This window comes from Gracilinanus agilis, chromosome 2, assembly GCF_016433145.1.
Source record: "Gracilinanus agilis isolate LMUSP501 chromosome 2, AgileGrace, whole genome shotgun sequence".
NCBI lineage: Eukaryota > Metazoa > Chordata > Mammalia > Didelphimorphia > Didelphidae > Gracilinanus > Gracilinanus agilis.
The window spans coordinates 321,572,850-321,641,924 of NC_058131.1; the positions used below are offsets into that span (position 1 = coordinate 321,572,850).

Sequence of the window (69,075 nt, forward strand, 5' to 3'; positions counted from 1 at the left end):
AACTGGAAGGGACCTTAGATATCACTCAGTCCACCCATTTAATTTTATAATAATAAAATTGACACCAAATGAAATCTAGAAAAATTACTTAAATTCACACAGCTAACTAGGGGCAGAGTCTAGCACCCAAGTTGACAAGATGAAAGTGTTATAACTTCTTTTTTTAATATAGTGTTTTAATTGACAAAAAATATTAACTTACAAACATTGTCTCATTTGATCCTCACAACAACCCTGTGAGATGAGTAGATTAAGTATGATTTTACAATGGAGGAAATCAAGGGAAGTGACTTGTCTAAAGTCATACAGTAGATTAGGAATAGGGTCAAGGACTAGAACCCAGATGGGCTATATGCACCAATAAAAACCTAGGGTAGCAATTTGTTTCTCAGGATGAGATGGTTCTGCATGATGTAAAACGATGTGTGGTATTGAGAAGTCTCTCCAGCATTGGGGACTTTGTGGCAGCTTTAGGGAAACAGATGAGTAGAGAAGCTGGTTCATTGGGTTTCTGATTAGCCACTTGCTCTGGAGAAGTTAAACTTTCACCCAAAGAGTTCAGTTATCTGGGGGACAGAGATCCTCTCCCCCAAGTGGGGAATTAGAATCAGATTCAGAGAAACAGGAATCTTTAGAATGATTTCCCTAGGGCCTTGTTAGCTAGGCCACACCAGGGACCTCACCATGAAGATGAAACCTTCTTCATGCCATTTCACACTAGAAGTCATCCAATTTTCCCAGCGCATCATCTCCTTTCATCTTGATTCCTTCTCTGAGTTTGGAGACAGACAGTTTCCTCTGACACCAGTTGGAAGAGAGCAGTCATTCACATTTCTTGTGAAGGCTCCACTTCCCCTCCTCCCATCCAATGGCTTTGGCCTACCCACTCTCATATTTAATGTAAATGCCAACCCCCAAAAAGCCTGATATCATGATGTATTCAAGGGCCATAAACTCAGAGTCAGAGAACTGGGTTCAAGTACTTACTTAGGCAAGTACTTCCTGTCTACTTAATTTTAATTTCCTCAACTAGAAAACAAAGTGATTAGTTAAATAATCTCTAAGGTCTTGGGCAAATCTGACATTCCAAATTCCAAGGTCCCTTTTATTTCTAATCTCCTATGTCCAGGGTTCCTTTCAGCTCTGAGATTATATTATTCCACAACTTATTATGTCATTAAAGCCTAGTCTGAGACTAGTCTTGGCAATGAAATCAAGAATCTCCAAGATGAAAGGAACTTCTAGACCCACTTGTACCTCAAACAGAATACTTTCTACAACAACCCTGAATGGTAGCATCCAGCCTCTACTCTGCTAACTTCAGACAAGGCACCTGGTTCTACTTTGGGCCAACTTTAAATGTTAAGTTCTTCATTCAATTAAATTCAAGTCTGTTTCTCTGCAACTTCTACCCATAGTTCTTCATTCCTACTAATCTCAAGGAAGTTTGGTAAATTCTTACCATTTTTCCATGACCTTATCATGTCAGAATTAAGTCTACTGTCCATCATCCTCCTCCGCAGAGATGAGTAAGGTGTCAGGGCCCTGGGCTATCTCCTTTCTGAGCAGCTAATGTATGGTGGGAAGAAAGATGGTTAAGGGATCAGAGACTCATTTGTATACTATTCTAAATGGCTCTGAGCAAGTCATTTACCTTCTCTCAACTTCACCTCATTTTCCTCACCTATAAAATCAGATAATAACTGTACTTCCAACCTTGTAAGTTATTGTTAGAAAAGTACTGTTGAGTTATTTTCTTCATCATTTTCAGTTGTGTCTGACTCTTTGTGATTCTGTATGAAGTTTTCTTAGCAGATATTGAAGTTGTTTATCATTTCCTTCTCCAGCTCATTGTTTTGTTTTGTTTTTTGTTTTTCTTATGAGAAACTGAGGCAAACATGATTAAATGACTTGCCCAGGGTCACATAGCTAATAAGTGTTTAAGGCTAGATTTGATCTTAGGAAGGTGAATTCTATCTATTCTGCCATGTAACTGCCCTTTGAATTATTATTTATTACTAATTTCTGGTTTGCATCTTTCTAGCTGTGACACCTCTGTAGACCTTAGCTTCATAATCTATAACATGGGCAAATCTCTGCTTTGAGAAGTTCACCCACAGTGTTGTTATAAGGATTGGATGAGATAAGATATACAATTTTGTTTTGAAAACCCTTATGTACAATTCAAGGTATTTTTGGTTTTCTACCTGCATTTCCCCCTACACAGACACACACACACACACACTAACACATAGTTTATCTTTCGTCTCTAGAAGGAAATCTAATAAATTCCTTCTTACCAAGGTATTAATGATCTTGAGAAAATAATCTAACTCTCTTGGTCTCAGTTTCCTTATCTGTAAAATGGTACTGATAATACTCAGACTACCCACCTTATAAGGATTCTGTGAAGAAATTGCTTTGAAATTGGAAAGTGCTAGAGAAATATTGCTCAGTTGTTTTTATCATTAAGACTCCTTAAGAAAACCCAGAAAGGGAAGAGCTTAGTGAAAAGGAATAGACAAAAATTAATGCAGCTAAAGATAAAAAAAATAAAAAAAACAGGAGGGACACGAATCTTTGTAGCAAGCTAATCTAATAAAGGTCCCATTTCCAAAATATATTAAGAAATTGATCCAAATTTATAAGAATAAGAGTCATTCTCTAAGTCAAAAGACATTAAAGAGGCAGCACTCTGAGGAAGCTATAAATAGCCATGTGGAAAAAAATATATGGTCCATATCAATAATACTTAGACAGAAGCAAATTAAAGAAAGTCTGAGTTCTACCTTGGGCATTAGGTTGGTAAAGTTGACCAAAGACGGAAAATGATAAATACTGACAGGACTGTGGGAAAACAAGTTCATTAATACACTATTAGTAGAACTATGCAATTGGTCCAGCCATTCTAAAAAGCAGGCTTGATTTATGCTCCCAAAAGTCACTAAAGAGTACATAACCTTTGAACTATTCCTATCAAGCATAAATCACAAAAAGATCAAAGAAAAAAGGAAAGGATCACATGGAAAAAATATTTATAGTTTCTCCTTTTTTGTAGCAAGGAACTGAAAATAAAAGGAGTTACTCATCATTTAGGAAACAGCTGGGCCAATTAAAGCATATGATAATTCTACTGTGTTGTAAGAAATAATGAAAGGAACAGTTTCCAAGAAACCTGGGAAGATCTATATGAACTGATACAGAGTGAAGTGAGTGGAACCAAGAGAGCAATTATAGAATAACAAAGAATACTGTAAAGACAAAAAAACTTTGAAAGAATTAAAAACTCTGATCAGTGCAATAATCAACCACAATTCCAGAGGACTATTGATGAATCAATTCTATCCACCTTCTACAAAGAGGTAACAGTTGAGCTCAGGGTATATAGTGAAAAAAGATTTTTTTAGATATATCCAATGTTGAGATTCATTTTGCCTTACTATGTATTTATCAAGATAGTTTTATTTTTCTTTCCTTTTTTCCATGGTGAGAGAATTGGGAGAGTGAAAAATAAATTTTTTAATTAAAAAAAAAAGCTCTTTTAACAGCAAGAAAAAGGAATTGAGTCATCATAATGGTGTTTTAAGCACCATGATCAACAAGGGTAAATCCAAGAGGTTTGAAGATAAAATACACTTTACCTCATACTGTATCAAAAAACTGATAGGAAGAAAGCAGGATAGTGCACAGCAGGACACATAGTGATATATCTATACCTGCTACTAAGGTCAAGGAGGTGCAACTCCAAGTTAGCAGGAGAAACACAGGAAGCAACTTTGAAAAGATTTTATTAGCCTCAACTGAGGACCCAGGACCTCTTGGGAAATCCAAGGCCAGGGAAAAAGCGGTACTCTCAGGGAAATGTAGGTCAGCTGTTCCCTGCACCCATCTACAGTCACTATCCCCAACACAAAAATAGTACCAAAAACCTACAGCAAAAATATACTAGGCTGGACATGAAGTTGATGAAGAGAACTCATCTCCCCACTTTCCACAGCAATGCCATGTCAGGTCTGAGGCCAATGTAGTTTCCCTGGGTCCTGAGCACACAGAAGAGTCCCCCCCTAAGCGATTAAAATTCTTTAGTGATTCATTTGGAGAGGATAGAGAAAATCAATGCTCCAGAGAACCAAATTACAATCCGAGGGTTCCAGAAAGCCAGTTAGTAGTCAGGAATGTCTATCAGAAACCAAAGCTCTGAAAAATTAATCAGGAACTCCAACACTCTGGAATGTTAGCTGAGAGAACAGTGCTCCTGAACATTTGGAAAAACCAACTAACGACCCAAAGCTTTATAGCATAAAACCAAGAATCCAAATTCCAGACTGAAGAGCAAGAATAACACAAAGCCTTCTGGATTGCCAACGCTTCTCTCACAGCTCAGTAGATGGCCTCTTCACACTTTGCTTGTCCACTTGGTCTGGGTCAGGCACACGGAATGAGACATAGGGACACATTTTGACATTGAGACAAACCAGCTTCTGCAATGTGGCTGTCTTGACAAGGTTAAAACCAATTTCACCACCAAATGTGCTGGGCTTCCAGTACTCTGGAGAACAGATAGGGTTCCCCAAGAGTCCCTTGAGGGAGAAAGGGGCCCCAATCTCCACCATACTCTCCCCAAAGATAGAGTTGGGCAGAGATTTCTCTAGAAGTAAACCTGGGTAGAATTCCAGAGCATCAATGTCTCCATACAGTTCCTCTAGTTCTGCTGATTTCTGCTTCTCTCCTACAAAGAGGGAAGGGAGAAACATATCAGATCAGCTCCTCCTCCAAAGCCACCTCCAGAAATAATTAGGTATATGTCCAGGATAACACTAGGAAGTAATCTTCCCTATTCACCCCTAGAGGCAGTGTGGTATATCAGAAAGAACAATAGACTTGGAATCAGATAATGTGGTGAAGTAGTGAATGGAGGGTCAGACTTTCCCAATTCCAATTCTACCTCAAATGGATAGTAGCTATTGTAGTCACTCAGCCTGTTTCCTCATCTACATAATGGAAATAGTCATTGCACTTACTTACCAGAGTTGTTTTGTGCAAGTCCAGTCCCTTTTAAGGACAAATAAAATTGAACTGGGCTCAGAGCCTACACTGGCTCACTCTCATGTCAGGCCATGCATTAAGTGACAGGTTAAGACTACTTCATCATCCAGCATCTAAGCTACTCTGAAGTTCCAAGGCCATGACTTAAGGAGAGACCAAGAACTAAAAGGGAGGGCCATAGAAGTTCAAGGGATCTGAAAGTTCTAGGAAAAGTTTAAAACACCATGCAAGTATAGACCCCCACCCCACCCCCACTGTAGAGCTCTGGTATCATTCTTGGTGGCCATGATGAAAATTGGAAGCCATGTCTAACAAGCCATCACTGGGTTAAGCATAATTGGCTGCTGTTCCATAATTCCACTGATGTACTAAAGAATGGATATACTAAAAGAAAGACAATTTGGAGCTGTCTAAAGACTTAGGTCGGGGCTACCTCAGATGGAGCCATTTCCTTTTTGTATCTTATTTCCTTTGGAACGAGTCCTCATGAGATTTCCAAAGGCTTGATGACCTATAGTCACAACAGCAAAGGTAACTCTAGAGTAGTAGTTTCTGACAACAGGAGAAAGTGACTTATTTGAATAGGTTCAGCCACTGCCAAAAGCAAATAGCCTAAGCTAGAGTAGAACCAAGGCAGATATCAAATAGAGAGATCATAAAGATCAAACTCAGTTGACTGATCTGACTATGCCAACACAAGGAAATGCATCATGACTAATTGGCAATCTTGCAAAAACTGTTCTATGTCCCAATAAGACTTGAATATTATCCTTCCACGTGAACTTCTGAGTTCTAATCTGGTCATTCTGCAGTGCTCATTATAATTCTCTTGTGCTTATCTTGGCTTTCTTCAAATAAGAACAAATTACCTGTCCTATTCCCAATTCATGTTTGTACTTTCAATACCTCTTTTACTTCTGCCCCTCTTTAGGGGAGAAGCCAAGGCTGCAGCCCAAAACAGAAGAGCCCCAGAAGTAGTCAGGATGAAAGGGCTGAGATGCTGGATATGAGTGTGGGGAACCCACCACCCCAAGGATCAGCTACACTTCCTTAGCAATGAATCTGGCAAACAAGCAGACGGCTGGACCCAAGAACAGGGAAAGATAGGTATTATGATTCCTAGAAACAGTTGCTTATAGCCTCTAGGCTAGACAAATGTAACATATTACTAATAATAATGGCAACAATAGCAGCAGCAGCGGTGGTGGTAGTGGTAGTGGTGGTGGTGGTGATAGTGGTAGTATGCTTTCCCTAAAATTGAGACTTCATTGTGTTTGAAGGTGATCCTTGGGGCTCAAAGGCCACACCACTAAGACCAAAGTATTATTAGGTTCTATATCACATTAAAATGGTTCCAGTTTTGTTCCCAGCAATACACCATCTATTGGTTATCCAAGTACCAGCCTACCTAGGTACAAGTGATCAATATTTTGCCACAGAAACTCAGAAAGACTATCTCCCATATTGTCGTTCAGTCATTTTTCAGTTATGTCTAGCTCTGCCTGATTCCATTTGGGGTTTTCTTAGCAAAGATACTGAAGTGATTTGCCATTTCTTTCTCTGACTCATCTTACAGATAAGGGAACTGAGGTAAATAGGGCTAAGTGATTTGCCAAGGGTCACACAGCTAGTGGCTAAGGTCAAATTTGAACTCAGGAGGATGGGTCTTCCTGACTCCAGGCCCAGCACTCCATCCTATTTACCATATACTAAAGGATAAAGAGGCTAGCACCTCTCCCTCCCCCTCCCAAACAAGAAAGGATCCTTGAAGTATTATGATCATCAGCAGTATTCCTGTTACATTTCACCCATATTCCCTCAACCTGCCTCTCCCTCAATCTATTCCAGTGCCTAGCCCCAACCATGAGATCTATTTCTTCTAAGACAAAAAGCATGGGGTGAGAGGCTGGAGGAAACCAGGATGCATGTTGCTGACCTGTGAGCTCCTGGAAGGAGGTGTAGGGTTTCATGCCAAAGCGCTTGCGGTATTCATTGAAGGACTGAAGCCTTAGTTCCCGTGACTCCTTAATGGTGCTGATAGCCACGTGCAAGACATGGTGGTTAATGTTCCTGACCCCACCAATCTGGGAAAGAAGAGACACATCCATATTATAGCCAGAGAGTAGCTAAGTCCAAGCTTTTAAAAAAAGATTTATGACCTATGATTTTGATTCTTTAAAATTAAGAGGAAATTAAATGAGGAAGGTATCTAATTGTAACTACTTACTTGTAGGTGTGGAGGTGCTCATAAAATGTAGAAATAGAAGGAATCCTAGGGATCATCTAGTCTAACCTCCCCCACCACCAACCCTGACCCTGTTGCTCACCTACATAACTCTCCTTCAACTCCACCTCCTGCCTCTGCCCTTCCACATATGGGGAAACTGAGAGCCAGAAAAATTAAGGGGTTTGCACAAAACCAGCTGAAAATGGTAGAGCTAAGATTTGAAAATCTGAGTCTTCTTATTCCAATTCCAGGCTCTTTTACACTGTCTATAGTTGTTTCTCTACAGAAGCCTATTTTCCCCTGTTTTTTGAAAGTGTAGGTGGATGGGAGAACATCCTCTTTTCCAATTGCTGGTACCTTTGAGGAGCCTCACAATTGGAACTACAAAGTCAGAAGCCAGAAAACACAGGCTACATTAACCTGGTGGCAGCATATTAACAGCAGGCGGAATAGTCAGGAGTCAATAAATGCCTTGGAATTGGATTTGATTTCAGAAGATCGTGGAAGGGTCCTAAGAGGTCATCTAATTCAACCTTTTCTTTTTTTACAAAAAAGTAAACTGAGGCAAATAGGAAAGTGGCTTACAATAATCACAGATAATAAATGGTAAGGCCAAAATTTGAATCCAGGTTAAAATAATAATAATAGCAATAATAATAACAACAGCTGGCATTTAGATAGCATCTTAAGGTTTGTAAAACATTCTACAGATATCTCATCTGATCCTCACAACTACGGAAAGTATTTGTTATTATGTTCCCCATTTTAAAATTGGGGAAACTGAGACAGGCAGTGGTTAAGTGACTTGCCATGAGTCACAAAGCTAGTTGCTGAGGTCAAATTTGAACTCAATCTTCTTGACTCCAGGTCCAACATTCTATCTACTACATCACCAAATCCATCACTCATTCCATTTTGGTATCATAATAATTTTGAATACTATAATTTGGGGGGCTTGGGGATGGGGAAATAGAATTTATATTTGCACCAAAATTCTGTTTTATAGCCTGCAGTATATAAAGCATTTTCACATATATTATCTCTACCTATTTCACAGGGTTGTTGCAAAGAAAGCAATTGGTAAACCCTAAAATCATATAAAAATTTGGACAATTATTATTTCACTTAACCTTATTATTATTCTCTCCCTTTTTACAGATAAAGAAACTGGGGATCTAATAGGGAAAACCCCATGACATCAACCAGGATTGTCTATAATTAGATTACAGTATCAAAGGGCTAGAAGGGATTTCAGAGGTCATCTCCCCCAAAGGTCCTCTTTTGATAGACAAAGCTCTGAACCTCAGAGAGTGAGACCTGCCAAGAACACATAAGTAGCAAGTTGGGATTTGAACCCATATCCTTCCACTCCAAATTTAGTGCCTATTATACACCCTACCTTTCTTCAGGGTATTTCTGTATACTTTTTGTTTACATTAAAATGTTTTCATTGTAGGAGCATTTGGAGCAACAACAATACCAGGGACCACAAAATGATGACTATTGCTGCTGCTGGCATTGTAATTCTTACAGAGAAATGCCCTCTTTCCTCCTGCATGTGTCTTTTTTTTTTTTGCACCAGACTTGTGGATATGTTAGTTTAAAGAACTTCTAGTGAGAAAATTTCTTCTCCCAGCACAGATCAGCTCCTGCCTGTGGCACTGAGAAGGTGGTTGTGTTGCCAAGAGTCATGCTGCCATTGGGTGCCAGGTCCGGGCCTCGAGCCCAGGTCTACCTGATCCAGCTGCCCAGGCTTCCCAGCACAGCTGCCTGTAAGCTGGGATTCTCTGCATGGACTGGTTCCTAGGAATTGCAGCTGCCGTTGAGATCTGCTCCCACCTGGTGGATGCCAGTGGTAGTGCCTGGTTTAAGGTTTTACAGAACTAGCAGCAGGTCTTCCTTCCAAACACAATCAAACTACAATATATATAGCTATACTCGACGTAGAGCTTTATGGATTGCAAAGGACTTTATATATGCTAGCTCATTTTAGCTGCACAACAATAATGTGAGGTGGGTGCTATGTGTTAGCCCCTCTTTACTGATGAAGAAAATGAGACTGATCAAGGTTCAGTGACTTGCCCAGGATCATACAGTTAGCAAGAATCTGAGGTAGGATTTGAAGCCTTCCTAAGTCCAAATTGAGGGCTTTTATCCACTGCTCCATTCGGCTGCCACTAACATGTAGTAGAGTAGGGAATCCCTGGATTAAGATCAGGAAGACCTGAATTTGACTCCTGCCTCAAGATACTCCAGCCGTGTGACCTTTGGAAAGTCAATTAACCTCTCTCTCAGCCAGTTTTCTCATCTACAAAATGGGGGTGTGGAGGTGGATAAAGTTGTTGCTTCAGTCATGTCCAACTCTATCTGATCCCATTTGGGGCTTTCTTAGCAAAGATATTGAAGTGGTTGGCTATTTCCTTCTTCAGCTCATTTTACAGATGAGGAAAAAGACCAACAGGGTTAAGTGACTTGTCCAGGGTCACAGAGCTAATAAGTGTCTGAAGACTGGAACTCAGGAAGAAGTCTTCCTAAGTCCAGGCCCAATGCTTCATTAGGTTCCCATAGGACAAGCGGCTGTGCTGCAATGTCTGGATCAGGTAGACTCGGGCTTGAGTCCCCATACCTGGCCCCACAGGCAGCATGACTCTTGGCAATGCACTGACTTGGTCTTGGTCAGCCTCAGGCACAGAGAGTAAATTGTAGAGTAGGTGCTGATCTGTGCTGGGCAAAGGAATTTTCTCACTAGAAGTTCTTCATACCAATGCATTCACAGATCTGGCTTTGAAGAAAAAAAAAAAGGTGCACATGCAGGAGGAAAGAGAGGATTTCCCTGTAAGGATCATGTGCCACCAGCAGCAATATTCATTATTTTGTGGTACAGGGGAATCATTATATTGCACCAAATACACAAGATGCTCCTACCATACAATCATTTGGAAGTAAACAAAAAGTATATAGATATACCCTGAAGAATGGTAATGTGTATTAGGCACTGTATTTCAAATGAGAGGACATGGGTTCAAATCCCATCTTGCTACTCATGTGTTCTTAGCAGGACACTCTCTGAGACGTTGTCTACCAAAGGAGGACCTTTGGGGGAGACGACCTCTGAAATCCCTTCCAACCCTTCAATACTATAATTCCTATAAAACCTGGAAAGGTGATTGGGCTTCTCCTCTCTGATCCACAGTTTCCTCATCTATAAAAAATGGAGAGCATAATGAAACTAACAGTGCTGCTGTGAAAACCAAATGAGACAATGTGGGTTAAGTGTTCTACAAACCTTAAAGTATTATATAATTGAGAGGAATAACACGATATTTTATTATATTACAATATGCCAGGCCCTGTGCTCTGCAGATACAAGTACAAAGAATGAGACAATCCCTGAGTAGCTAACTGAATAAATGAGGGCCTTCCTGGGGATTTATGCTTTTTTAAAAAGGGGGAAAGGTTTATACAAATAGGTCTCCTTATTGAAACAAATGGTATTTGTAGCTTGAATTATCCATCCTTATGACCAAGGCAGGATCAAAGCGAAGTCTTCTGCATTCATATCCATTACTTTTTCCATTCCTGCTTCATTTATATTATGGGACAGTTGGTTTGTGAGAGGCAGAATGAAGTCTAATCCCATCCTGGGACCTACCTGGCCTGCCCTCTGTCGGGAGAAGGCATCCACCAGGGCCTCCACGCCATAGTCCAAAAGCATGGAGGTGTTGAATACAAACTGCTCATAGCTGTATTCCTGATCTCCCACCACAAAGGAGTCTGGCATGAGTGGGTGCCAGTGGTAGAGATGGTTAAACTCCAAGGAGATACGGTTTTGGTACTGAAACTGGATTCCAAACAGCAGTTCAGGGTCAAACTTCAGCTTCAAGAAATAGCCACTAAGGTGCTGCACATATTCTTCAATGACAATCCTGATGGTCTCCCCTGGAAGGATTGATCAGGGCATAAAGTTCAGAGGAGAGAGGGACAACAGGCCATGGCTCCTTCCTCCCTTTCTTGAACCTCTGAGCTAGGTCATCCGTGAGACTGTGTTTAGAGAGGCAGAGCAATTGCATGAAGAAAGGAGCAGATTTGGCATAAGACAACCTGAGCTCATGTCCTCAATCTACTTACAGCCCCTGGGACCTTGGATAAGTTCCTTGACAGTCAGGCTTCAATGTTCTTATCTCTAAAATGAGAAGGCTGGACCACATGATCTTTAAAATCTCAAATCTACAATTCTGACTCTTTGAATTCCCCCAAAAGGCTAAAAAAGATAGTTGCTCAAGGGATCCAGCACCATCACACAGAGTGAAATCAACCCCTCAGTCTCAGAGAAGGCAAAGCACTTTTTAGCTGATAAGGAAACGAAGATGAAATTATTTGCCCTTGGTCACAGTTAGAATCAAAGAATGTCACAACCGTATTGTACTTCAACTAAGTTCAAATTTTGAAATGATGTCATTGAGATCCATAGAAGTTAAGGGACTTAACCCAAGGTGGTACAGGAAATAAGTGGCATAAATGCATATATTTTATTTTTTAGTCACAGGACAAAAAGATGGATGGAGGAAAATCAAATGCTTGTTCGTTGAAAAATAAAACAAAGTTTAGAAATAAACATAATAGGATTCAAACCCAGAGACCCTGAATCCAAAGTCCAGCATTCTTTCCATGACAGTACACTGCCCACATAATAACTAATCATAATCACTTTCAGCTAGACACAGAAGAAACTCTTAGAGCCCCAGAAAAGGTTCTCTCTATGCAATTTCTGAGTGACAGTTAGCCAGTTCTTGACATCTCTGATTCCTAGGTGCCCCTAGCAATGAAATGGGACTGACTACCCTCAGACAGTGAGACTCTAGCTATAAGAAGTAGAAGAAGGGAAGGGGTGCGGAAAATAGAAGTGGATAAAAAATCATTAGCAAGCACTCAATTCTTGCTTTCTCATTTATCTTGCATCTTTTCCCCTGCTTTGACTTTTCCTGTCCCTCCTCCAAATCATCCCTAGTGAATCATACTAATTCGAGTTGAGACAAGTCCCCACCCCATAGCTTCCCCCTAGAGAAACCTATCTGTTCCAGGGGACAGGAACTGATGAGTCAGAAGGAAAGAAGGGGTGAGGGAGGGTCACCAAAGTAATGTCAGGGAGGGACCCTTCGGGCTGACCGAGCAGGAAACGATTTGACATTCAGGCAGCAGTGGCCCCCAACCACAGGGATACTCAGTCCCTGAATCATTCCTCTCTCTGTGACCTAACCAATAAGAAGAAAACAGGTGGGAAGTATTCAAAAGAACTCAACTGAGTCCCTCTTGGTTGAAGGGATTCATACAGTTTGGGAGAAAGGATAAAATTCCTCACAAGGGCCTTATTCTTTCCCGACAGTAGAGGCCTGGTGAATGCCTTATTCTCTCCCTGTGGGGACGCCAGAGACACTCCAAGCTAGAGTGGTGGATTTTGAAGTGGTATGAACTTTAAGAGCTTATTAAATTTAAGTATATAAGCCTAAATCTCAAGAATTATGATTGGTATCATAACATTCATTTGTAAAACATTTGGCAATTTTTTCCTTATTTTTGTATGGAAAGAATTTATTTCAAAATCAAAAGAATGTCCAAAAGTGTTATTTTGCATATCAGTGGCAATCGATGCTTCACAAACATTAACAAGCAAAATAGTAATTTTATTCTTTAATCACAAAATAAATTAATACAAAATTTACACTACTAAGTTTGGGTACTAGAATGAGGAAACTTGTGAACGTATAAAGTACTTTTCCTATTTATGCCTTTGCACTCTGATTTATGATTGTGCCCACTTTCCATGTACTCTGTTTCATGTTGTCTCCCCCATTAGCTTATGAGGTCCTTGAGTTGAGAGACCACTTTTTTGCTTTTCTTTGTGTTCCCCTTAGCATTTAGTCTCTAGCAAACAGCTAGCATTTGATAAATGTTGAAATGAATTGAATTTACTAGTCGAGTTTTCCTTAATTATTTTGAGCTGGATGTCCCTTGAAAAAGAATGTAGCCTTAGCAAGGAATGACCATGACCAATGAGAACTTTAAATTTCCCTAGGGAAACAGGTACAAAATGGATCCTAAGACCCTAGACACTGTGTCCCCAGCTTAGCTTCCTGGAGGCAAGACTAGCTAACACAGAGGGGATAATAGGAAGGAAAAATAAGCTTTACATAGCATTTATATAGCACCTTTAGATTTTCAAAGAACTTTACAATTACTTTCTCATTTTATTCTTACAAAAATAACTCTAAGAGGTAGGTGCTATTGTGATCCTCACTCTACAGATGAGGACAATGAGGCAGAGAGGCTAAGACTTCTCTAGGGTCACACAATCCATAAATATCAAGAGCAGGTTTGAGCTCAGGTCTTCCTGACCCCAGGTCTAGTCTCTATCCACTGAACCACCTAGTTAGAAGGGTGCTCCAACCATAAAATATTAGAAAATAGAGCTAGAATGTCACCAGTGGAAGAGCCTAAGTAATCTAGGAAAGGGAAGTCCAGGCCCTTGGCAAAGAGCACATGGCTAGTACTTGGTACACAACCAAAACTCAAACCCAAAGTGCCCTTTGTTTCATTACATTCCCCAATGCTGTTGCTCCCAAGTGCAGGCTTTGATGTTCACCTTGAGGAATCTGGACTTGGGGGCAACTTCCACTCACCTATGAGGATGAGTCGGGCCGTCTGAAAGAGCTGCTCATCTTTCCAGGAGGGATGCTCAGCTCTCAAGATGTCACAGACACGGTTGTGCTCCCGAAGCCAGATTGTAGCATACATCATGAGGCCTGGGAGCAGCCCAAACACCTCTTGGCCCACAGCCATCTGGTGGCCTTCAGGAACATTTTCTGGGTATCTCATGGATGCTTGAGTCTCAGCCACTGAAGGTGGATACATCTCCCCATCCACCATCTACAACAGAATCACAGGCCTTGATCACCTGTGGAAGGTCAGAGCTCATATTCTCTAGCAACCTACCCTGAGAAACATTCACAAATGGCCTTCCAGCCCTCTCTAGTGGCAGGGAATCCAATACCTTCTCAGGCAGCCAGTTCTACTGCTGGACAGTTCCAGTGACTGAGAAACATGCTGACCTCAAATCTGTCTCTCAGTTAGCTATTCACATTTCTGTTCCAGGTTGCTTTGCAGAAATTAGAAGTTGCTTGTAATGTCCCCTTCTCCACCCAACAAGGTACCCTGACCCTGGGCCCTGAACCTACTCCATCTCTTCCTTCTGCATACCTTAGTGGCAATGCTTCATGCAGTATGGAGAGGGCTGAGGGCTCATCTCCACCTCCAAGCAGAATACCTCCCACCCAGGAAACATCCAAAGGAAAGGCATCCCTTGGCAACCTGGCAGACTGATCCTTTCCCCACTCTATACCAAACCTTTGCACCTATTTCTGGCTATTCCAGGGCAGGCACAGGCTCAGATTTCATTTCATAGTACCCCAGAACTACCTGAAACTTGAGCTTCCCATCTTTGAAAAGGCGTAGCTGGTACTGGCGCTGTGGGTTGTCTCCATAAACTTGGTTGAGGTCTACCTGACAAGAGAGGGAGGGCAGTCATTTGGCCAGGTTTTTCCTGCCCCTAAATTAGGACTTTGAAAGGACAAAGGGAGAAAATACAGCTATCAAGGCCAGGGCACAGGACAGATTAGAAAACCCACTAAAGAGTCTTCCAGCCTGACAGATCTGATGGAAAGGAAGTTCCTGAGGGCAGGGACTGGGTACTTAGGTTTTGATTTTTCCTTTTAAAAATAAAACTTTTGTCTTCATGTATTCAGTGCCTAACAATACCCAGCATGTGGTAGAAAATTAATAAATTCTTATTGATTGATTGGATTTCTTTGATACACAAGAGTGCATGTGCACACAATCACACACTGGAAACACACACAAATACACATGCACACAGGCAAAACACATATACATACACACACCTGGACATGCATTCCATCATACACATACACATATGCCAATACACATACACAAGTGTTTGCATTTAGAACCTCTGGTCTCATCATTACCCTCAAGCCACATTTCCATAAAACTTTAAAGTCTACAAAGTACCCTTTCTACAACTGTGTGAAGGCAAACAGGCTTTCTGTAAAAAGATTATTAGCCCATTTCACAGAACAATCAACATCTCAGATGAAGTGACTTCGCTAGCTTCATTGATCTTAGAGCACTGAATCTAGAATTTATTACTTTCCTCCTATGTGACCTGATTTTGATCTTGAGGAAACTGAGGCCCCCAAAAGATAATTCATTTGCACAACATCTCAAAGTCAGATCTTTTCAGCCAAATGTAGAACTCTTTACATTAATTAATACTATATTTCATATAGATAAAAAAACATCATGGGAGGTGTATACCCCAAAGGAGAGTGTTGGAATGGGAGTAGATTAGAAGAGAAATGAGTTGGAGCTCACCCCATGACTCAGAGCACTGGTGAAAGCAGAACCCATCTTTCCAGACGTCTTGAAGAACTGATGGATGAAGTGTTGGGCAAAGAAGGCAAACATAAGATTGCTCCCCTGAGGGTCTGGCACAAACTCTTTCCGGAGCAGGAAGCTTGTGACCAGCACCTCTGGATCTGGCAGCTCTTTCTTCCCTGTGAGGAAAAGAGCCAGGGTGGGACAGGCTGAGGAAATACTCATAATCCACTCAAAGAACACTGCCTGGATTGCTCTCTCCCTTCAATACTTCTAGGGCATTATTCCCCAACTCTGATGTATCAGATTGGATTAGTGTAAAAAATTGCTTAAGAATTTGGAAACTTGACTTTTAATCCTTTCTCTAAACTATGTTACCTTCCATGAACAGCTTTGAACTCCCTCATCTGTGACAGAACAATAATTTCCACCTTAGCTATTCCATAGTACTGTTCTGAGACTTAACTGAGGAAATCACAGAATCTCAGAGTTGGACAGTCCCTAAGAGATCCTCTAGTCCAAATGCCTCCTGAACTTCCTCTAGAGGGATGACTCAGATTATACGCAGACAGAAAAGAGGAAATTCACTACTTTTCAATATGTGACCCATTTCATTTTTGACCAATTCTGATTTTTAAGGGGTTTTACATTATGCTGAATTGAAAAATACCTCTGCTGTGGCAACCACACTCCCCTATGCCTCCACCTCACCCTTTACCACACTAGTTTTGTCCTTGGGACCAAGCAAAAATCTAATCTGTCTTTCACATGACGTGTCAGATACTTGAAGAAATATATCATGTCCTCTTTAAATCTTCTGTTTCCCAGATGAAATATTCTAAGTTTCTTCAACTGATTCTCATATGGCATGGATTCACCATTCTGTCACCATCTCCCTAATATGTAGGACCCAGAACTGAACAAAAAAAGGGTTTGAGGGGCAGCTAGGTAACACAGTACAACACTAGACCTGGAGTCAGAGGATCTCGTTTGAAGTCTGGCCTCAGCTATTTCCTAGCTATGTGACCCTGGACAAGTCACTTAATTGCCTAATCCTTGCCACTCCTTTGCCTTAGAATTGAAACTAAGAGACAAGGTAAGGGCAGAATAGAGCAAAAGCATTGTCTGTGTCCCTAAGATACCACATCTCTATTAACTGTGGTGTAATGGAGAGAACTCTGGATTTGGAATCAGAGGACTAGGCCTTATTGACTATTCATTCACTGGGGGACCTTGAGAAAGTCACTTAAGCTCATTAGGCCTCAGTTTATTCATCTATAAACACAGGAGTTGGACTAGATGATCTCTGAGGTCTTGTCTAGCTCTAAATCCTATGACTAAAATATAGACCAACAAAGGAGAGATCCCCATCACTCAATGCTGGCCACTGCATTGCTATCATTCCCACTACCCCTATGCCAAGGAATTACCTTTGACCCCCATGGGGGTAGGACAGTCTTCAGGTACAGGGGGTAGGACTCGAGTATAGAAGCTCAAATTGGCATAGGACTCCCAGCTAATGTAGCCGTGGTCCGAGTTGTAGGTGGGTGGGCTGGGAATCAGGTTAGCTCGAACTTTGGGAGAAGAAGAACAGAACAATCACTTAGGCACACAGGTCTTCAGACCACTGTCCCTAGTAGGAGAAGGAGACTGAGCCTTTGTGTTCAGGGTGCCCACAGGGGGTAGGGGAAAGAGGAGAGAGACAACTTTTACCCTCAAGAAGCTGCCCAGGCTGATAAACCAGGCCCTCCCCTCCAGGAACATCACCCTAATCTAAGGAAGGAGACATAGGACTTAAGGTTAAGGGAACCCCAGGGTTCCAGCCCAGCTAGTAAAAGTTTTATCTGACATCAAACTGCCTTCAGTATTCATGTCTGCTGAGCCTTATCAGATGCTGTGGATTCCTCTAACTTAGTAAAGCAGAGCGCCTTGGTTTGATGTTCCACAGATTAACTGGAACATAAGGCCCAGACCCGCCCCAAATTCATTGTTCCCTTTGATGTTGCTATCTCCTGAACCAATATACTCACTCCAGACCCAGTATCTACCCTCTGGTCTCCCTGGGCAAGGAGAAGTGGTGACAAATTGAATAGGAAATTCAAACATTCTGGGTACTATTTTCAGGCATCCTAATTTTAACATTCCCTTTCTTAACATCCTATGTGCTAAGGTTTCTTCCAGCTTTAGCTTTCTGATTTTAACTTTCTAATTTCTGTTTTAAGGTATCTTTCAGATTAAACATTAACCCTTTAAGTTCTATTCCAGATCTTTACCAGTACTAAGATAAAGGACCCTCATGGATGGACATCTTTCCAAAGTGTGAGAGGGTTGGAGTAGAGACATACCAGTAAGCACAAGCCTCATGAGAACATCTCTGATGAAGGTAGTGTTGATAATGTTCCAGATCCAGCGACCATGGGTTAGGATGAAATGGTAGAAAGAAGGGCTGGGTCGCAGGGCTTCCCGGATCCTCGTCCATAGCTCCGCTGGTGTGGCAGTGGGGAATGGATGGAAATTTCATCAGACTCCCTCCTCCCCAGGCTCAGATACATGATTGCATATGTAAAATCCATAAGAGATTGCTTACCCTCTCAAGCAGCTTGAGGGGTTAGGGGAGAGAGGGAGAGAATTTGAGACTCAATATTCTTTGAAGAACGTTGGAAAGTGTTTTTACAGGCATTTGGAGGGGGAATAAAATGAAAAATAAAATAACTAACAAGGCTCAGATACAAAAGTATAGGAAGGATAGGGAGCCAAGGAAGGAAGGGAGGGGAAGTAAAGATGATAAGGGATAGGGGCACAGGGAGCAATACTCACGGGTGGTACAATTGGGCCCATAGTAGCCAGTTCGGGTGCAATCACACTGGTATCTATCTAGGCCAAAGCGCACACAGACACCTTTGTGTTGACATGGGAAGTAGCAGCAGGGATTCACTGTGGGGAGATGATAGGATACATAATTATAAAAAAACCTCCTCTGAGTACTCCATAAAATACTCCCCCAAAACTTACCAGTGACCAACCCCCAGAACATGCAAAATGCCACAACATATGTCTCCCATGTTCTCTCCTCTGAACAAGTGCCACAATGGCACTCACTCCTCCCTAAGACAGACACATACAATCATGTAATTTAGACCTGAGAAGAGTTACAAGTGGGATCTGATCCACTTCCCTTTTTATAAACGAGAAAACAGAGGCCTAGAGAGGTTACATGATTTTCCCAAAGTCACAAAAATCATAAGTAGCAGAGCCAGGCTTCAAATCCAGGTCCTCTGACTCCAAATCCATTACATTAGATTTCCTCCCATCCTCCCCCCACTCAATGCTGGGTCTTTCTGAGGGGAATGTGCCAGGACCCCTATCATTCCTTCTTCCCACCTCATAAGTCATCCTTATGACATCCTCATAAGTGATGCCACTTGTTTCCATCATTCACTCCAGATATTCAGGCATCCAAACTATCTTACAAGAAACCTGGTGGAACCAATCCCAAGTGAGAACACTAATACTCTCCTTTCAGAGTTTCTGTAGCATTGATGTGTTGTGAGTCTCTTCTTATCAACCTGACCAATCCTTATTTTCTTTTATAGAACCCTTATCCATGTCACATTCCTATTCATGGGTTTATTCTAAAGCTGTGTCATAGGTCCCCCCTATTCTTTCTCTATCCACCTTCTCTTGGCAATCTGAATGGTTTCCATGGCAACAACTCATCTTTATGCAAGCTACTCTCATATGTAAATACTCAACCTTCATTTTTCTTTTGAGTCTGAACAGAGTCCAGTTGCAATTTTGCATCTCCAATTCCCAGTTTGACTGGTCCAGCTGGATGTCCCACAGGCATCTCAAATTCAACATGTTGAAAAATAATGTCAGATCCAGTCAAGATGGCTACCTGAATGGGGGGTGCCTTGGTTCCCACATATTTATTCCCACAAAAAAAAACTTTAAAACACCAGGTCAGACCAAATAATGATTAAGAAATATGATCAGAAACTACAGTGAATAAGTTCTTTCCTCCCAGAACTATCCAAAGAGTCAACCACAGGCAATAGGAAAGAAGGCTGCTATAGAAGCCAGAACAAGTGCAGGCAAACAGGACAGTAGCTTACCAGCATGGCAACAGAATGGCCAGCAATGTCTGTGTCCTACAAAGTTCTGTATTCAGAGGCAACAAGAACAGAGACTTCCATGTGGAGTGGGAGAGTTCGAAAACTACCATGCAGGAACTTGGAAGCAATTGGGAGTAACAGTGACCAATTCCAGGCGTGGGAGTAGAGCTTGGATCAGAATCCCCAAGACTTCTAGACCTCTATCCTGAGATACCATAAAGGGCCCTGAATATCTAATAATCTGAATCTCAAAGTTCCAGGGGAACCTAAAACCAGCAATTAGAGGTCAAGTAGGTGGATGATACAGTGAATAGATCACTGGGCCAGAAATCATGAAGATTTGAGTTCAATTCTGACCTCAAACACTTAATAGCTGTGTGACCTTGGGTATTCAGTGGACACTAAATTTCTTTTTGCTTCAGTTTCTTCAACTATAAAATAGAGATAATAATAGCACTTGCCTCCTAGGGTTGTTATGAGATAATATTTGTAAAGCACTTAATGTAGTGCCTAGCACAAAGTATATGTAATATAAATGCATGCTACTATAATAATAATAGTTATTATTATTACTGTTATTATTATTATCAGACTAGGGAACTGTTGGCCCAAGTTAGGAGAAAGATCAAGTAGAGCTAACCATCCCACCCAAAAGAGTAGTTAGGAGATGGATCCTAGACCTGGTAAAAAGCCCTACTTCAGAAATTAAGGCTAGAGATGTGAATAAAAACAAGAAGATATAGGCTACTATGAAGAATTGTGATAAATCCAGAGATATCCAAAAATCCAACAGTCGGAAGACCTACAGAGGGGAACAAGCATTTTTAAAGAACATTCTATGAGCCAGGCAATATGCTAAATATTGTACAAATTAAATCTCTTTTCATCCTCCCAAGAGCCCTGTGAGTTAGGTGCTATTATTATCCTCATTTTGTAGTTGAAGAAATTGTACCAAACTGTCCAATTGAATCAAACAATAGTTAAGTGACTTGCCCAGAGTAGTATGTCTCTAGTCCAGAGCTAGTATGTCTCAGAAGCTGTATTTAAACTTCCTGACTCCACACTCACTATTCTCTCCAATATAGCAGCTAGCTGAAAGAGGAAGTAACCCCAAAGCCACTGCAAGAAGGGACTAAAAAGGGGGGAAATGGATTTTCTATAAGGGTTACATGAAGTTTCTTCTTGCTTTGCAAGAAGTAAAGCAAAAGATAAAAATCTAAACAAAAGATTTCTATTTGGTGCAAAGAATTGATAGAGTAATAAAGAACTTAGAACAGAAAGTGATAAATCTTAGTTTTGCCCTAAGCAATATAACCCCTGAAAACTGGAATTGTCCAAACAGAAATCAAGGACTCCATTGAATTACATGAAGTATTAGATCAAAATTTAAAAAGCTGGGGGGGGGGGGGGGGAATAAAAGAAAGAAAATGTGAGATAGTTGGTATTTAAAAAAAAAAGCTGACCTAAACTAACTAACTAACTAAATAAATAAATAAATAAATAAACTTTTTTTTTTAAAGCTGACATACAAAAAGATCAAGGAGGGGCAGATATGTGGCTCAGTGGATAAAGTGCCATGCCTGGAGTTGGGAGAATCTGTGTTCAAATGTGACTTCATATACTTCTGAGCTGTGTGACACTGGGCAAGTCACTTAACCCTAGTTACCTAGTCCTTACTGCTCTTCTGCCTTGGAACAAATCCTTAGTATCAATCCTAAAACAGAAAGGATTTTTTTAAAGAAAAAGATCAAGTAAAGACCATCTAAGAATCACTGGACATCCCCAAAAGCATGATTAAAAAACAATCTTGAGCAATATTTCAAAATGAAAACACCAAGAAATATTAGAGCCAAAATCCCAAGTCTCCATGTCAAAGAAAAAATATTCTTAAGTTCCAAACCAAAGAAACATAGTCATGATAATATAAGGTCCAGAAACCCCCATTATAAATGAGATGAGATCTTGGAATGCAATATTCCAAAAAACAAAAATAAAGGCTTGTAGGCAAGATTAATTTACCCTACAAAGCCAAATATAACCCTTCTTCCCACCCCTCCCCCCACCAAAAGAAATGGAACTTTAAAAGACTAGAGGTCTTCCAAGCATTCCCAATGAAAAGTCCAAAGTTGACTAGAAATTCTGAAATGTGAACCAAGACTCAAGAGAAACTGAAAAATAAACTGGTCTAAGGAATTAAAAGGGGCTGCAAGATAATGAAGGTTTGACATTCTAAAAGGTAGAGAAAAAAACAAGTGTCTCATTGGGACTTAGATATGTTCAAAGCACTTTGAAGGAGAATCCTATTCTGAGTTTTTCAGAATGGGAAACAAAAGAGAGGATAAAAGAAACATATATATATGTGTATATGTATATATATATACATACATATATATCTTATATATGTAAAAGAGAAAGGATGAGGTGGAATTTGCTATTTCTTATAATTAGGGCATTGTGAAGAATTTATCAGCATAGAGGAAAGGCTGAGGGGAGCAGACATGAGATAAACTTCATTTTTATCTGACCTAGACAAATGAAGGTCAAATACACACAAAGAGGTTTGCTTAGAAACATATCAAACTCAACAGATGGATAAGCAAGAAGAGGGAAAGAAAGAATTAAGAGGAAGGATAGGGGTAGCTAGGTGGTTTAGTGGATAGGAGAGCAAAGCCTGAAGAGAGAAGATCCTGGGTTCAAATCTGGCCTCAGACATTTCCCAGCTGTGTGATACTGGAAAAGTCACATAACTCCAATTACCCAACTCTTACTCTTCTGCAGTAAGGAACTTGGTATCAATTCTAACTCGGAAGGCTTAGGGAAGAGGGGGTAGCTGGGTAGCTCAGTGGATTGAGAGTCAGGCCTAGAGATGGGAGGTCCTAGGTTCAAATCCACCCTCAGACACTTCCCAGCTGTGTGACCCTGGGCAAGTCACTTGAACCCCATTGCCCACCCTTACCACTCTTCCACCTAGGAGCCAATACACAGAAGTTAAGGGTTAAAAAAAAAAAAGGAAGGCTTAGGGAGGGAAGAGTCACAAACAAACCAAATGTTATGGTCCTGAAGGAAAGATTAAAAGGGGAAAAAATAAAAGCAAAGAATTGGAAATGGAGTGCCCATCATTCAGGGAGCTGCTGAACAAATTAGTGTGTTTGTTAAATGTAATATTACTATGTCATAAGAAATGTCAAAAGAGAATCCTGGTAAATATGAACTGGGTCATCCTAGTAAAGTGAGCAGAATCTGGAGGAAAAGTTATGGCAACAACATTCAAAAACAACTTCAAAAGACTTGAGGATTCTGATTAAAATAATGACCCATCACATCATCAGAGATCAGCAATAAATTAAAGGTACAAAAGGAGACATACATTTTTGGACATGCCACTGTGTAAATGTGTTTTGTTTGATTATGCTTATTAGTAACAATGGTTTTTTTCTGTTTTTAATTAGAGAAGAAATTTAATTTAGTAGTAATGGCAATGCCAAAAAAAAGAAAGAAAACAAAAAAGAGGCAATCCATTGAAACTTTTTTTAAAAGCAGTCAGAGAAATACAGAAGGAAGTTCTGAAGGAAGCACAGACAATAAGACTTTTGAAAGTATGGGGTTGGATTTATTATATACTTTTTAAATAAGCAAACAGTTCAAAATAGAAATTCACAATTTCATACACAATCCTCTCTTTGTTTTCTAATTTGCCTATGGAGATGCTTGTGTATTTTTTATGTAAAGAAAAAAGAAGGCAATGTTATTATCTTTTCCTTAAAGCCACCCTTTCTCCTAACTTCCCTATTTGTGTTGAAGGCAACATTACTCATCCAGTCACCTAGGGTCAAAGTCTAAAAGTCATTGTCCACTCTTCATTGTAACTCACCCTCCCCTATCCAACCTGTCAATTTTATCCCCAGTACATCTTACAAATATACCTTTCTCTTGACACATACCATAATCATCTCAGTTCAGGCCCTTATCACATCTCATGTGGAGTGCTAACCTCCTTCTAATTGGTCTCCTTAAATCTAGCCTCTGCCCTTCTCCAAGCCATCTTCTTAGTAACCGTCAAATTGATAGTGCAAAAGCCCAGGTCTGACCACTAGGTCACTCCCTAGCTCAAGAAGTTCCAATGGCTCAGTATTGTCTTTAAGATAAAATACAAGTTCCTTAGGTTAACAGTTAAAATCTTTTATAATTTGGCCCCAGGCTTATTACCCAGTAGTATTCTTCACAAACTCTACATTCCAACCAAATTGGCTTTCTTGCTGTTCTAGGAAATAACATTGCTTCATCTCTACGCCTTTGAACAGACTGACTTCCATGAACAGAAAGGAGAAAATAGGCCTGCTCCTCAAGGAGTCCACAGTCTAATGGAGGCAACAACATGCAAACAACTATGTACTGACAAGATAAATATAGGATAAATTGGAGATAGTCTTATATAAGGAAGGGACTTAGGTTAAGGAGGACTGGGAAAGGCTTTTTGCAGAAAGCAGGACAATAGCTGGTTCATTAGCTGAGACTTGAAGGATACCAGGAAGGCAGGAGACAGAGATCATAAAGGTGAGTGGTCCAGACATGGGGAACAGCGGCCAGGAAAAATGCCCAGAGTCAGGAGATGGACTGTCTTATGTGAAGAACAACAAGGAAGATAGTATCACTGGATAACAGACTATATGGTATGGAATAAAGTATAAGAAGGCTGGAAAGGTAGGAAAGTGAATTTGAACTCAGGTCTTCTAACTCCATGCCTGGGTTCAAATTTTGACTTGATTTTTTCCTCCACAGCATAAATATTATAACACCTGTTTTATCTACCTTAAAGGAATACTGTGAGGTTCTAATGAAAAAAGAGATACACAAATACAGCATAAAAAATTTTTAAGTAGAAAAAAATAAAAGACTGATTACAATAACTTTGTGTTTGACAAATGTAAAGATTTAAGTTCTCATTGTGTAGTAAAAATTGTTGGGAAAACTGGAAAGCAATCTAGCAGAAACTAGGGGTAGACCAATATCTTATAACATTTATCAAGATAGAGTCAAAATAGATATATGACCTTGCTATAAAGGGAGAAATCAAAAGTAAACATGGAACATATTACCTATCAGATTTATGGAGAGGAGAATTTATGAGTAAACAAGAGATAAAGTGTATTATGAGATATAAAATAGATAATTTTGATTACATTAAATTTAAAAAGTTTTATATAAGTGAAATCAATGTAGACAAGATTAGAAGGAAAGCAGAAAATTGAGGGGAAAATTTTATACAGTTTCTTGGATAATGGCCTCATCTCAAATATAAAAAAACTTTTATAATTTACAAGAACATGAGTCATTTCTCAATTCATAAATGATCAAAAACATAAAGAGACATTTTTTAAGGAAGAAATAAAAGTTATAGTTATATAAAAATGCTCTAAATCATTATTGATTAGAGAAATGCCAAATTAAAATAACCTTAAGATGCTTTCTCACACCTATCAGACTGACTAAAATGAGAGAGGAGGCAAAGAACACATTTTGGAGGAGTTGTAGAAAAATAGGAACATTAATTCATAGTTGGTAGAATTGTGAACTGATTCAACCATCTTGGAGAACAATATGCAATTATGCCCAAAGAGTTATTAAATTGTGCATACCCTATGACCTTGCAATACCTAACAATTAAGTCTATTTCCCAAAGTGATCAGAGAAAAAGGAAAAGAATGTATATGTTCTAAAATATTTATAGAATATGTCTCGGGAGCAGCTGGGTAGCTCAGTGGAGTGAGAGTCAGGCCTAGAGACAGGAGGTCCTAGGTTCAAACCCAGCCTCAGCCACTTCCCAGCTGTGTGACCCTGGGCAAGTCACTTGACCCCCATTGCCCACCCTTGCCAATCTTCCACCTATGAGACAATGTACCGAAGTACAAGGGTTTAAAAAAAAAAAGAAAAGAAAAGAAAATAAGAATATGTCTCTCTCTTTAAAAAAAAAATCCATTCTGTCTTAGATTTGATACTAGGTATCAGTTCCAAGGCAGAAGAGTGATAAGGGCTAGGCAATGGGGGTTAAATGACTTGTCCAGGGTAACACAGCTAAGAAGTATATAAGGTCAGATTTGAACCCAGAGCCTCCAATCTCTAGATCTGGCTCTATCCACTGAGCCATCTATCTGCCCCTAGAATCTATCTTTTTGGTGGCAAAGAACTGGAAACTGAGGAATATCTAAATCAATTGAGTAATAGCTAAATAAGTTGTGGTATATGATTGTGATGGAATACTACTGTGTTGTAAGAAATGACGAGCCAAAAGATTTCTGAAAATCTTGGAAAGACAAGAAATAGCAAAGAGCAAAATGAGAAGAACCATAGCTTCCAGAAGTAGTGAGATGGCCATTATACTCTGCCCTCATTAGACCTCATTGTTAGTGTTGTTGTTCAGGGGACTTTAGTTTAAGAAAGTCATGGATAAGTTAGAACGTGTCCAGAAGAGGGTACCTAGGATGATGGAAGACCTTGAGTCCATGTTATAAGCACACTGGCCTGGAGAAGAGAAGACTGAGAGGGAACATGGCAGCAGTGTTTAAGGGTTTTGAGACTGTCATATGAAGGAGAGATGAGACTTGTTCTAGGAAGAACAAGGGAAACACTGCAAATACCTCACCCCCACCAAAAAAAGGCAAGAAAATGAATTCTGAACCACAATTAGCTAGTGATAGTGGAAGACCTCAAGATTATAACATATTAGAATTGGTTAAGGAATTTGGGGTATTCAGTCCCAAAATGAGAAGACTTAGGGAGCACATCATGGTTATCCTTCAAGTATCTGAAGGACTGTCATGTGGAAGATGGATTAAACATGTTGTTCTTGGTCCTAAAGAGCTGAACTAGGACCAACACATAGAAGTTGTAGGGACTTGATATAAGGAAATGCTTCCTAGGAATTAGAGCTACCTCGAAGAAGAATGGGCCACTTTGGAAGATTAAATGGATTTTCCTGAGTTTTCAAGAGAAATGTCGGTAGGACTTTTCTGTCTAGCTGTTTTTGGATGAAAGAGACAAAGGAAGTCTCAGACTCTCACCATCTGAGACTGATCTGTAGCCTATGAATACTAGCCTCAGTTCTTTGCCTTTGGGGTCTGTTCTTTTCTATTTCAGGAGAAAGGTAATGGCTCTTGGCATTATGAAATTCAAATAAGTCAGGAGAGAGACAACTAGAATTTAAGAAGGGAGACTCCACATAGGCATTTACCATCCAGTAGAGACCCAGACCCAGCAAGAGTAGATATACAGCATTTGGAAACGAATTTGGGGAAGGAGAGAGGGGGAACTGTAGAAACAGAGCCATGTCTGAACCCACTCTCCCCAGGCACAGAGGCAATATAAGGGAGTGTGGCCACAGCTATGGATAGGGAAGAAGGGGAAGAGGCCAGTCACCATTTTTTTGGAACACAGAAGAGGACATTCTTCAGGAACAGGTTGATCACAGTCCTTTCCCATTCGGCCAGTCTCGCAGGCCACTGCAGGACTCACTTTGACCTCAGCATATGTAGGTCCCTGCCCAGGGCATTCTTCAGGACCCACCCACCAGTCTTCCAAAGGAAGTTACTTCCTCCACTGCCTCTCAAAGCCTGGCTTGTGGCACCAAGTGCCAGCAAACAAGCGATAAGAGGCTACCCTGCTGCTTTGGGGGATTGTCACTTCCTGCTGAGTCAGACTGAGGCCCACTGGGCAGGAGAAGGCAAGATATAGGGGGATGGGGCAGTGGAGAAGAGATATGGAACAGAGTTGACAGAACAGAGGCAGCAGCCTGAGCCTGAGAGGGCATGGAAGGCAAGCTATCCCTGGCCATCTCCCATGGCATCTCCCCAACTCAAGCTCCTTCTCTAGCCCCAGGAAACAGGAAACTACAGTCAAGGCAGCTAAAGAGTTCACAAAGCAAATGCCTAATTTACTCTGACCCTGGCCTTTTTTTTTATGATACCTTGGCAGTAGCACAATAGAAATAATCCTGAACTGGAGCCTGAATCAGCCTGGTCTCTGCTGCTCTTTACTGAAAGACCTTGGGAAATAACTTTATTCCTCAGTCTCAGTTTCTTCCTCTACAAAATGAGAACTCTAAACTAGATGGTCTCTCAAGTCTTTTCCATTTCTGACACTTTATGTCCTACATTCCCTTATTTAGGACTCTCACATTCTGTGACTTTCATTTTCTAAGACTAATTTTTTTACTTTCCAAACCATTATCTTTTTGATCTTCACAATACCTCTGCAAAGTAAACAGGTAAATGTGCCATCATCCCATTTGACAGATGTTGAAACTGAGAGCCAAAAAGTTGAAAAGTTTGATTAAAGTCCACAGTGAATCAGTGAAGGAGCCCTAAGGGTCTCCTCCTCTTCCACATATTGGGAAAAGGAATTAGAAAATAAGCATTAAGTGACTGCTATGTTCTAGGCCCTATGCTAAGCACTTTAAAAATATCTTATCTGATCCTGACAACAACCTTGGGAAGTGGTAGGTTATTATTATTATTATCCTTATTATTTATTATTATTATTATTATACCACTTTATAGTTGAGGAAACTGAGTCAGAGACATGCCCAGGGTCATGGCTAGCTTACACAGCTGGTAAGTATCTGAGGACACATAAGCACTCAGATCTTCCTGACTCCAAACCCAGCACTCTATCCATTGCACCACCTAGCTGCTTATAATTTTTTTAGTTAGTTATTTAGACCTTATTTAGATCTTTACAAAGCTTATGTCATTTTTATCCTTATAGCAACCTTAGAAGGCAGATACTATTATTATTATCCCCATTTTACAGATGAGTAAACTGAGCCTGAGAGAAGTTAAGTGACTGTCCAGGGTCATACAGGTAGTTTCTAAGGCTTGAACTCCAGTCTTCCTGCTTCCCCATCCAGGACTCTCTCCATTGTACTACCTTTTTACCATTTATACTATCCTTTGATGACACTCCCACCCTGGCTCCCTAGCATCACAGGAAAAAGAATTGTGTGCGAAAGTCTGTGTTCTGTCAACACTGAAAGGCCAGATTGTCCTTTCTCTTCTCCTCTGGCCCTGTCTCTTCGTTTGTCTCCTCCCCCAGTCACAGACTCTTTCCTTCTTCCCAATCCCAACTCAGTGTAAACTCACTCAAAATGCCACCCTTTGCCACTCCCACTCAGACCTTCCCTCCTTCCAGCAGTGACCCAAGCCTTTCACATCTGGGATTAAAGTTTTCTTTCATTGAAAGCAGGTGGGGGGTGGAGAAGGAATACATCCTGACTAGGAACTCCCCCCGCCCCTCCTGCTCAATCCCCTCTCCCAACTGCAGGAATGTTATGTTCACGATACAGTGGGAAAGCAAGAGAAGGCATGGCCAGGGCTCTGGCGTCCAAAGTCACTCTATTTTGACCGCCTCCTCCCACCTCCCTAGAGCCCTAGCTGGGCACACCCAGTTCTGGTTGACGCCACATTCTCACTGGATTGTGGGGCGAGAAGGGAGGAAGGTGGGGGGCAGAAAGAGGCCAAGAAAACAGAAGAGAAACACTTGGAAATTTTGAACTGTACAGTAAATCATGGGCTCTCAGAGCAAGAAAGAACTCAAAAGGTCATCCCAGTGCCCTCCCTGGTTCTCAGTCCCAGAGCTCCAAGACATTGAGGAACAGACAAAACACAGCCTGTGTGATAAAGTCGAAAATTCACTAGCTTTGTTCATCAGAGAACCTGGGTTATAATCCTACTCAGTGCTGTCACTTAAAACTATCATCCTGGACAAATCACTTCACCTCTAGTCCTTGGTTTACTCATATGTAAAAATTAAAGGATTAGACTACATTTGCCTAAAGTCATAAGTCATTACCAAAGATTATAGCTCTAGAACTAGAAAGAATAATACTGGATACTCCATCCATACCCTTCATTTTATATTTAAGTGAACTAAGACCCAAAGAAATATGAAATGATGAGTCCAAGGTCATAGAGCAACTTAGTAGCAGACCTGCACCTAGACCCTGGGACCCTAGTCTCCCAACTCAGGGATCTTTCCATTATCAGAAAATTCAGGCTTCCTTCCTGTTATTTCAGTCAGGCAGATTTTACATTAAAGTGATCACATTTAACCCATAGGGGATAGAGGAGATAGGCTGGAGTGTGGTTTGGAGGAGGGAGTAGTGGGAGTTTAAATATGAATGCAGTGAATTATGGTTAATGATGGCACAGGAGCCCAGCTCTCATATGTGTACTCCAGCAAAGATATAAAAAGAATATAGGACCAAATAATGTCAAGAAATCCAAAGAAAAACTATTATAAAATACTTTAGTATGTTTATATAAATGTAGAAGCCTGCAGCCAGGGGGAAGAAGTCTTGACCAAAAAAAACAAAAACAAAAACAAAAAAAACTCAATGAAATTGAAGATAAGCCAAAAACCTGAAGAATAAACTAAAGATTCTCCAAGGGGCAACTAAAGGCTTTAGCATTCTGTACTTTGGTATAGGAAAACTGAAGTTTTCAGATGCGGAAGCTCCAGGTTGTTAGGAAGCCGTCAGCATTCTGACAGTGAACAGCTCTTAGACCAGGACATCCCAAGTATGCTGGGAGCTCACAGTCCTATGACTTGAGATGGTCCAAAGAGCTTTGAAAACCTCAATACTCTCAACTTAGTTGATTTATGGGAAACCACATGAAACTACCAAGACTCTGAATGCATAGGACAATAAAATGAGATCAAGACCAATAGGACCCCATCCTCCATCCAAGAGTGCAAGTTGGGGACAGAGCCTGGGCCTGCTCCCTCAAATTAGGAACTGAAGCTGCAGACATGAGTAAACAGAAAAAGATACTGAATGCTGTGAGGAGGTAGTATGCATCCAGAGATGGTCAAAAAACAAACTGAAAGGAAGAAAGTACCTCCACAACTATGAGAAGAGTCTCAAAGGGGAAAAAATGTCATAGCATGAAGGATAAGAAAAATACCTGGAAAAAAAATGAAGCAAAAAGAGAAAATGAATAATATTAGATCTCAAACTGTACTATAAAGCAGTAATCATCAAAATAATCTAATACTGATTATGAAGTACAATGGTAGATTACAGGGTAAATAACCTTAGTAATCTAGTATTTGATAAACCCAAAGGCCCTAGCTTTTGGAATAAGAACTATTTAACAAAAACTGCTTGGAGGGGCAGCTGGGTAGCTCAGTGGATTGAGAGTCAGGCCTAGAGTCAGGAGGTCCTAGGTTCAAATCCAGCCTCAGCCACTTCCCAGCTGTGTGACCCTGGGCAAGTCACTTGACCCCCATTGCCCACCCTTACCACTCTTCCACCTATGAAACAATACACCAAAGTTAAGGGTTTAAAAAAAAATTTAAAAAAAACTGCTTGGAAAATTGGAAAACAGTATGGCAAAAACTAGATATTGACCAGTATCTCACACTCTATACCAAGATAAGGTCAAAATGGGTATGTGATTTAGATAAGTGATACCATAAGTAAATTAGGGGGAAATAAAAGTGTTTACCTGGCAGATCTATGAAGAGGGGAAGAATTTATGACCGAACAAGAAACAGAGAACATTTTAAGATGTAAAATGAATAATTTTGATATATTAAATTAAAAAGCTTTTGTACAAACAAAACCAATGTAACCAAGACGGGAAACAATAAACTCGGGGGGGGGGGGGAGGCGGGGAATTCTATAACAAATTTCTCTGATAAAGGCTTAATTTCTCAAATCCATAGAGAAATAAGTAAAATTCATAAGAATGCGAGCCATTCAACATTTGACAAATGGCCAAAGGATATGAACAAGCAATTCTCAGATATAGAAATCAAAACTATCAATAATCATATGGGAAAATGTTCTAAATCACTCTTGATTAAAGAAATGCAACCTCATATCTATCAGAGTGGCCAAAAGTAAAAAGTGATAAATGTTGGAGGAGATGTGGCAAAATTGGGACATTAATGCATTGTTGCTGGAGTTGTGGAAAGTAATTTGGAACTATGCCCAAAGGACAATAAAATTGAGCATACCCTTTGATCCTGTAATTCACTACTGGGTCTGTATTCCAAAGAGATCATAAAAAAAGGAAAAAGGACCTACTTGAACAAATATATTTATAGCAGTTCTTTTTGTGGTGGCAAAGAATTAGAAATTAAGGAGATGTCCATCAATTGGGAAATGGCTGAACAAATTGTGGTACATGTTGGTGATGGAATATTATTGTGGGGAGGGAGATGGGTAGCTCAGTGGATTGAGAGTCAGGCCTAGAGACAGGAGGTCCTAGTTTCAAATCTGGCCTCAGACACTTCCCAGCTGTGTGACCCTGGGCAAGTCACTTGATCCCCATTGCCAAGCCCTTACCACTCTTCTGCTTTGGAGCCAATACACAATATTGACTCCAAGATGGAAGATAAGGGTTTTAAATATATATATGTTCATTTATTTATTTGTTTGTTTGTTTGTTTATATAATTGTGGCATAAATAATGATAAGCAGGATGATTCCAGAAAAAGCTGAAAAGATCTACATAAACTGATGAAGAGAAAAATAAACAGAACCAAGAGAACATTGTACATAGGAATAGCAATATTCTACAATGACCAACTGTGAAATGCAGTACGATGCAATGATCAAAGACAATTCTGAAGGACTTGTGACAAGGAATGCTATCCACCTCCAGAAAAAGAATTGTTGTAGTCAGATGGATGCAGATCAAAGCATACATCAGTGTATTTACAGTTTTATTTAGGAGTTTTGGTTTTGTGTGAGTGTGCTCTTTCAACTGACCAATATGGAAGTGTTGCATGATAATACATGTATAACCCAGACTAAACTGCTTTGATCTCTGAGTGGGAGGAGGAGAAGGAGGGTAGAAGATGGTTTGGATCTTATAATTTTGGAAAATGTATGTTGAAAAATATTATTACATGTAATTGGGGACATAAAATATCTTTGAAACAAAAAATATAAAGAAAATGAAATTACAAATAAGAGCCACAGGGAAAAGAGGAATAAAAAGTTCAGAAGAAAAGGTAAAAAACTTTACCAAAATAAGATATACTAGAATATATCAAACAAAAATCAGTGACTTTATGAAATAACAAACTATACAGGGTATTCTAAAATTTCAGTGAATTTTTGGCTATTAAAATTTAACATGTGACCATGTTACAGCTATTGATGCTTAAAACTGAACTCAGTTTTTTAGTTATTAATTTTGATGAGATAATAGTTTTAAACAATGAAAGTTTAAAATGTGATCTTGTCATTATTATTATAATTTAAAATATTATTAGAAATTTTGGAACACCTTGTATAAGAATATCTAAATATTGAAAAATTTAAAAAACATAACGTATTTACTATTAAGAAAATAACAAATCTGGTTAACAGATCTAAGAAATATGATCAAAGATTCCTCTGATTCCCTGAAAACCATATTATAAAAAACACCTGAGATATATTGTGGGAAGATGGCAGAGTAGGGCATGAAGCTTTCTCATCCTCCTAGTACCTCCCACAAAAAAACCAAAAATAACTCCATAGAATCAAAGCTAAAAGTGGCAAAAACAGACAAGAGTCAGGAGTTAAGCTGAACAGCCTGGGGAAAATAGGGAGGAAGACTTCTGACTTCCAGGCCTCACAGACACTGGGAGCATGAATAAAGCAAACAGAGTGGAATCAGAAGGTAACCCCTGAGGACTGGATTGGCAATCTCACCTAGTTTGCTGAGCCCCAGAGCTTGAATCAGAGAGGATACCACTGGAATCCTCAGGCAGAGGACCCTGGGAGCACCGGTGTCTGCTGTGGTCATGTCTGCTAAGACCTCTCCCACCTCCAACCCCACCCTAGTTAGGGACTAGACAACATAAAGTCTGTGGGTCCTGGGTCCTGAGGGCAGGATCTCAAGCTTTGATGCTAGCAAATGAAAGGCTTTGGAGTCCCTAGGACACCTGCTCTGTCCCCAGCTATGGTAATAGGAGTGTGGAGTGGGAGAGTAATAAAGGAGAGGCACCTAGTGAGTATATGGTTACATAGGGACTGGGGCCCAATCAACTGTGGTCTCTCCTGGAGAGTAGTCCTTGGTTGCTGCCACAGGAGGAGATGGCCTGGCTGTTGGCAGTAACAGTGGAAGAACTGTCCTTAGTCAGAACACCTGAGGTCAATCATGGACTACATGGATTACATTAGAACCTGGACTATAAAAACTGGAACAAGTAAATAGGACCCAGGTAAACACACGCACACACACACACACACACACACACACACACACACACACACACACACAAATCCTGAAACCTGAGGAAACATACCTCAGCACAATAGGAATCCTGGAAGTCAATAAAAGTCAACAATTATACCTATTGGCCTGGCTGATAAAATTTTTAAAATAAATGAGTTACAATCAGAATAACATAAGATTTGGGGATCAGAACCCTAAAAATCATAGGACATTAAACAGGTTTTTGTAGAGCAAAAGAATCAGGCTTACAACCAAGAATAACACATGCAGCAAAGATGAGCAAAATTGTAAAAGGTAAAAAATGGGCATTCAACAAACTAAAGGAGTTTCAGCTATTCCTGGAGGAAAATCTAGAACTCAACGAAATATCTGATCTATAAGAAATATAAAAAGGTAATGAAAAACTAATCATAAGTAACCTAAAAGGTCAAATTGCTTGGTTCCTGTATGGGAAAATGCCAAAGATGGCCCCTGGATATTTTGAAGGGGTATGTATGAATGTAAGACTCAAGGTTGAGGTAAATGGAATGGAATGAGCCAAAATGGTATGGAAATAGGCCAGGAAGAGGTAGGGTGGAATGGCTCTCTCATATGGAGGAAGAATGGATGGAGGAATTGTCATGAAAAGGTGGAGGAAGGGATAGAGGGCTGAACTAGAACCATAGTCTCATCAGAACCGGGATAAAGAAAGAACATATATAATTAGAAGGGTAAGAAATTTCTTAATGTATAAAGAAGCCAGAGGGAAGGGGGATGGGATAAGGGAGGGACTAAGAAGGGGAGTACATGTCAAGAGGTAGGGAGATAGGGAGGTACAGTTAGGACAAGATAGGGGAGGGATTTTTAAAATCAAATGTATATCAAGAACTAGGTCTGATGATGGAATACTATTGCGCTCAAAGGAATAATAAACTAGAGGAATTCCATGTGAACTGGAAAGACCTCCAGGAATTGATGCAGAGTGAAAGTTGTAGAGCCAGAAGAACATTGTACACAGAGACTGATACACTGTGGTAAAATCAAATGTAATAGACTTCTGTACTGGCAGCAGTGCAATGACCCAGGACAATTCTGAGGGATTTATGGAAAAGAACGCTACCCACATTCAGAGGAAGAACTACAGGAGAGGAAACACAGAAGAAAAACAACTGCTTGAACACATGGGTTGATGCGGACATGGTTGGGGATATAGACACTAAATGACCACACCAATGTAACTATCAATAATATGTAAATAAGTCTTGACTGATCACATGTGTTAAAACCAGTGGAAATGTGTATTGGATATGGGGGGCCTAAAGAGGGGGTGAAAGGGAAAGTAAAAACATGAATCATGTAAAAAAATAAATAAAAGTCTAAAAAAAAGAACTAGGAGGGCATAGTTGTAGAAATAAGAAAGGGATTTTTGGAAAATTGGATAGAATAATAATTAAAAGATAAGGGGGAGGGGACAAAGGAGGGGCCTTTGGAAAGGTGGACCAATTTGGAACTGGGAAGTCAAAGAGGGAGGATAAGAGAGGATTTTGAGGAAGAGGTATGAATTGGAAAGGTATTGTTCAAAGGAAATTGGACATCTGATGAGGGATATAGCAAGAAGAAAGGAAGAAGGGAATAGTAAGGAGCAACAGAGTAGATGGAAATGCACAGTTAATAATTATGTCATTAAGCATGAAGGGATGAATTCAACAATGGGAAGAAAAGGGAAAATAGAAAGACTCAAAAACCGATACCAAACAATGTGCTGTTTACAAGAAACACCTTGAAAATGAAAGACACACATAGAGTGAAGGAGAGGAACTGAAACAGCATATACTATGCCTCAGCCAATCCAGAGAAGGCAGCAGTAGCAGTTATGATCTCTTACAGTGTTAAAATGGATATAATTGGAAGGGATAAACAGGGTAATTATATTATGTGGGGGGTTGTATTCATATGTATTATGAATAATGAAGCATTATCAATATTGAATTTATATGCATCAAGAGTTATAGCATCCATATTTTTAAAGAAAAAAATAAATGAGAAACAGATGGAACTAGACAACAAAATAACAATAGTGGGGGACTTTAATTTTCCCCTCTCAGAACTAGATAAATCTAACCAAAAAATAAATAAGAAAAAAGTCAAGGAGATGAATAGAATCTTACATAACTTAAATATGATAGATTTTAGGAAAGCCAATACATACCTATAAGAGATTAGTAGTAGACTTAAGCCTGAGCATACACATAATCTAAATAATTTGTGGTGGGAGAACAATGGTTTAGAGAGCATAAATATTCTGTAAAAGTTTTACTTTAATACTCATCATACTATGAAGGTAATCTTGCATTATTGAGGGGTTGTGGCATTGGAACAAAAGTTTCATTGAGTATGACCAAGCTGGAAAGACTTGGTTTTGGAAGAGTGTGGTCCTGGCAACAGATCTAAGTCTGCTGCCTAAAGATCAGTCTGGCTAAATATGGTCCTAGTTATGTATATTAACTAAGAACCAGATGAGTTTAAGTGATCAAATTAAATGCTGAAAAGAATATGAGGTGATAATACAATGCTAGAGCAGCTGTGAATTGCTTTTTTAGAAAATCTTTTTTAGAAAGATGGAAATATGAATTAAAAGCTCTAAAGCTATTCATGCTCATTGACTTAGGGATCTCATTACTAGGATTATGCTCTAGGGACATTATTGAGAAAGTAAAAAAATGTTTATGTATGAAAATATCCATGGAAGCTTTGTTTGCCAAAACAAAATAACTGGAAATAACACATATACAATGAATGGGAGAAATGGCTGAATAGATTGTGATATTTGAAGGTAATGAAATATGTTGGGTTATTAAAAATGATAAATATTATATTTTTAAAAGCCACAAAATCAAGAGAAAAAGTATCCAAGTAAAACAAAGGAAACTTAAAAGTAGAGGATTTTTATATTAGCACACATATATAATTTACATATTTTGAAACAAATCATAAATAATATAGTTTGCATTTTTGCATATAAATTTTTTACTTACTTGTTTAGCTAAATGGATTTTGGTGGTGGTGGTGATGATTAAGCATATAATTTTTAAAAACCTGGATTCTATATTCCAAGAAATCATAAATGAAAACTGCCAATATTTACTCTAATAAGAGGAAAAAGTGAAAATAGAGTCTACTAGATATCTCTTTAAAGACAGCTCAAAATGATAGTACTCATGAATGTCATATCCAGAATTGAGAACTTCCAGTTTAAATTTTAAAATACTGGGGGAAGTGAGAAAGAAACTGTTCAAGTACTAAAAAACCACAAGTCAGGGCTATAAAACATATGACAGCTACTATCATAAAGAAGAAATCTTGAACTGTTTGTAAAGCACAAGATAAGGGTTTTCAACCAAGAAAAACTTATCCTGAAAAACAGAGTATAATCCTAAATGTAGAAAAATAGACCTTTTGCAAAACAAATCACTTTCAAACATCCCCAAGGATATGAGCAGAAACTTTCAATGAAAATATGTCGAGACACTTTGAAAAGCAAATTTGTATTAGCACTTAGAAGGAGCCAAATAATGATGAAATTCTTACCTTAAAATACAGAGAGAAGGGGGCAGCTGGGTAGCTCAGTGGATTGAGAGTCAGGCCTAGAGATGGGAGGGTCCTAGATTCAAATCTAGCCTCAGACACTTCCCAGCTGTGTGACCCTGGGCAAGTCACTTGACCCCCATTGCCCACCCTTACCACTCTTCCACCTAGGAGCTAATACACAGAAGTTAAGGATTTAAAAATGTAAAAAAAAAAAAAAAATACAGAGAGAAGAGACATTTGTCATTTTGGAACCCTGTGTCTTTCAAGGACACAGACGGGAAGTAAATACAGAGGGCCCATCGGTGATTTTCTTCTGTTTTGATGGTTTTAAGAGAAGAAAAGGCAGAGGAAAGGAATACATTTGGGGGAAAGGTGTTAGGAGGTAGAACTTAATGTTTTTCATCATTAAGGTACTTGAGAAAAGTACAAAAAGACAGAAAGGAGGTTAAGGGAAAGGGGCTTCATGTGAGCATAATTCTTATCTGAACTGTACATAAGAAGACTGAATGCACAGTGTTTGGTGGAAAGGTATATTAAACTCAACAGGAAGAAAAGCAAAGTTGGGAAAGATGGAGAGGAAGGTTTTAAAAGACAGTTGTTTGGAGCAAGAATAGTTAGCAGCAAAATAAATCTCAACTTCAGTGTGTGCATCATTAAGGGAGAATTAAAATGAAAAAATAAAAAGACCACTATCATTGATCTTTTTCCACCACCATCTTTATAAAACATGTAAGGCTAAAGAAAGTGAAAACTATAAGAGTAGATGATGCAGGGACAAAATTAGCAATCATAAATGGAAATGGGAATGATATGAACTCATTCACAGAAAAGAAGGTAGCAGATGGATTATAAAGCAAAACCCAACAATATATGGTCTAGAAACACACTTGAAACATAAATATTCACACAGATATAAAATGAGGGGCTGGAACAGAATTTATCATACTTCAAATGAACTAAAAAAATCAGGGACAGTATTCATAATCTCAGAAAAGGGAATTGTAAATACATATGTGGTTAAAATAGACAGAGAAAATTATGTCATGTTTAAAGGCATCATGAACAATGAAATCATATCAGAACTTAATATATTTATTTATAGATGTGCATCAAATGGCTTAGCATCTACATATTAAGGGAAAAATAAATCAAATTATGGGGAGAAATAGAAGGCAAAACTATAATCATTGAAAATGTTAACATAACATTTTTAGGCCTAGATAATTAACAAAAATAAAAACAATAATAAAAAAGACCTGAATAGAACTTTAGAACAGTTATATATGCTAGATCTCATGCAATTACTAAAGAAATAGAAAGGAGTATGCCTATTTCTCAGGAGTGCATAGCACCTTTACAAAAATTAACCATGTGCTACAGCATAAAATCTTCAGAAACAAATTAAGAAAAGCAAAAATAGGCACAAGCACCAAGGCAAGTATTCTTCCTTAAAAAGTCAATTTGCTCTCTTCCTGGTCACCTGAGAGGCCGCAGCTGCAGTTGGAGGTGCAGATCCTGAACCACCACCCTGAGCTGTCTTGGGGACTTATGACTTCTCTCCCCCACCTCACCAGTCCATTCTCTTCCAAGATCCCCTGGGGCCTTTCTCCTGCCCTTCCCCAGCCCAACCAGCCAGGGTGGGGAATCTGTGACCACAGTCTCTCTTTTCAAGAAGAAGAAGGTAGATGTGTTAATAAAGAAACAGAATTGAGAGTCACAGGTACATAGAGGGCTATAATGAGAGATCAAGCAGCATTAGAAAAACAGGAAAAACAGCTAGAATTAGAAATTAAGAAAATGACCAAGATTGATAACAAAGAAGTCTGTAAGGTTTTAGCTAAACAGCTGTTGCAACTGAGGAAACAGAAAACTAAAACTTTTGCTGTAACTTCAAAAGTCACTTCTATTTCTACACAAAGTAAAGTAATGAACTCTCAGATGAAGATGGTTGGGAGCCATGTCAACTACTGCAAAAACAATGCTGGCAGTTAGCAAGAAGATGGATCCACAAAAGACATTACAAACTGTCAAATGGATTTTTTTGCGAACCCAGTTGACAGAACAATGCAGAATTTACAGAAGGAAAACATAAAAATGGAAATGACTGAAGAAATGATCAATGATACACTGAATGACACTTTTGATGGATCTGATGATGAGGAAGAAAACCAGGATATTGTGAACCAGGTGCTTGATGAAATTGGAATTGAAATCTCTGGAAAGATGGTCAAAGTACCATCAGTTCCCAGAGGCTTACCATCTGCATCCACATCAAAAGTATCTGCAATCTCTGATGAAGAGTTTGAATGGCAACTTAAAGCATTGGGAGTAGATTAGTTGAAATTTATTTATGATATGTGTTAATGATTTACAATAAGTATAAAACTGACACAGTGTAAATTCTTTTTTACAAAATGTATTTATTTTGCAAAAAAGACAGTCAATGAAGATTCATCTTGTTTTAAGACTTTTTGCCAAAGAATGATTTATAGAATGAAAAAAACAGTTTGAATCTTAATTACCAAATACTTTGAAATGATTATTCCAAACCTCTTTCATGCATGGTATTCTATTTTAAGATTCTGTTAAGATTAGTGCCAGATTGCACATGAGAAAGTGTTCTAAATCTCTAATAATTAGAGAAATGCAAATCAAAACAACTCTGAGGTATCACCTCATACCTAGCAGATTGGCTAAAATGAGAGAAGGGGAGAGCAATCATTGTTGGAGGGGATGTGGCAAAACTGGGACATTAATGCATTGCTGGTGGAGCTGTAAACTGATCCAACCATTCTGGATGGCAATTTGGGACTATACGCAAAGGGCTATAAAAGAATGCCTGCCCTTTGACCCAGCCATACCATTGTTGGGGTTGTACCCCAAAGAGAACATAGATAAACAGACTTGTATGAAAATATTTATAGCTGCGCTTTTTGTGGTGGCAAAAAACTGGAAAAGGAGGGTATGCTCTTCAATTGGGGAATGGCTTAACAAATTGTATATATGCTGGTAATGGAATACAATTGCACTCAAAGGAATAATAAACTGGAGGAATTCCATGTGAACTGGAAAAACCTCCAGGAATTGATGCAGAGTGAATGGAGCAGAGCCAGAAGAACATTGTACACAGACGGATACACTGTGGTAAAATAGAATGTAATGGACTTCTGTACTAGCAGCAATGCAATGACCCAGGACAATTCTGAGGGATTTATGGAAAAGAATGCTACCCACATTCGGAGGAAGAACTGCAGGAGTGGAAACACAGAAGAAAAACAACTGCTTGAACGCATGGGTCGGGGTGGACATGATTGGGGATGTAGACTCAAAACTACCACACCGATGCAACTAACAACAATTTGGAAATAGGTCTTGATCAATGGCACATGTTAAAACCAGTGGAAATGCGCATCAGCTAAGGGGCAGGGGGGGGGGGGTGAAGGGGAAAGTAAGAGCATGAATCATGTGACCAAGTTAACTTTTCTAAAAAATAAAAATTATTAAATGAAAAAAAAAGATTAGTGCCAGATCACATTTGTATTCTAAATCCTTTTGCCCAATATAGAGAAATGGCACTAAGTATCAACGCGAAGAATTTCAAAAAATTCAGTTGACAGTAAGTCTGCATTTGCTGTTTGTGTTTTGAAACTGATTTTGAACCATGGCCATAAGAACTTCAACTATCAAATTATATTTTAAAGTAGTGTGAAAGTAAAGTCTTCTTTCAATATGTAAGGTTAATAACTTTTAAAAACATTCTTGGCACCTGCCCTAAATACTTGAAGCACAAAAAATATTGTGCAGATCTTTAAATTATTAGTGAGAAACTTGAATTATCAATTTGAAACTTAAATTGAGATCAAGTTTGAGAATTCTCCAAGTGTCATATCTAGGGCCTATAATTTTACTTTATTAGTTTGTGCATAGACCTAATAGTAAGGAGACTGGGTTCTACACCTAGCTCTAACCAGTTTTGTGGCTTTGGACAAGCCACTAACCCTCTCAGGACCTTAGTTTCTTCAGCGGTAAAATGAGAGGGTCTCTACAAAATAATTTGCAAAAGGTATCTTCTAGCTCTAAAACTCTACAAAAAGCATTGAAAGGCACTGATTTTTTAATTACAATAATAATGTAATAATTTGTTGATCCCTGAAAGAACTATTGTGCCTTTCTCTATATGAAATATATACTTAATTGTCCACAATCTTATAAACTGTATTCATCTTTAGACTGAAGTTATTCTACAGATGTCATTGTGTCTAATATTAAGCACTACTACTAAAAAGATAATATTAAACATAATTTTAAAGCAAAACTAATTGAAGTTTTTGTAAATAAACTTTTATAAGAAAAAAAGAAAAGCAAAAATATTAAATATGTCCTATATTGACCACAGCACAATAAAGAGAAAGGGTTCAAATTAAAATAGTATATAATTTTATGATAAAGAATTGGTAGATGAATAGCAGTTTCTAGATGAAGAAATCAAAGCTAACAGTAATCATGAAAAAATGTTCTAAATCATTCTTGATTAGAGAAATGCAAATGAATACAACTCTGAGGTCACACCTCATACCTATTAGAGTGGGCCATATAAAAATAAAGGAAACTGATAAAAATATTGGAGGGAATTTGGCAAAATTGGGACACTAATGCAGTGCTGGTGGAGTTGTGAATTGATTCAACCATCTTGGAGAGCAATTTGGAACTATGTCCAAAAGGCTACAAAACAATGCATACCCTTTGGTCCAGTAATATCACTATTAGGTCTGAATCCCAAGAAGATTTAAAAAAAAGGGGGGGGGGGAGGAAGGACATACTTGTGCAAAAATATTTATAGTAGCTCTTTCTGCAGTGGTAAAGAATTAGAAATTGAAGGGATGTCCATCAATTGGGGAATGGCTGAACAAAGTGTTGTATTTTGTGGTGATGAAATACTATTGTGCTGTAAGAAATGATGAACAGGATGATTTCAGAAAGAATTGGAAAGACCTACATGAACTGATGCAGAGTGAAATAATCAGAACCAGAAGAACATTGTAAATAGAAACAGCAATATTGTGGAATGATCAACTGTGATAGACTTCACTATTCTTAGCAATCCAAGACGTTGATTTTTATGACAATTTATGGTGAAAGGGATTTATGACAAAGAATGCTATTCACCTCCAGAGAAAGAACTGTTAGAGTCAGAATGCAGATGAAAGAATATGATTTTTCTCTTCTTTATTTATGAGATTTTGGTGTTAGGCGATTCTTCACTTACAGAAATGAACAATATAAAAATATGGTTTGCATGATAAAATATGTATAACCCAGATCAAATTGCTTGCCAATTCAAAGAGTGGGGAGGGAAGTAGACAATTTAGATCATATAATTTCAGAAAATGTATGTGGAAATTTATTACATGTAATTGGTAAAAAACAATAATAATAAAATTAAAATTAAAATAAAGAACTGGTAGGGGGAAACAAATTATGCCAACAACTGAGAATTTCTTCATAGTACACTATAAAAATAAGAATACATTCAAAACTTTAAGACAAACCCAAAATTGGGGAAATTTTTTAAATTTAACAAATTTCATTAATGAAAAAGAAAGAATAGATCAGTGAATTGGGCATGCAATTAAACTAAAAACAAACAAACTAGAAAAGCAATAATTTTTTAAACTAAATACCAAAATAAAAATTCTGAAAATCAAAAAAGAGATAAATTAAAATGAAATGAAAAGAACTATAGAAGAAATAGGTAAAACAAAGAGCTATTAAAATAACAATAAAGTGGACAGACTATTAGCAAGTCTGATTTGTTTTAAACAAAGAAAATAAAACTAATCACAAGTAATAAAAATAAAAACATAGAATTCCCAAGAAGAGAAAAGGGAAGGAACTATCCGCCCTAGATACCAACAAAACTGACAACAAATAAAGCAGTCTAACATTTATTTGCACAAGTATAAAATTCTTGATTTTTTTATTTTATCTTACAATTAAGAAGCATTAATTTTCTCTCTCTTCTCCCCTTCCTAATTAAAAAAATGAAAAAAAGAAAAAAATCATTAAATAAACTTGCATTATTAAGTAAAAAAAATTCTCACATTGTCCCTGTTCATGTTGCATTCTACATCTTGAATCTGTCACCTCTCTTTCAGGAAGAGGTAGCCTAGTTCGTTATCAGTACTCTGGAATTAGGGGTGATCATTGCATTGATCAGAGTTCTTATATCTTTTTAAGTAGTTTGACTTTACAATATTGTTATTTTATAAATTTTACTTCACTTTATATCAATTCATACAAGTCTTCCCAGTTTTCTCTGAAACTACCCGTTTCATCAATTCTATGGCACAATAGATTACATTTATGTCATCTATTATTACACTTACATATTATAATTTTTTCAGCTATCTCCCAATTATTTCTAGTTCTTTGCCTTAATAAGATCTGCTACAAATATTTTTTGCACATATGAGTCTGTTTTCCCTTTAATCTCTTTAGAGGCATTTGGCCTAATAGAGATGTCAGTGGATAAAACTACCAAATTAACAGACAAAAACTGGAGAAATTAAATAGGCTAATTGTAGGGAATGAAATGAGATGAAATAAGTGAATTCTCAAAGGAAAAAATCTAGGACCAACTATAAGTGGATTATATCAAATATTCTAAGAACAATGAATTCTAATGTCATATAAGATCTTTGCAAAATTAGGAAAAGATCCTATCAATTCCTTCAATTACATAACTATGGCCTTGATAACTAAACCAGGGAGAGACAAAACAGAAAAAAGAAAAAACTAAAAACCACTATCCCTAATCAATATAGATGCAAAGATATTGAATAGGATATTAAGAGAAAGGCTACAGCAACATATTAAGAAAATAAATGCAATGTTACCAGATTGGATTTATATTAGGAATGAAGGATTAGTTCAATATTAAGAAAACTGATCAATGTAATCAGCAGCACTATTTTACAGGATCATTGATGATCCATGCTGTCTATCTCTTAAGAAAGAGATGATTGAATGGGACATAGATTTGTACTCATACTGAACAATGGGTGTTTTATTTGACTACAATTCTTTGTTAGTAAGAAGAATTTGTTTTTACTTGTTGGGGAAATGAGAGGGAGTCAGGTAGGAGAGGCAGGGAGGAAGGAGAATAGTAATAATAAGGCTAGAATAAAAGGAACAAAATAAAAGCATCACTGGACAGTTTTTAAATGCATATAACAAAAAGAATTTCAAAGGAAGAAGTAAACAAGAAAAATAATTTTGAAATCAATGTTTTTATTCACTTTAAAAAATAAGTTATATGAAATAGATGCTCAGGCTCAAATACAAACAAGTTCTCTGAAGATAAAAATGTTCATGTTCATCAGGGCATATCAAGTTCAAAATAAGAAAGAATAAAAATGATTAAAAAGAAAAAAAAACAATGAATCAGCCACCCAGTAACTTTAAGTATTAATAACTTACTAAGTGATTTCCTTCTGTAAGCCTGTTTCACTACCGAAAAAGCAGGGGCGGAGATGGGGGGCAGGATAGAGAAGGAATAGGTGATTTCTAAGGACCTTTCCACTTTCATTTCACAGTTGATCATCAATATAAGATTTCTTTTACTGTATACACTGTTCTCCTGGTTCTGCTCATTTCACTTTGCATCATTTCATATAAGTCTTATCATGCTTTTCTGAACTCATCCTATTCATCATTTATGGCACAGCAGTATTCCATTACAATTTTATACCACAACTTGTTCAACCATTCCCCAAGTGATGGCCAACTACTCAGTCTTCAATTCTTTGCCACCACAAAAAGAGCTGCTAAAAATATTTTGGTACAAGTAGGTTCTTTTTCCTTATTCCTGATCTCTTTGGGATATAGACCCAGTAGTGGTATTTCTAGGTCAAAATATATGCACAGTTTTGAGCCTGGTTTCATGTTGTTCTCCAGAATGGTTGTATCAGTTCACAGATCCACTAACAGTGTATTAGTTTCCTAATTTTTCCATATCCCTTCCATCATTTATCATTTTCTTTTTTGGTCATGTTAGTCAATATGGTAGGTATGAGATGGTATCTCAAAGATGTTACAACTTACATTTCTCTTAGTTAATAGTGATTTGGAACATTTTTTCATATAGTTATGGATAGTTTTAATTTCTTCCTCTGAGAACTGCTTGTTTCACCATTTTTCAATTGGGGAATGCTTTGAATTCTTATAAATTTGGTTCTGTTCTCTATATATTAGAGAAATGAGGCTTTTGTCAGAGACATTTGTTATACATTTTTCCCAAAATTTGTTGTTTCTCTTATAATCTTGGTTGCATTGGTTTTGCTTGTACAAAAACTTTTAAATTGAATGCAATCAAAATTATGCATTTCATTTTTCATAATGTTCCCTATAACTTGTTTGGTCATAAATTCTTCTGATATCCATAAATCTAACAGGTAAACTTTTCCACATTCCCTAATTTGTTTATGGTGTCATCCTTTATTTCTAGAACAAGTATCCATTATGACTTTATCCTAATATATGGTGTGAGATGTTTGACTATGTCTAATCTCTGCCATACTGCTTTTCAGTAGCAGTTTTTTTGTCAAATAGTGAGTTCTTTCCCCAAATCAATCAAACAGTAAGTTGCTATGGACATTGACTATCTAATTTATTGCCTAATCTATTCCATTGATCCACCAATCTATTTCTTAGTACCAGTTTGTTCTGATGATTATCGCTTTGATAATAATAATAGGTTGATATCCAGTACAGCAAGGCCTCCTTCCTTCATATTTTTTTCATTAATTCCCTTGATATTCTTGGCCTTTTGTTCTTCCAGATGAATTTTGTTGTTATTTTTTCTGGTTCTATAAAATAATTTTTGATTGTTTGGTATGGTATTGAGTATGTAAATTAATTTAGGTAACGTTATCATTTTCACTATATTGGCTCAGCCTAAATATGAGCAATTGGCTCTTTCACTTCTAAAATGTTATGTTCTGAGGTACCTTCTAGCTCTATATTCTAAAGTTGCTTCCAGGTTTGAAATTTTATTCTCTGGGTTCTGACATTTTTTGTTCTAACTTCTTGCTTATATTCCCCATCCCAAGGTCCTTTCCAGGTCTAACACTGTAGGGTCCCTTTCAGGGGTTGTGATGAGAAGTGGTGAGTAGGCAGAATGAGAAGCTGCAGATACTATAGCCATCCTCACCTCTCAGTCAGGCCCTCCATTTAAGGTGAAAGTTAGGTACAATGGGAAGAGTTCTGGTTCTAAAGTCAAAGGACCTGGGATGAAAGCTTACCCCTGATAACTATTGCCTGTAAGACCTTGGGCAAGTTACCTAACCTCCTGGGCCTGGATTTCCTCATGTAAATGAGGGCACTGGACTGGAGAGCCTCTAAGGGTACCTTCCAGCTCTCCTTTTATATGATCCTACAGTTTGAGGAAAGTGGAAGAAAGAAGAGAAGAGTCCATGGTCCAAGTCCTACCCTATTCCCAAATACAACATGCAAGAAAATCATGCAAATAACTTTGCTTAATCCTTCATCAAACAATGGGCATTGTTTGATATGAGCTAGAGCACCGATAACATGTAGAAGAAGGTCAATGAAGAAATGGAAGACTCAGAGCCAATGAGGGAAGCAGGGCATGGGAGGAACTCCTGGAAGATTCCACTTTACCAATCAAACCCATCCAATAGCAAGTTCAGCCAGAATCAGGGATAACATCAGGGACAAAGGGACCCAACTGAATACCAGCCTCTTTTCTCTTTCCCCAGGAGAAAGGCCTTGGCTGGTACTGTTCTCCTTTACCCAAAGCAGTCTGCTTAAGAAGTTGCTAGCTTCTAGGCACAGTCTGCTTGGAGCTTCCTTTTCCCACACCTTAAGTCCTTAAGCTAAAGAACAACAATTATAACTCCCATTTCTCCAGCACATTCCTTATAACCTGTAAGGTAGGCAGGACAAGGACTTTGAATCCCCATCTTATGGAAGAGAGTGAAGCTTAGTAAACAGTATGTAATATTTTCTCCAGTGTTTCCCTTGCAACCATTATTTCCACTTTACAGAGAAAAAAAAAAAGACTAGGACTTAAGAGATAAAGGGATAGCGCCACCCAAACAGAGAATGGCAAAACCAGGACAGAAATCCAGATCTTAGACCCTGAGTCAAGGTATTCTCCTTTATCATGAAAACTCCATGAATTGATCAAATGTTGGAAAGGGCACTGGGCTGGGGAGTGAAGAGGCCAAGGGTCCTATTCATGACTCTGCCAGTAACTAGATGTGTAAACTTGGGCAAGTCACTTCCTTTCTCCCTCTAAAGTTAAGGCATCACACTAAACAGTGTGACCTAAAAACCTGTCTCAGCTGTAACCTTCTGGAATTCCATGACAGCAGACCTCAGAAGGCCAAGCTCAAGCATTATTTTCAAGCCTAAATATCTCCTATTACAATCCTTGAGTTCTGCTCCATGAAATCCAGTCACTGCATTATCAGAGGATTCAGGTACCTAATACTCACATTGTCCCAGCTCCCCAATGTCCCCAGAAGGTCTAAGACTGCAACAGGAAGCTGTGGGAGAATAGACAAACTTCTCCACCCCAAACTGGCCCAATTGTCCTACATTCTTTCCTTCTCAGTTCTTATTCCTCAACCCTATCTTCCCTTCACTTTTTCCTCTTCATTATTCTTCTCTCCTAGTCTTCCTCCTCTTTTCCACTCCTCCTCCTCATTTTCCCTCCCCCCTTCCCTTTTTCATATTTTTTCAATAAACATCAGGAGCATCAGAACATTTATTTAAAGGTCTCCTAGTCACAAGATACATCTTTGAGTAGCTATGAAATCTAGCCCATCAGAAGAGCTCAAGGGATGCATTTTCCCCTAGTTTCTTTTCAATTCAAACATATACACCCCCTACTTTCTTCAAAAGCTATCTACAAGACAGCAGTGATCTATGCCTGGGGTAGGGCAGTGCTAATGATTAACATTAGGATGAAGCCAAGACAACTGTGAGGGGCCAGCTTGAGGACCTGGATTTGACTTTCCCCTTTTCCCGGAGGACCCAGTTTTGGGATAGAAGATTCCCCAGGTTAAGTCTGACAGTGGAAATACCTTAAAAGGTCACTGTCCATCTCCCTGTCTTCAGGAAGAGCCCATTTCTCCACTGCCCTGAACAAATATATACAAAATACCATTATAATAACCCCCAGGTTGGTTCCAGGGCCCCTAGTTGGAGGCCAACTCTGAGAGAGTTCTTCCCAAGTTTTCACTTCGAATTTCTTCTTAGGATGAAGGAAGGATTGATCACTGGCTACCCTTCACCAACTTCTTTCCCAAGTTCCAAGATTCTGATTTCACTTCCAACTCTGCCATCCTTTAGTCTCAGGTCCCATCTGGCTCTAACATATATCATTCTAGGAAGAAAGCCTGTGGTCTTCTCTGTTTTTAGTTCACCTTGTCATTACTCCTTCAAGGTTTTCCATCCAGCCTCCCCTCTCCATCCCTGAGTCACCAAAAAGCTGAGCTCGAACTGCATAACTGAATATGGGCTTACTTTGGTTCAAGTCTTCCTATAAGCAGTTGGGTGCATGTGACTCAGAGCAGAGAGAGGAAAGGCCTCTGTGAGAAGTAAAGAAGGAAAAACACCCAGTCTTGGATAAGGTGAGGAGATTTGTTTTTCCATAATCTGCTAAGAATAATATTTAGAGAAATTTGCCGAAGTCTGGTACAAAGATATTGAAAGAGTATAAACAAAAGATGCTAGATTCCTCTGGGTCAGAGTGAGGGGGCGAGTGGTCTTACCTAGTTAATCCCTCCTGGCCAAGCTATTCAGTCAGGGCCTGTCATCATCAGCAAAAAAACCCCAGCTGTTCAGTGAACCCTGTTTCCAAATAACTGGAGCAACAGTTGGATAGGAGTGAGAAGAGGAGCAAGGGGGCCTACAAGGAACCCTAGTCTTCCTGTCTGCCTCCCTTTTCCCTTCCCCCCTATGAGAACTGGAGTAAGAAAAGGTTAGAAGGTGGAGGACAAGAGACAGAAAGCACCCACAGCCTCCAAACACTATAAAGTGGAGGGGTTTGGGATAGGCAGGGCTGGCGGTCATCCCACATTCTTTCCCCATGGGTACCAGCCCAAGAAACACCTGGACCTTGCCTGGGCCTCTCCACTCCCTGAGAGATTCTATCCATGGAGTCCAAAAATAATAGGGAAAAGAGGCTTCTCAACCTTCCCATCCCATCCCCATACAAGCATGGCCTTTTCCCAGTTCCCCAGTTCCTTTGGTACCAGGGTAGAAAGGCAGGAGTGCAGGGGGCCTTCAGGATCCCACCCTGGCCTAGCCTCAGGGAGAGTAGGTCCTCTCTTCTCCCCTCCCTTACACAATTCTCCAAGGAGCAGAAGCTTTTCCAAAAAAGGGAATTTGAGTACCTCTTCTATAAGCCGATATGGTGATCTGCAAGCTACACTTCACTTAAAATGTGAATGCCAGTCCTTCTGACATGGGCAAACACAATATTATTTCACTGCCCTAAGAGTTTGCTTTTCTATGAGTAAATAAAATAACTCTGCCATCGTATAAAGATGTCACAAAGTGAGATTGGACAGACCACACTGGCACCGGGAATTGTTGTGCAGTGCTGGCCCTAGAGTCAAAAGGCTTTGGGCTTGAATCCTAGATCTGCTGCAGGCAGGCTTGAGACACTTCCCCCTTTGGAGCTCAATTTCCTCCATTCTAACACCTCAATCATTAAGCATTTCTAGAGCCCATAGGGCCCAGGAACAGTGCTAAATGATGGAGGTACAATGAAAGGCAAAGGGAGGGCATTCCCCCTCAGTAGAATGGAGAAGGGCTGTTGAAGGATAATTATCCAGTATGGATTAAAACCTCTCTGAGGACTGAGCACTGGGGGGGGGGGGGGGGGGGGGGGAAGAGGAGGTTGCATTCAGGGACCTATCCACTCAAGTTGCTTTCATTCTCTTTGGGAAAACAAGGCTCTCCCATATAAAAAATGAAGTCTGTCTCCTTCTCTACAACTCCAGTACCTCTAGCGAGAGTCCAGACCCTCATCACCTCATGCACCACCACTTGTTCTCTCTTCTTCCCTGTTCAGTAGAATGAGTGCTGACTCTAGGGTCAGAGGACCTCTATTTGCCTGTGTCTCCTTGGGCAAATCACTTAATGTCTATGGGCCATAATTTCCTCAACTGCAAGATGAGTCCTCGATTCCTTTCTAGGTCTAGGTCTAGGAATCCAGATGATGCACCCTCTCTCCAATGTGCAGCTTTAAGCTTGTTGCTCTCCTGCTCACAAAACTCTAAAATCCAAGCTGCTTAGAACAAACTTCGAGGCCTGCCCTAATCCAGCTCCTACTTTTCCTTCCGTTCTTACTTATCATACCCGCCCTTCCATATACTCTACGTCCCAGCCAAGCTGAGCCAAGCAGCTCCACAAACATCCCATTTGCTTTTCTGCCTTCAAACTAAGGTTCTCCCTGTTTCCCTTTAACCTGAATGTTCTCTCCTTTTCTTCCATCTAGGCAAATCCACCCACCAATTCTTAGACTAGAGAATGGTACAACTGGAAACAATATTAGAACATACATTATTCTATGTTAGATAATAATAAAACCTAGAGCACTGGCCCCTGACCTTAAAGATCACCTCATCTAAGCTACTCATTTTTTTTTCCTTTTCTAAATTTTACCTTCTGTCTTAATATCCATTCTAAGACAGAAGGGCAGCAAGGACTTGCCCAAGGCCATACAACTAGCCTGAGGCCAAACTTGAACCCAAGTCCTCCCAACTCCAGGCCCAATACTCTAACCTGAGGTAAGCAGAACCAGGAGAAACTGTACCAGTAACAGCAAATTTGTACAATGAATAACTACGAATGGCAGCTCTTCTTAGCGATACAATGATCCAAAATAATTCCAAAGTACTTTAAATGAAAAATGCCTACAGAGAAGGAACTGATAGAGACTGAATCCAGACTAAAGCATACTGTATTTCACTTTCATTTTGGAGGTGTTTTTTTTAACTTGTTCAAGTTTAGTTGAACAATAAAAGGACCAATATAGGAAAATGTTTTACATGATTACACATCAGGTTGCTTATGATCTTGGCAAGGGTATAAAGGAAAGAGGGACAGAGAGAATTCAAGACTCAAATTTTTTAAAAAACTGAATGTCTAATATTGTTCTTAGATGTAATTAGGAAAAAATAAAATAATTTGTATATACATACAAATACAGATGTATATAGAATTTATAGATATATGTTAAAAAAGAAAAATATGTGTGTATACATATATATATATGTATATGTGTATATATATATATATAATTGAGGCCTAGTGAGAGGTCTTAGGTCACATAGTAATTTCCACTAGTGGAAAGATATCCTCTTAGCCCCCTTCTATCAATCTATCAACATGCATTCAATAAGTGCTTACTGTGTGCCTGGCACTTCGCTAAGTACTAGAGATACAAAGATAAAAATATAATTGTCCCTGCCCTCAAAGAGTATGCATTCTATAAAAGGAAACTATGCATTCACCAATAAATACAAAGTAATGGGAGCCAGGGTGTCTAGCATCCCGGGACAGGGGCTCAGAAAAGGAAAGATGAAGAAGCTGATAGTTGAGCTTAGCTTTAAAGGGATCTAGGGATTCTATGAGTTAGAAAAAGGTGTGCATTCCAGATAGGAGATGGGAGCTCATGGCCAATGAACAGCAAGTAAGCCAAATTGGCTAGAACACAGGGTGTATGAAAGAGATTAATGTGTAATCGTTGTAGCACTTTGAAGCTAAGCAGAAGTGTTTATGTTTTAGTTCAGGCATTAGGGAGCCATCAGAGCTTTTGGAGGAGAATATATTGGATGGATTATCAAGGGGCAAGACTAAAGCAAGAAAGGCTAAAGCAAGAAGAACAATTAGAAGGCCATTTTGCTAGTCTGGCCAAGAGGTGATGGGGCCAGAATTAAGATTGTTATGGTGTGGTAAGGAGGAAAAATATGAGAGGGAATTTTGGAAGCAGAATTAATCAAGATTTGCCAATTGAATGGATTTGTGGAGAAAGTGAAGACTTGGCTAAACCCCACTATACCTGGTGCAGAATCTTGTAAAAAATTGTTGCCTGAAAGCACAGAAGTCAAGAAACCTGGATTCTAACCCATAACTTATGTAACACTGTGCAAGTCATCTACCCTCTCTGGGCAACCTCCAAAAACTAGGAAATGGAGGCATGGAGGGAAGGGGCTCCACATACTGCAGCCCAACACCCCCTCCACCTCAAGGTAACAGAGAATGGATTAGAAATTGTCTAGCTGAACCATTAAACATGGAATGCTAGAGCCATAAGGATCTTAGAGCATAGACCTAAGTACTTCCCTCAATTTATCCATATAGTGTATAAAATGAGAATAAAACCACTAACTCTCTGATGTCTAAAATCCCTTCCAACTCTAATTTCTCTGACTCTGTGACTTCTTGTAACCTGACTTAGGAAGATTGTGGCCATGAGGCAGACAACCCAAACTTCTAGGCCCAGAGCTGCTTTACCTAACCCCGGAGGGAAGGAGATTCTGAGCCTCTCTCTTTCCCCATCATCCTCAGGGTGATGAAATCCCAGTTCAGGGCCCCCAGCAAGGACAAAAAAGCAGCAGGAAGAGAGGTGGGGTGAAGGGGGAAGAGAGTAATCTCTTGGCCAGTGGTTTTTCCTGAGTCAATAAGATGGTCATAGTATTTTAAACCTGAATGGGACCTTAGAACTTACTTGTAGGACCACTGGCAAGTCAAAAACTCTTCAAGACTCAGTTTCCTCATGTATGAAATGGGGACAATAACTTTTATTATTTACTTATGTACACTTATATTAACTACCTCATGAGATTGTTACAAGAAGGGACTCCCTTCCTTTTCATTAATGTTGTTCTTTTCCCATTCCGAATTTTGAATCTAGAGGACTGGCTTCCAATTCACATTCTGTAAATTATTTGTCCAGGTTTCAGTTTCCTCATCTTTAAATGAGGAAGTAGGATCCCTACCTGGTCTCTAAGAAGAATTCCAATATTAAATGTATGTTCTTATGATCTAATGAACATAAAACATTAGAGCTAGGAAGGGTCTTAGAGGTCATCTAGTCCAAACCAATCACATTACAATGAGGGGAAATGAGACCCAGAGAAAAGGGATTTGCCCAAAATTCATGGAACTGATAAGTGGCAGAGCTGAGATTCAAACCCAGGTCACTTAGCTCTTACAGAGCTCTTTCCACTAAATACTCAGACAACCTTTTTGAAATCAAAAGAACCCCTGGGTATGAACCAGAAATGCTCAGGCAGTGAGCTATACCTGAAATCAGGAAGAGCCAAGTTCAAATCCCACCTCAGAGGCTTCCTAGCTCTGTAAACCCTGAGCAATTCATTTAACTTCTAATTGCCTTGGTTTCTTCATCTGAAAAAGCAAGATAACATTAGTAACTACTTTATATGGTTGTTGAGAGGATATTATGAGATAATATTTATAAAGTATCTTGCAAACCTTAAAGTACCATATAAGTGTTATCTTGTGAGAGGAAACAAAATGTCCTAGAAGTCCTCAGATGTAACTAGAAGCCCTGGATGTGTATGTACAAGCATCTGGAAAACTGAATGAGGATACTTAATTTCAGAGGAGGAAATCAAGTTCAACTCAAACCTAATACAAGTAACACACCAAGAAGGCAATCAACTCACTAAATCATTTTGAATGAGGAGTTGAGGAGAGAGATAAATCTATGAGAATGAGAAGGTAGACGATAAGAAATGGGAAGGCAGAGGTTAAGAGGCATGGAGCCTAAATCTTTCCCTTCATTTCCAAATGGAGAAAAGAGGAGGGGATACTCAAAGGGCACTAGGATGATACCCATTCTCTTCCTCCTGCTTAGAGTAAGAAATGAATAGAGAAGGGGAACATTTTCTCTAGCCCTTCTCTCAGTCTGTTCCTTCTCCTTCCCTCATCTCATTTCTCTAGGGCCCACCTCTTCCTTGTAGCTGAGCAGGAAGCAGCCCCACCAGTGGACAGTGCCTGCAAATATTAGGGTCAGAGGCAAGGGAGGGGAATAGGAGATGGGAGAGATAGGGAAGAAGGAAAAGAAAAAAGGGTAAAAAGTGAAGTGAGAGGAAATTTCTTCTAACTGACTCTGCCCCTCAAACCAGCCTTCCTGGAAAACAAAATGAATTAACCCAACTCAGGCAGGTCCCATCCCCCTTAGGCACTGCCTTCCTCAAACCCAAAAGAGTTTTTTGTTGGTTTTTGTTTTTGTTTTTTCTGCCCTGTATCTTAGAATATAGAGTTTTCTTTAGCAAAGGACCTTTCCCAGTCTCCCTCTCTCCTCCTAATGCCTACTTCTGATGCTAGTGCCTTTTCTCTAAGATTATCTCCCAGTTGTACTATAAACATTTATATACGTAACTGTTACATATTGTCTCACCTGTTAAGATGTGAGCTCCTAGAGGACAGAGACAGTGTCTTTCCCCTCTTTTCTTTGTATCCCTAGTACTTAAAATCATTTCTCATTTGCAATAAATGCTTAATAAATGTTTGTTGACTTACAAAACAACAGCAAAAAGAACATAGAGTGTTAAACCGGGAAGGAACCTTAGAACATAGAACACTGGATGTGTAAAACTCTTAAATGTGGAATGATGGACATAGAACACAGAATATTAAAGCTGCAAAGTTTCTTCGAACATAGAATATTGACGCAATGAACAAAGACTATTAAAGCCAAGCTCTAAAGACCTTCTAGACCAACTTCCTCGATTTACAGATGAGGAAACTGAGGCCTTGAGAAATGACTACCCAGCTGATGATTGCTTTCCAGGGAGTGGAGAAAGGGAGGAGTTGGGGATGGGCAGAAATTATTCCAATATGGTAAATCCCGAGGATACTCCCTCTCCCTGACCACCGACTCCAAAACAGACCACCAAAACCCTTCCTTTCTCACTGACCCTAGGAATCTGCAGAGCCCAAAATGGAGACCCTCCTGTCCCTTTCTCCATTTCCCAGTTGCATCCAGAGCATAGATCTTCCCGTCCCCAGGATGTCTAGAATGTGACCTACCTGTAGGAGTCTCTGGAGTAGGAGACACAGTTTGCATCAATAGCAACAGCCCGAGTGAGATATGTGACCCTGGGGAGGAAGGAGAAGAAAAAGATCAGGATGGAGAAATGAAGTAGAAAAGGGAAAAGTAAGAAAAGGAAAACAAACAGGGAAGGGAAGGGAAAAGACAATGGGAAGAGGTGAGAGGACATGGGAGTGAGGGGCTCAAATGAAAGGAAAAGGGGAGAGAGGTGAGAGACGAGACAACAGGAACAAATAAGAGAAGAGGGGGAATGAGAAATAGGAGAAGAGAGGAAGGAGAAAAGAACGTGAGGAGAAAAGAATAAGGGAAAAGGAAGGGCGGGAAAGGGGCCCAGAGGAACCCTGACCTGACCGAACTCACAAGTCATGGTGGGCAGAAGGAATTTTAAGAGTGTAGCAGCTGGCAGGCAGCCGGCCTCCGTCCGCTTGTTACCAGAAACTCTGACCACTGCGAGCTCCAGCCCCTTGTAGCCCTGCGCTGGCTGCCTCGGCTCCTCCCCGTCGTTTCTCTTCTCACTCCCGCTCTCCAAGCCTCCAGCCAGCCCCGCCCCCTCGAGCTTGCGGGGGGCGGTTGAAAGGGGCCCCAGAGAAGTCTGCGAGTCTGCGGAGTGGTTTCCTGGACTTTTAGAATCGTAGATTCACAACCCTGCAAGGGATTCTCAAATCCTAACTCCCACTAAGGGCCTTCTTATAGCATCCCTGACTAGAGGCAGAAATGGGCAGTTCACTACCTGGGAAGGCAAGAAGCTCCTTTCTTGGTTAATTTCGTTTCTAATTAATTATTCCAAAGTCCTTTCTGAGCCTCTCTGGATCTCTTCCACACCCCACTGCTTCTAAGCTCTAGGGCCAACCAGAACAAGTCTATCCCCTGTTCCACACCCAGATGGTGTGGTTCTGGAATCTTTCCATTGCCCTGCATTGCACGAACTATTGTTCCTAAAACAGCATCATGGAATTACAAAATTGAGAAGTAGAAGGTACCTTAAGAGACCTTCTAATGCATGGTGACCCATTTTCTACTGGAGGAAGCCAAGACCCAAGAAGGGAAGTGACTTGCCCGAGGTCATGCAACTAATGAATAGCACATTTAAAATGGAAAGGGAGGTCCTCTGACCTCAGACTGACAAAATAAGTATGCCAGCTTCTCCTTTTTGTCCCTGACCCTTTCTCCTGCCTCAGTTTCCTCACAGTTCTATGCCACAGAATAGTGAAAAGAGCACAGAATTTTAAGTAAGTAAAAGAAACCTTAAGCTTGCATCCTACCTCAATTACTTACTATCAGTGTAACCTCAGGGAAGTCATATTTTATGGGCCTCAATTTTATCATCTGAAAAATAGGTGGGTTCAATTAAACGATCTCTTCTAGCTCCAAGTCCTATAATTATAAAAGTATGGGGACAATAAGCCTCCTAGAGTTCCAGAATCTGTCTAGGACTCCTTTGAACAACATGTTTAGAGATCTTTTTCCTTCCAATCCTAGCTAACCAATGGGAAATATTGTCTCAAGAAAAAGATGAGCCACCTAGTCCTCTGTCCCCACCAACACATCCAAGCTTCTCCCTTTAAAGTATGGCACAGATTTGGGAGATATGACAGGGGATGGAGGAGAGGAATGGAAGAATACAAGGTACTCATCCACCTTCTAGAAAACGCATAGACAGGCTTTCCTTCCCATTCAACCCAGAGTAGTCTTAGAGACACTGGATACTGGAAGGTAGGGGGACTGTTACTTCAGGAAATCCTACAGTATGCTCTTCCCTTTCCTTCCTTCTCTCAACAGGAGCTGGTGCTACCACAGCAGCTTTAAAAAATGGTACAGGATAAATTTATTGCTTCCTGGCCTCATCTGGGCCTATGGTGAGAAGGTAGTCTCCCTTCCCTGGATTTACCAATTACTTTAGTCATATGCCATCTTCTCCCCAAAAAGCAACATGTTGTTGTCTAAAGAGAATATCAGAATTCAGAATCTTGAGGTCTGATTTCCAGACCAGACTTTGCAACTAAGTAACTTTTACTGTGTTGGGCAAGTCCACTCTCTAGAAAAGTGAGGAAGTTGGAATGGATGATCTTTTCAGGTACTTTTTAGTTCTAACATAGAATGTCTTAACCATTTCCAGGCACATCCTCCCCATGCTGCTTATTATTATACTCCACTCATCATCTTCTTCTCCCCCCACCCCACTTCCTAAATCAGACTTTGGCCCTGGGTCTCCTGGGCTTATGTTGCCCAGAACCAGCAGCCACCCCCACACTATCCTGCCTCCCTGTGTTCCTTCTCCAGTTCTTCCCCCTCCCAGTTCTCCTTTTGACTTTAACGCTCCTCAAAAGCAGGCATTATCTTGCTTGCTTGTATTGGTATCCCCAGCACCTAGCAGAGTGAGAGCCTAACAAATGCTTCATCTACAGTGGTTTAGAGAATTCCTCCAGCTTTGACATTTGAGGTACTTGTTTCCAATCTGACTTTAATGATCTTTATGTCCCTCAGGCTAACATTCCAGGCTGGAAGGTCCTTTTCAGCTTGGATACTCTTTAATATTTGAGAGGCAAACTGCCCCCTGGTGGGTGCTGCAGCAATCCAGGGAAGAGCGGTGATGGCCACAGGTGCATTTATCTTTCCTATTAATTGCTATTAAAATGTTTTCTAAATAATTTCCAGGGGGCTAAGTAATATTTTTCTGTAAAGGGGGCAGTAGGCCAAAAACGTTTGGGAACCACTCCAACTACCACTAATATGGAATTAGGTCTTGATCAATGATACATGTAAAACCCAGTGGAATTGTGTGTCGGCTAAGGGGGGTTGGGGAGGGTTTGGGGGAGAGGGAAAGAACATGAAATATGTAACTAGGGGAAAATATTCAAAATAAAAATTTTAAAATTTAAATAAAAATAAATGTTAAAAAAAATTTGAGAGGCAACAATGACATATTAGAGTTTGGGACCTAAAGTCACGAGACGTGGGCTTGAATCTCACCTCAGATATTTCCTCTGCATAGTTATGGGTGATCAATTACTCTCTGTGCCTCCATTTCTACATTTGTAAAATGGGGATAATAATATTGTACTATCTACCCCATAACATTATGAGGAAAGTGCTTTGCAAACACAAAAGTGCCATATAAATGTGAGTTATTATCATATTTTCAGGTCCCTTCCAGAAGATTTCACATTCTATAATATATAAATATGAAGTTTTCCCATTCTATGTTCTAAAGCCTTAGATCTTGTGGAACCTCAGATCTTACCAGATTCTTCAATGAGACTGATCTAGCAGTCCAAAGAGGGGAACCTTAGCAGACAAATGCATAATTCACAGATTATGAAATAAAGCTGGAGAGGCATACAAAGAAATAATATCAGTTGCTGGGAAACACAAAGGAAAGCATGATCAAGAAGAAAAAACAACACTGAGAATTAACAAACTACTGCTGAAAAACAGACAAATTAATATGCAGAAAACAAGCCAAGATCTTCAAAGGAACATAGGAGACAGAGGGGTTGTTATGAATTCCTGCAGTGAGAGCTAAGTTTCTGGAAGTTGAAAGAACAAGAATAGTTGTTCTTCTTAAGGCTGAAACAGAAATTGAAACAACTCTGAGGTCTCACCTCAAACTCAGCAATTAGTAGAGATGACAAATAATGGGAATAGTCAATGTTGGAGGGATTGTAGGAAGACAAACACACTGGTGCATTGTTGGTGAAGCTATGAATCAGTTCAATCATTTTGGAAAGCTTTAGGGGGAAAAATAAAGTGACTAAAATCTCCATTTTCTTTGACCCAGAGAATCTACAACTAGGAGATCATTGATAAGAAAGGACCCATTATACACTAAAATATTTATAGCAACACTTTTTGTGGTAGCAAGGAAGAGGGAACAAAGCAGATGCCCATCAATTAGGGAAACAATTAAACAAATTGTGGTACATGAATGTAATGGAATAATAACATGCTGTAAGAAGTGATGAATGTGATAAATACATAGAAGCATGGAAAGATTTGCATGAACTGATACAGAGTGAAATAAACAGAGCCAAGAAAGCAATATGCACAATGACTACAACAATATAAATGGAAAGAATGTTAGCAAATTACAAAGAACAAACTTGGTTCCAAATAAGGGATAGGAAGAAACACTTTCCTCAACTTTTTTGCAGAGGAGAGAGGTCTTCAGGTCTAGATGGTAGATAGAAAGAGAAAAAGAGACAGACAGACAGACAGATAGATAGATGGATGGATGGATAGATTGATAAATAGGTTGATTTTACTGATGGTCATTTTTGCTTATTATACTTATTCTTTCTCTTTTTTCTTTTGAAAGTATTCTTTCTTACATGAAATGGCTATTTAGGAAAAAAAGAGGAGAAGTAAATGGGGATATTTAGTCTACCTAAAAACAAATTATACCAATGAAATTTTATTTTTAAAAATATCTGCTAACCATTACTCTAGTTTCTTCCCCTATTACACTAGCTCTGAAACCAGAAGCAGGTCATTTTATCTCTCTGCACCTCAGTTTCATCATCTGTAAAAATGAAGATAAGAATGTTTCTTCTACCTAATTCACAGGATTGTTGTGAGAAGTGTTTTGTAAACTTTAAAATACTATATATGCATCTGAATTATTATTACTCTCCCTTTTCCCTAATCCCTAGCTCTTCTGGAACATTAGGAAACTGCCTACATGCATATTGGTCTTTTGGTCCTCCAAACTGATCACTACAAAATGCTTTAGGAGGCTAACTCCAAGACTTTGCCTTTGAATTTTTACTTTGCATTTATCTCACTCTCCCTATATCATTTTCATGTTCAGGTTATTTGTTTATTTGCTCTTCTCCCCTAGTAGACTATAAACTAATTTAGTCATGTCTGTGCCATGATTATCCTGGTAACCTTGATGCCTTGCAGTGCTTTGCACATAGTGTATACTTTTTAAAATGTGTGTTCATATGTCTTTAGTCAGTGAGCTTCATAAGGAGAGGGACCCATAAGGTGTTTATCTTTATCCCCCTGTGCCTAGAAAGAGGCCTACACAGAGCAGACCCTCAAGTCCAAGTCCATAGAACTTCAGAATTGAAAGGGACTTAAGACCATCTCCCAGAAGAAGAATGGCTCATATTTCTAGAACATTTTAAGATTTCTGCTGCATTCTCAACAACCCCTGTAAGAAGTATAGTACCAAAATAATAATTTTACTTTATATGTGAGAAAATGGTGAATCAGAAAAACAAGATAATAGCTAATAATTATGGGAACTAGGAGTTGAACATAGAGGTCTCTTATCTCCCAATTATGCACACTTTCCTTAAAAATGCATTTCCTCTCTTTGATTTTGTGGCATTTGGGTAGTAGTTTGCTTTTTTCCCCCACTTTACCAATTTTTAACCAAAGACTATCCATATTAATATTACAAGTAATTATAAAGTCATCAAGGATGTCTTAAAGTGAAAAAGGTAATGGACTTGCAGGCAGAGATCCTAGTTTCAAATCTCATTCAGCTCTACTACTTACTACCTGTGTGACCTTGAGTAAGTCACTTCATCTCAGTGTGTCTGTTTCCTCATCTATAAAAAAAGAAGTTGGACTCAGTGACCTCTAAAGTCCCTTCCATCTCTTATCCATCTATTATCCCATAAGAATAAATACGAAGAAAAAAATTCAAGAATACATACAAAGCAGCTATATATAAAGTTGTTTGGGAGAGAAGGCACTGGCAAGTGAAGGGTTAAAGAAAAGCCACGTGTAGAAAATGGTGCTTGAGCTCTGAATTTCCAGATAAAAAGAGAGGGATTCCCTGAGGCAGAGGTGAGGAGAAAGTGTATTCCAGGTACATGGGATAGACAACCCAAAAGCACAGAGAGGGGAGGTGGACTGTTGTGTTTGAGGAACACAGAGAAGGCCATTTTGACTAGATCACAGAGTGTGTGTGAGGAGGAGGGAATAATGCCTACTTTGGTAGGAAAGACAGATTGGGGCCAAGTTGTGAAAGGCTTTAAAAACTAAACAAAGGAGCTTATATTTTATTTTAAAGACACTGGGGACCAATGGAATTGAGTAAGGGAGTAATGTTGTCAGGCCTGAACTGCTTAAGGAAAATCATATGGGTAAGTGGCATGTTGAATAGACTAGAGTGGAAAGAAACTTGAGACAGAGAGACAAAATTGCAACCATTCAGGCAAGAGGTGAGGAGGTCCTGAACCAAGGTGGTAGCTAAGTGAGTAGAGAATAGAGGTCAGATTCAACAGATCGTGTAGGTAGAAACAGCAAGATTTAGAAAGAGAAAGGAACTTAGAATAGGGAACACCAGTCCCTCCAAAGAAAGGCCAAGAATTGACTAGAGAAAAAAAGAGATCAGGCCCTCTGGAGGCAAGGAAGGAGCACTGGATTTGGAGTTGGGGGGGCCTAGGTTTGAATTTTGTCTCTTTCACTCCGTAACTCTGTGTCTTTGGCCAAGAAGATTTAACTTTTCTGTAACTGAGTGTTCTCATCTGCAAAAATGACTAGGGAATTTTTAAGATCCTTTTCGACTCTAAATCTATGATTCTATGAGCCCTATACTTGAGGAACTCAAAGTTGAGCCAGAGAGACAAAAGACACAATTTTTAAAAGCATTCTAAAGTAATGTATCAACAAATGCCCAATAAACACAGCATCCTGTCAAGCACGGAAAAACCTCTGCTCTTAGCACAAACTCCTTTGTACCTGTGCCCCGAGTTCAAATGTTGACTCTGTCTCTTATTTGTACAAGTAACTACTTAGCCCATTCCCAGGACTTCTCTTCCTTCATCTGTAAAAAGAGAGGCTCTGACTAGGTTATCTCTGAGGGTTTTGTCATCTCTAACACTGCACAAGTATAGTCTGAATCTGTGAGGTTTTGCCAATTTAATGTACCTACCAGGAAAGTATATACTGGTGGCTTGGCCTGAGGCCATCACATAGAGGGAAGGATGATGTAGTGAGAGTCTGTGTCTGGGTTCTGTTGGGACATAAGGACCCTGGTTTGCTTGGTTTCCGGGGAGGAAGTTAAAGGTTTTGTATAGTAAAACTTCTCCTTCTCCAAGAAATCCAGAACTCAAGATTTTTCTCTTTCTTAACAGAGAAATATGTTATTCTTATTTCCCCTTGAGCTCTCTTCCCTCACACCTATGTTTTCTCTGAACTTTTTGAAATCCATTCTCCTAAAGTCTAAGGTACACATCCATGTCCAGGATTCCCTATCCTGGCTATCAAAAATTCTAAGATGACAGAGTAACTGTGCCATGCTACCAAAATCTTAATTATTCCTTATGAGGTCATATTTTCTCTTTGTATTAACATTTAAATTTGCTTTGTTTATGACATATTCAATGCTTTGATACAAAGAAATCTAAGGCTATGGAAATTGCATTTGGTCTTCTTCAAGTGTTATTTTTCTCTTGCAAATTATGAGCTTATGAGACTAAGAGAAGGGAATTTTGAAATAATCTGTTCCAGTGTCCATGAATTTTCTTATGTTTCAGATGAAGAAACAAGCTCAGAGAAACTTGGTGACCTAGCTAAACTAACACAAGTAATAAACAGCTGAATAACTGAAACTGGAATTTGTACTCCTGTCTTCTAACTCTTAATTCCGTTTTCTTGTTACTACTCTATGAGAGCTCCTGGTTGACTTACTGTGAGGCTGGGTTTGTCTGTGAGTGCCATGCTGGGATGTTCAAGTGGGAGAATCAGACAATCAACAAGTATTGAAGTTCCTACTATATGTCAGGCACCAGGATAAAGGATAGGAAAACAGAGACAAAAATGAAAAAGGCCTGGCCTGTAAAGAAATATCCTTGCTTAAACCTCAAGATAGTTTGGACATGACAAAGGAAAGAAGGAACAGGAAGCAGAAGCTGGCATTCACTTATCTTCATGGATCTAGAAGAAGGGGAAAAGAAAAGGTATTTCATGATGTAATGGAAATTGTATTTGGAGTCAAAGGGCTTGGGTTTCAAACCCAGATGTACATATTGTGGCTTGGGTGACCTCAACCAAGTCAGTTACCCTACATAGGTCTCTATTCCATCTTGTGTAAAATAAAGGTATTAGACTAGCTCAGTGGTTCTCAAGGAAGGGATTGCGGGAGGAGGAGAGGGTCAGGGAATCAAAAAACATTTATTAAGTATCTTCTACATGTCAGGCATTGTGCTAAGTGCTGCTACCACAAAGAAAGGCAAAAGACAATCCCTGCTCTCCAGAAATTTGAAGGAAAACAGCAATGTGAAATGTGCAAACAAAATATATACAGGATAAATAGGAGGTACTCAACAAAGAGAAAATGCTAGCCTTAATTGGGAATGGGAAAGGCTTCCCAGAGAAGGTGAGATTTTAGTTAGGACTTGAAGGAAGTCAGGGAAACAGAGAGGTAGATCCCCAAGACTCAGGGGATTTGCAGATATTTTCATGTTACTACTAAGATGTTTTAGGTTCTAACAGTTTAATTAAATATCAATAGATTTAACCCACATAAACAAAAGCTCTTTGGGGTCCTCAGAGACCAAAGAAGTGGAGATCCACGCAACAAAATGATCTCCAAGATCCCTTCCATAAGTATCATCCTATGATCTTGCTGAGGGAAAGGAGGTACAAAAGACTCTCTGAACCCAAGAACCCAAGCTGGTCTGAAGGGCAGATGATGTCTCAAACTGAAGTTTTTAGATGGATCTGGGAGCTTTAGAAAACTATTAAAGGAGAGTTGCCTGGGATCCTTTCCAAGGAGCTGGAATTCTCAAGCTGACTTGTTAGCAAAGCCTAAGGCCCATTGCCTAATCCCTTATAACATCCTCCCGTGTTAGACCTCTTTCTGAGTCATCCCTTTCTACTATGCCATGTCATAGTTTCCAGTTTTACAATTTTCTCTGGGCATTTTTCTCCCACTCCCTTCATTTTTAGCTAAAAGTGTTCTTTCCCTGCAACTGCCTTGTTTGTCTCTTCCCATACCCCAATCATATTCTTCCTGGATCATCTTTATTTGTCTCTAAGTCTCTTCTCTCCCATTAAAGTGTAATCTTGAGGGCAGGGACTAAGTGGTTTTTTCCATTTTTGCCTCCTTAGCACCAAGTGTAGTTCCTTGAATAGAGCAAATCTCCTTTTTTTTTTTTTTTTAAACTTTGCCATTTCATTTTGGCTTTGGTAAAATTGTTTCCTGGTTAGAAAACTTATTCTTGATCCTGCTGCCCACTAAAATAGAATTACAGCTGTATGCTGGCCCAATTGCTTTGGGTGGTGGGGGTTGTTTTTATTTTTATTCTGAGGATTTCCACCATACACAGCAGAACATTAATAAGAGGATTCCATATGAAACATCAGAACTCCACTTTATACTACATGCCCAGTTTTCTTTAAAATATACAGTAAATTGTACTTATTACTCTCAAAACTGTCCTGCTTGTATGTGCTTCCTTCTAAATTTCCTTATGTCTGTTTCGATGATTTAAAAAAAAAGTTTCAATAGCTCTCTTTTGTTTTGGCATCACTATTGCTAATCCCCCTAACCTAACCCCTCCATTAAAAGGTGAGAAAAAGAAAAAAGGGGGAGAGAACCCTTTTGTAACAAGGAAGCACAGTCAAGTCAAAAGAGTACACAAGCAGCCAGGGCCCCAATGAATCTCTCTATCCTTTGTGTCCATCACCTACCTCCCTGTGAAAAGGCAGTTCATCATGGTCCTCTGGAGACATGGCTGGTTACTGCATTCATCTTCATTCTCAAAAGTGATTTTTCTTTACAATATGTTGCTGTCTGTGTGAAAAATGTTCTCTTGGTTGTGTCCCCTTGATTGTGCATCAGTTCATTCTACCCAGAATTCTCTGAAATCATCTATTTCATCATTTCTTCCAGCACAATAATATTGCATTATATCCACTTCATACAATGTGTTCAACCATTCCCAGATTGTCTAAGAGGGTATATAAGAACCTCCCTTAGATTCTAGTTCTTGGTTTTTCTCCCCTCCCCTCCCCCCTTCTAATCTCCCCTTTAGGATCAGGAAGATTGTTTTGCTTGTGACCATTAGCTCTCTGGTATTTTCCTGCCTTAACCACACCCCCTTACAATCTCCACTTTTTTCCTTGCTGAGTTTGAAGTGCTACATTTCTACACTGAATTGTTTGTGTATAGGTTCAAGTTTCTTCTATCTGTTTCAGATAAGAGTAAGGTTCATCCTGGGGCATGCTGGAGCCAGCTCTCAAGAGCCAACTGGAAATCACCAGTGCTTCAAATAAAAATTTGATTTATTGTTTTGTTGATTGTCTAGATCTAAGGAAGTGGTAGATAAAGTGTCAGTAAGGCAGATTAAATTTAAAAGGATCATACAGTATATATATATATATATATATACACATATGCATATGTATTCTTTTTGTGTATGTGTGTGCAGTGGTTGCTAAACATTTACCAGCACACACCTGCATTCATATGATGCCTACTCCTCCTTCCCTTGCCTCAGGGTTGTATACTCTTCTTCTTGAACACTTCATAAATGATAAGAAATAGCACATTCCATCCCCTTCTTCCTCCTCTCAACACTAGCCTATTCCTCCTTTTAATCCTCCCTCTACTTTCTCTTCTTCAAATCTTCAGAACATAACCAACCTACTCACCCCCTGCCAACACCTCTGTTTTTCTTATTTAATTTCTCCAATATTCTTTGAAGAAATGAAAATTCCAAAGGGACACATCCCTGTTTAGAATGTTAGCATTATATCATTATACAGCACCATCTAAAAGATCAAACAAATTTACCTTTCTAGGTTTTTCTGGACTTTTGTATTTGTAATTCAAAATTCTAATATAATAAAGGTCATTTCACCAGAAAGGTTTGAAAGTCTTCTTCCATTAAAGATGTACTTTTTCCCCCTCTAGGATTATACTCACTTGGGCAGGATAAATCATTCTCTATTGTAAGTCTATATCTTTTGCCTTTTAAAATATCATTCAAAATCTCCTCTGGTTTATAGTAAAGGCTGCCAGGTCTTATGTGATCCTGACTGTAGTTCTTTGATATTTGAACTTACTTCAAGATTCTTATACTATTTTTAACTTGGTATGGGAGCTCTGGATTTAGGCCAGTACATTTTTGCGACTTCTTCTTCTAAGGTTCCTTTCGAGTGATCGGTGGGTTTTTTGTTTTTGTTTTTGATTTTTTTTTTTGTCTTTATTTTGGCCTTTGGTTCTAATAAATCTGGGAAATTTTCATTTCTAACCTTTCTTTTTTCAGCTGGCTGCACTACTTTGGGACTTCTCTGACTGACTTCTATACTGTGTCCCCATGTCAGATCCCTGCCCCCCCTCTACTTTTCAGCTTCCTTTTTTGTGTGGTCTTCCCCCTTTAGGAGGCCTTTCCTTGAGGGTAAGGATAGGTTGTTGTTGTTGTTGTTGTTGTTTTTTAATTTATATGCCCAGCACTTAGCATATAGTATCTGGTATGTTGTAGGTGCTTAATAAATGTTTATTGACTGCCCAGAAATATAGGATCCCATCTTTTTTCTAGTAATAGCTTTCAAAGTTCAATGATTTTTAAATCATCTTTCTTTGGCCTGTTTTCATGTAAATTATTTTTTATTTCTTACATTTCCCTCCTATTGTTTTCAGTCTTTTTATTTTATTTTATTTTATTTTATTTATGTCTGTCTCTCAGAATCTTTAGTTTCTGTTTGGTCTGATCTAGTTTTTAAGGAGTCCATTGCTTGGATAAGATTTCCACTTTTCTTTCTAAGCTACTTATTTTTTTCTCTATAGTATTGCTTGATGTATTTATCTTTCTTCATTTCCCCCCTTAAATATTCAATTTTTTCTTTTTCTCTTAGAGTAGTTACAAAACTTTTCATTACTTCTTTTAGGGAATCTCTGGATTTGCAGTAATTTTTTATGCTAGTTATATTTTCTTTGGTTTACTTATCTCTCTAGCTTTAATTCCTGAACCTGTGCTTTGTTCTAGAGCCAAGTTCTGGCCCCTGTTGTATTTTGGGGTAATATGGCCAGCCCTACTTGATTTCTCCCAAAACCCAGGTTACCTGGGTTCCTGTGCCAATCTCCACCTCCTAGGGTCTTGGGGTTTGGCATTCCCTGGATCTTTGAAATTCAGAGTGCTCTATTTCTAGGACCCTTTATGGAATCTTGGGATAGAGGGTTAGGAATCTCAGAGCCCTTGAGCCTTGACTGTTCTAATATGAGGTCTGAAAGCTGAAACACTGAAATATTTGCTACCCATGCCTTTCCCTGGGGCTCCCAAGGGCCCTGTATCAAGATTTTCTGACCATCCTGATGCTTTCTTGAGGAGACCTCCAATCTTGCCATTCCTTGATCATTATTTGGGTTGGTTTAAACTTGAGGATTTTGTAGGAGTGAATGAGAGCTGAGCTGGCTGCCTTCTATTCAGGCAGAAACTTTGATAAAAAGTCCTATGGACCTGTGGTCTTATCGGTACAGTTCTCTCTCCAGTGGGACAAATCATACCACCACTATACCTTCTCATCCTTTTCAATTCTTATCCATCATTAAAATTCCATCGATAATTCACCTATCCCCTGGAGATACTTCTTTGGAAGATGTAGCATGGCTAGAAATGGAGTCAGAAGAATCTGAATTGAAATTCTGCAGCTGACAAATATGAGCTGTACGTCCAGACAAGTAATTCTACCCCTATAAATTTCAACAAGTCCTTAACTCTAAAAAAGATCTAATAATGCCTATAGTAATATAATAAACACACAAATACTTAGGAAAACCTGTATGAACTGATGCAAAATGAAGCAAGCAGAACCAGGAAAACAATATAAATAGTATCTACAATAATATGAACTGAAAGGAAAATAACAAAATCATTGAATCTGTGTATGCTGTGAAATTATAATAGCCAAACTTGCCTAAAAAGAAGAAATAAGAAAAGGAACCTTTTCCCAATTATTTGTGATGGGTGGAGAACATTAGTGTCAAAATCAAATAGAAGTAGGGGTCACCAAACTGTACATAAGGATTCTTTTGCAGCACACTGACTTAGAAAACCACATACTAGGGGCAGCTGGGTGGCTCAGAGGATTGAGAGCCAGGCCTTGAGATGGGAGGTCCTAGGTTCAAATCTGACCTCAGACACTTCTAGCTGTGTGACCCTGGGCAAGTCACTTAACCCCCATTGCCTAGCCCTTACCACTCTTCAGCTCTGGAGCCAATACACAGTATTGACTCCAGGAAGGAAGGTAAGGATTTAAAAGAGAAAGAAAGAAAGAAAGAAAGAAAGAAAGAAAGAAAGAAAGAAAGAAAGAAAGAAAGAAAGAAAGAAAGAAAGAAAGAAAGAAAGAAAGAAA

General features: G+C 39.2%; 1 protein-coding gene and 1 pseudogene across 1 annotated transcript; one reads left to right on the top strand and one right to left on the bottom strand.

The window, feature by feature from the left end:
• Window positions 1-4,373: 4,373 nt before the first annotated feature.
• Window positions 4,374-19,571, bottom strand: LOC123233708 (prostaglandin G/H synthase 1-like). The gene is made up of 10 exons (XM_044659765.1): window positions 19,478-19,571; window positions 18,542-18,658; window positions 18,070-18,210; window positions 17,155-17,298; window positions 15,722-15,903; window positions 14,747-14,830; window positions 13,951-14,197; window positions 10,926-11,212; window positions 6,983-7,130; window positions 4,374-4,729 (listed from the first exon to the last, which is right to left on the bottom strand). Exons 1-10 carry the CDS (start codon window positions 19,569-19,571, stop codon window positions 4,374-4,376), a joined length of 1,800 nt encoding a protein of 599 aa, XP_044515700.1.
• Window positions 19,572-19,843: 272 nt separating this feature from the next.
• LOC123233709 lies at window positions 19,844-39,974 on the top strand (annotated as a pseudogene).
• Window positions 39,975-69,075: the final 29,101 nt, after the last annotated feature.

What these genes read in the sequence shown, in the direction of transcription:
- LOC123233708 (XM_044659765.1), bottom strand. Translation starts at nt 19,571, where the DNA reads ATGCCTGTGGGACATCCAGCTGGACCAGTCAAACTGGGAATTGGAGAT. An exon ending in TACCCCCATGGGGGTCAAAG is followed by an intron (nt 15,904 to 17,154) that starts GTAATTCCTTGG and finishes TTTTCCTCACAG; the next exon opens with GGAAGAAAGAGCTGCCAGAT. An exon ending in CCCGACAGAGGGCAGGCCAG is followed by an intron (nt 7,131 to 10,925) that starts GTAGGTCCCAGG and finishes CTTCTTTCCCAG; the next exon opens with ATTGGTGGGGTCAGGAACAT.